General features: G+C 38.3%; 3 protein-coding genes across 4 annotated transcripts in view; 1 reads left to right on the top strand and 2 right to left on the bottom strand.

Moving 5' to 3' along the window:
* Positions 1-23019, top strand: part of LOC125103171 (uncharacterized protein C6orf141-like) — a 26062-nt gene extending 3043 nt beyond the window's left edge. The window contains exon 2 of the mRNA XM_047735025.1: positions 22945-23019. The gene's annotated coding sequence lies outside the window, so the exon portion shown is untranslated. The remainder of the gene's footprint in view (positions 1-22944) is intronic.
* Positions 6794-26602, bottom strand: LOC125101602 (cytochrome P450 2K6-like). The gene is made up of 9 exons (XM_047731992.1): positions 26495-26602; positions 22846-23008; positions 18208-18357; positions 16298-16458; positions 13646-13819; positions 12888-13029; positions 12321-12505; positions 10123-10264; positions 6794-7007 (listed from the first exon to the last, which is right to left on the bottom strand). Exons 1-9 carry the CDS (start codon positions 26600-26602, stop codon positions 6820-6822), a joined length of 1413 nt encoding a protein of 470 aa, XP_047587948.1. The 3' UTR covers positions 6794-6819.
* A 23785-nt stretch (positions 26603-50387) lies between these two features.
* Positions 50388-70275, bottom strand: RHAG (Rh associated glycoprotein). Of its 2 annotated transcripts, XM_047733877.1 has the most exons (10): positions 70100-70275; positions 61724-61907; positions 60953-61103; positions 58597-58744; positions 58316-58482; positions 56628-56765; positions 55917-56038; positions 52167-52249; positions 51759-51832; positions 50388-51064 (listed from the first exon to the last, which is right to left on the bottom strand). In XM_047733877.1, exons 1-10 carry the CDS (start codon positions 70254-70256, stop codon positions 51032-51034), a joined length of 1257 nt encoding a protein of 418 aa, XP_047589833.1. In that variant the 5' UTR covers positions 70257-70275; the 3' UTR covers positions 50388-51031. The 2 variants fall into 2 exon arrangements, with proteins under 2 accessions (XP_047589833.1, XP_047589832.1); XM_047733876.1 differs by lacking the exon at positions 50388-51064 and having other exon boundaries at positions 51345-51832.
* Between the last annotated feature and the right edge of the window lie 1814 nt (positions 70276-72089).

Genomic DNA, 72089 nt, shown 5'->3' with positions numbered 1-72089 from the left:
ATACATTGCTTGACAGGGTCTTTGAGGAGGTTTTAAGTCTGCTTAGCTACCCGTGGGCAGTAGGAGTTTTAAATACTTTCTTTAGGTGTCAGGTTTGTTCTCCCTCTGGGATTTTAAATCTGATGCCCTGTTGTCTCAGAAAAACAGAATACACAGAGTTTTCATTTTATCTCCTTTCTGCCAAAAGTGTATTTGTTCAAGTCAGCTTAACTCTTTTTTTTTTCCATCTTAACTCTTAGTCCAAATATATTTAGGTTAATTTTATCTCAAGTAAAAATCATTTTTATTATTATTTATTAAAGGTTTTACTTATTTATTTGTCAGAGAGAGGGTGCAGAAGCAGAGGGAGCAGCAGGCAGAGGGAGAAGCAGGTTCCCCACTGAGCAAGGAGCAGGATGTGGGGATGTGGACTCAGTGTCTGGACTTTGGGATCATGGCCTGAGCTGGAGGCAGACGCTTAAAGGACTAAGCCAACCAGGTGTCCCTAAAAGGTATTTTTAAAACACTCCCCAACCTCCTTGTTAACTGCCTGTAACGCACTGAACAGATTTCCTTCAAACCGATGTCTCCCTGGTAGGAAGTAATATGTTGAAGCCCTGTAGAATTTGCTTCACAGGTTTTCGGGATCCAAGGAGAACCTGGTTGTGTGAGGAGGCTGAGGATTCTTTCCCCTTTCACAGTGTCCTGAGAGTGAACCCAAAGTGATACCCCAGTGTTCCCAATATGAATAAATCTCTGAGAATGTCTGGGTCTTTGCTCTTTGGTCTTACCTCCACTTTGTGGAAAAATATGACCATCTAAAACTGCCTTAGGTGGATGAATCATAGCAAGGACTGCCAGAAGCCACGTGGCCACTCAAGGGACCATAAGGTAAATATCACACAACTGCCATTAGGCAAGTGTTGACCTCTCTGAAGACCTTTGTCCACAACCTCCAAGGCCTTTGAGATTCATTACATTTGACTTGCTGTTCTTATTCTTGTTAATACCTGATGTGCTTTTTTGCCTATGAAAAAGGAGAAGGACTAATCTTCCTGTTAAAAGAAAAAGTTGTATTCACTGCAGAAAAGTTTGAGGAAATATTTAGCTAGGAAGAAAGACAATTGGGAGTAAAATAAAAATTCACCCTTGCCCCCAAATCTCTTAATATTTGGTATGTTTCCCGTCTTGTTTTACGTATTTTACTCTATTTTAATGTGTATTTTATTCTATTTTTTATGTGTGTATATATACATTTTCTTGGCATAAGCTATATATAAAATCTGAGTATTATAAACTAAGGTATATGGATACTATTCAGGGGGAACCAGGAGCATGAACATCTCTAAGAATGTTTTTTTTTTAAAAATGTAGAATCTCAGACCCCAGCCCAGATCTACTGAATCAGAATTTGCATTCTGACAAGATCTCAGGGTGTTCTCATTAAAGTTTGAGAAGCATTGATATATATATGCTATATTTAGTTCTGTATCCTACTTTGTCACTTACAAAAACTAGAAAGTTTTCATTTCCTCCCTGTTCCCCATTCATTAACAATCTTTAACAAGGCCATGGAAATTATACTTTGTAGAATTCGGAAAGCATTTAGAGATTACAGAAGAGTGAAATCGATACTGATTTCTGAATCAGCAAGGAGATCTCTAAAAATATAATTTTTTCGAGAGAGTCTTAATATTCTAAAGTATCGTAATGAAACACTGATTATTGGAATTCAAATTGTTTCTGAAATGTGTACAGAATTACTGTCTCAGAATGGGAGACAATACTTATTTAAAAACGCCTTGAGGGAAGAAGGGCAGGAAGTCCTGAAAGAAAGCACAGTTGCCACACTTTTGCAGGCTGAGTCAGGACAGCCAGCCTTGTGCACTCTCTGCTAATGAGTGGGGAGGGGGTGGGGAGAAAGGCGGAGCCTGAATGTGAATAAACTGCTTCAGGGGAGAAAACAAAGGCTGTGACTCTTGGACACCCTGACAGGCTTACAGCTCTAGATAGTACTTGGCTCTTTAATTAGGGAGGGCAAATCTTTATAAACTTGCTAGATGAAGAGAAGAGAAGACAACAGTGCAGTTTACTTTGCAAAGAGGAAGAAATCACAATCAGTTCTTATTCACTGTGCTGCCAATATTAGCCACAAAATGGTAGACTTGGTCAGCTTCAAGGCATGGAATTAACTTTAGATTCAAATTCAGATTCTAAGTGTAAGATAGAATGAATACTTTTCGGGGAAACTGCAACCTTCACAAACTTGGACGGACAGAGGCTCCGGTTTGGTATTGGAAGGGAGTCAGGCAACATCACTTGGCACTTGGTAGGGGAGCAAGGCAGGCAGCGTGGTGAGAAAGCTTGACAGAGACCAAGATGACCTTAAGGCTATCCTCAGCTTGACTTAACAGGACAAGTTTCTTTCTGACTGCTTCCCCTCCCTTTTCTTGCAGTGGTTTCTTTAGAAACATGGAATTGCAAATTCATTCTTTGCCTTATTGACATGTAAATCTTTCAACTTCTTGTCTGTTGCTCATCAAAGGAATGTCTTTCTCAAGGATCTGGGAGCTATCTCTTGGAAATGTAATCAAGAAAGACAGGGTCCCTAACTTCCAGTCTCTGGGAGATGGTAAGAGCCTACCTTAATAAGTATCAATTAACCAATAAGATGGATTAATTGAATTGACCAGCCTCCTCCACAATGTCCTCCAGTACTTTTCCACTAAGCTGCCCTAGTACTTAAAAAGAAACCCACATTTTGTTTCAAGGGCGCTAAGTTCAGTCTCTGTCTCCTATTGCCATAATTGCTTAAATTTATTTATAATAAGTCTTGAATAAATTCTTCCTTGCCTGTTCAATTCTGTCTGGTAGAATGTTTCTTTCACAGTAGTGAAAAAAGGGAGGGTTCATATCTGCTCTGATGGGAAGCTGATACCATGGAGAAGCTGGCGGTAGGCTAGCAAGAGAAGCTTTTTATGTGATCTACCTAGGCATGGGTATTACCCAGTGGTCACTGAGGCTGTTGGGTGGCATAAGCCTAATCTTAAGGCTGGTTTGTTGGACAATGTGCCCCAGACCCCAAACCCTGAGTGTTAAAGCTGATTCAATACCCACTGGATTATCCTTAGTCATATGTCCATCTTCCAAAAAAATTCTTGTGACTTTGAGGTTATTTTGGAGGTTTTTTTGTTTTGTTTTTAATGATTTTTATTTATTATTTTAGAGAGAGAGGGAGAAATGAGCAGGGAGAGGGGCAGAGGGAGAGAATCTCCAGCAGACTCCCTGCAGAGTGCAGAGCTCAAGACCCTGAGATCATGACCTGAGCTGAAAGCAAGAGTCTGTTGCTCAGCCGACTAAGCCACTCAGGAACCGCAACTTTGAGGTAATTTTGAAAGCTGACTAGGTCAGTGGAAATATGGGTATAATTAAATTCCCAAATTCAACTTACATGGGAGAAGGGTTGGAGGGTACAATGGGCATGAAATAATTTTCATGAGAACTTTCCAAGTTCTTTTCTTCTTCCAAGTTCTTCTTCTCCAAGAGAACTTTCAGGGAGGACACCTTTACATAGTCGACTTGGGTAGAGATTGATTGTCTCAGACAGCTGGTCTCCATGTCTCAGGGAAAAGCCATAGCAATGCCTTTGGCCTTCCCATGACAGCCTCAATATTAATCCAGTTCCCTGGGTTTATAAGGTTCAGGCTACTCAGTCCTTCTTTTTTCTTTTCTTTCTTTCTTTTTTTTTTTTTTAATTAAAGTATAATTAGCATACAGTATGACATCAGGTTATACAGTCTTTCTATCCCCATATAACTGAGTGGGAAAATGTGCAAAGGTTTAAGTGAAATAAGTCTATGATCAAAATGTTGGAGCGGAAGAAAGGAGATTCTGTGACCTGTATTGAATGGCATGCCAAGAACTAGGCAATGGTCAGGGTTTGTCCCAGGAGCAATACATAAGCCATATGTCATCTTTGGAGATCGTAAAACTGTGATAAAGCTGGACTAAAAGTCTGCTTTTGTCAACAAGTACTCCTTTCTGAAAAAAATCTCTTGTTGATCTAAATACTTTTTTTTTTTTGGTTGATTTAAATTCTTAAAACTTCCTGATTACTGTTCGAATTTTAATAGTAGAGATGTAAGCTTGAAAGTAACATGTTAAAATTTTTCTTTTCCTTTTTTTTAAATGGGGAAGATAATTTTATTATTATTTTTTGAATTTTGGGGTTGGGGGGGGGGTAGAGGCAGAGGGAGAGTGAGAAAGAGAAACCCAAGCAGGTTTCAAACCCAGTGTGGAGTCCAAAAGGGGACTTGATAGCTCTCACAACACTGAGATCATGACCTGAGCCCGAACGAAGAGTTGGATGCTCAACCAGCTGAGCCACCCAGGCACCCCTATAGGGAAGATAATTTAAAAATCTCTTCCCTGTTTTCCCTCTAATATCTCTCTCACATACATGCGGAATCAACTACATCTGTTCATTTTGAGAATAAATTCCTAAGGGTTCCGAATCTCCTGAACTCACTCAGAGTGCACTTTTTATTTCCAACCTGTGCATATTCTTGCATTTCAAGATTCAGTATAAACATTAATACAGCCGTTACATAGGATTACATACAGCAATTGATTAGAAACATGACATTCAGTTACTTCAATTCTGACATTGTATGTGACATTATATATAAAATTTTAAAAGGAAGTATTAAGTTGAATATTAATTGAATATAAATTAAATTTAAATAAAGCTTAAAATAAGGAAACTATTTTCTGTTTGACAAGTGCAGATTTAGTTCAGACATAAACTGGATTCAGATAACATAGTTAACATTAAATTCACTTTTTCTTCATTATTTTAAAACTAAAGGGTGAATCAAGAAAACAAAACACTACATGGGTGGTATAATTTAGTAGTTGTTTCTGTTGAAGACACTTCAATTTTATTAAAATTTACTTATTAGTTACTTGACAGGTTTTTACATAAATGATTATTATATCAGAGTAACCAAAGGATCAGTTATTTGTTTTACTTTATGATTATTGCCGAACATTCTTGTCTCATACTGGTTTTAAAGATTATCTTCCTTTTAGTGACAGATTCACCATGTATGGCACTGCTGACATGTGGTCATAAAGTCTCAAACATGGGGGACGAAACGGGTTGGAATTAAAATTCAAGATTTCCTGCTCTCTAATCCCATCTGTTTCTGTGTCCCTCAAGAGAGAAAGCAGTCTACCAATTCATGTTGACTTTGGATAGCAAATTCACTGATATGTTATTGAACACCAGTTAGGTACTGAGGGCAACTCAGAAGGTGCAGCTACCTGCATTTGAATGTGATCAAACAATAAATTAAAATTAGCAGGTCCCATTTCTTTGTCACTGACGGTTTTGCCTATTAGATAAACAAAGTCAGGGAAGCTGAGTATCCCCCATCTGACTCATTGTAAAAAGGTTCTGTGGAAAATGCTGCTATGGGAATGACCAGAAAGGACTTTACATTCCTCTCAGGTTGACTAAATTTTACAGGAGCTTCTTCCTGGCTCCAGGCTCCGACTTCATTTTCTTAGGGCATTCAGTTGAGAAAACTTCACTTGTAAATTATTTCTCTGCCCCTCTGACTTGTAAATCTTAACCAACCAACCAACCAAAAAAAACAAAAACAAAAAACAAACAACAAACCCTTAGCAGTTTTATACACCAGGAAGGTCTTTCTCAAGGACACCTGGACCCATCCCTTTGCAATGGGGTCATCAAGGAAGTCAGCTACCCTATCTCCTTGTCTCTGTTGGAAGGGTAGGATCCCAGCTTCAGTGGAGGCTAAGTAGCAAACATCAATGGCCTAATCCTAGAGAAAAACATGTGCCAATTAAGGAGTAACTCAGTGTAGGGGTCACAGGCCTTTGAGCAACCTCTCCACTAACATCTTTTCTAACTCACCACAACATTTAAAAACTCTTCCCCTCACCCCGTGTTCCAGTGGATTTGAGTTCAGATGAAGTTCTGGTGTCTTTCCTTTATGACAATAGCCTCAAAGTCTTGCTTGGTGGATTAATTTTATCCAGTGCCAGTTTTGCTTTGACAGGGATCAGATAAGAGCAGGAGAGAAACACGTTGATGATGTGGAGAAACATTTGACTTCATAAAGGCTGAAGATGCTTTGTGTCTCAGGGGAACTGACAATGATTTTGTTACTCTGCAGCCCATGTGCCTTGCATATGCCCTCGCTGGGACTTTAGGGCACTGGGTGCTGGCAAGTGGGGTCTGCAAATCCCAGTTAAGTGAGGAATGGGAGCACTCACTTGCCGACCTCAGCAAACTGGCAGGACTCATAAGCAATTCTCCGTTGTTAACCACCCTTGTTTGGTGAGTCATAGAATGAAACCGATGTCTTCTATACCTTATGTTTAGTGTGATCCTCACTTAAAAGCTGAATTTTCTTCATTGCAGTTTTGAAGTTGCTCTTGGGCATATTGGGACAAAGCATTCCGTAATCATCCTGCCTGAACCAACTAAAACTACCAATTGGTGATACTTAGATGTCTCATATGCCTTGGAGGAAATGACAGTTTTGGTTGGAAAGAAAGACCGTACAGAAGGAAGTGAAGGTTCTAGTTGTCACATGTTCTGTCTTAAGGATGACTATACGGAGGCTCTACTGTGTTGATTAGTCCAGGAACCCAGTCTGACCTAACACTAGAACACTTAGCAATGATGCGGCTAACTGTTTAAATAAAGCTGAAGTGCTTGGCAGAATATCACGTCTGGCGAAATGTAGCAAAGGGGAGTTGGTGTGAAGGACCCATTAAGAACAGGGGCTGCTGCTTGCAATGCAGAGCCTAGGCCCGGGGCAGGGCACATAACTTGTGAGGCACTGGTTGAGTGGTGAAGCCAATGTCTGGGGTTAGGTCCAGGTCCAGATGGGAGACCCCGGGGGGTGGCTGGAAGGTGAACTTCTGCATGAGGCTGGTAAAGAACAGGAAAAGCTCCATCTTGGCCAGTGACTCACCGGCACACATCCGGCGCCCTGGAGAGAGACGCAGTGCAGGGTTATGAGACATAGGAGCACAAAAAACAAACACAATCTGGTCAGAGTTAAAAGCTGTCCATGTGTGAGTTCTCCTACTGTAGAATGTGTGGTTTAGTGCTGTAGCCTCTTCTGGGCCTCATGGGCTCTGCTGAAGCCCTGGAAAAACAAAACCAAGTACATATGCCCCCCGTAAGTGCCCCCCATGAGGGAAACAAACAGCTAAACAAACATTAACATTTCAGTGTGAAAAATGTGAGGGTAAAGCCTAGTGTGTCATGAGAACAGATAGTGAAGGTACCCAATGTAATTTGAAGGGTCAGGGAGGCCTCCTGCTTTGTATGAGAGCTTTGTATCTCGGCTCTTGTGCCCAGGGTGAGAAGAAGTCATTCAGCAAAGACGTGGTGGGATGTGGAAGGGTCATGATGTATATCAGGGCTAAAATTATTTGGCTCTGACATGAGCATAGAACATGAGTTATGGAGCCTAAGACCTGAGGCCAGAGTCTATGTAGACCCAAGTCTTCATAGACTTGGGTCTATGTAGCCTCTGAAGACACATGAAGCGTTTTAAGAACAGAGACTTGGTTCGTGTTACTTTTGAAACATGACTTATTGGGGAAAATGTCAGGATATCTGAAAAGTGGAGTCAGTTAAATTGAGGAAGGAAGTCTTCTAGGTAAGTTTTTATTGAAACAAGAGGGTCCAGTTAGATTTCCTTTGTTGTTGGTTTATATAATTTGGAAGATAACTCTCAAGTGTACTGAGTCACAAAAGACTTCAACGTTCTGAAAAATATTGGAATGTAGATATTTTACATCTCAAGGAAAGAAGCACTTTGGGTTAAATGGGTCTTCCGGAAAATACATGAACACCACAAAGGGCAGTGGGTGGCATTTTTTCACGATGCCTACTACCAAGGCAGGATTTTTAGGGGTGAAAGGCAATGTATACTACATCCCTCTGCTTGAAAATGTTTATTAAATAAAAGCTAACAATTCATTCCATCGGTGTATGTGCAATGTCAACGAGATACAGGTATTTAATTTAGCTTGGCTCTGAGACTATTGCTCAGGGAGGGTTCGCTGCCCTGTAGGTGAGCCCAACATGAACTAGGTGAATATTATACGGTGTCACAAACTACGATAGGGTGTTGAGGGAGCCCATGGAAGGAACACCTAATCTAGCTTTTGGGATCAGATCTTTCCAGCTGCCCAGAACAACATGTATGATTGAGTGGTGTCATCTAATGGATGATAAATAATGCAACTTAGGGTGTGAATTATCTACCCTATATTTAGGTTTATTCAGTTAAGCTAAGAGTCTAGTTGCCCAACAAAACAAAGCATGCATTGTTTTAATTTACTTTTAAGGATATATAGGTGAAAACATAGCAACTGATCTTGTTGATCTTAAAAAGAAATGATGTGTGCAAAATTAGTTGAGTGATTGTGATCAAGGATCAAATAAGCCCACCAGAGAGCAAGGTGTCTATCTTAATGCAGTAAGTAAGGATGAATGTGAGGACTTTGCACTCCACATTGGTTTTATGATATTTTCTCTTATTGTGATGGTTTTGTGGTTGTTATATTTTAAAAATATTCCCATTTGTCTGTTTATGATAAAACAGAGTATCACTATTCCTAGATTTACTAAAGTAGGAAACACACACACACACACACAGTATATCTGGAGATGTTTGGAATTCCTGAGGTATACTTTGCCAAACTTGTTTGAAGATGGGCCACTCTGCAAGAATCTGGACTATTCGCTGCTTGTCTCAGAGTCCAAAGAAGCCTCTAAGCCCAGGTGTGTGAGAAACCAGGAAGGACCTGGAGTTGGTCAGAAAAAAACAGTAATTGTTGTGCATGGAGACAAGGGGGTATCAAGGGGAACATTGTTTCTTCTCTCTAAACATCAGTAAATCCAAGATTTGATAGATGAGTCTAGGGCAAAAAAATGACATTATGTATAATAGGTTAATTACTCCATCTCTTCACTTGTAAAATGAGGGTTTGGAATTAGATGTAGCTGTAGTGCCCATCAGAGATCATTGTTTATGTTTGCATAGCTTTTTTTTTTTTTCTTCAAAATCTAATGCAAGGAAACATAATAAAAATCGAATTCATAGCACCATGAATTACATGTGGATTATTTTTCATTTCCTTTAACTCCAGTTCCAGATGTGATATTATGTTTTTATTTAAAGTAGAAGTCATTAATACATGTGCTGTTTTCTCGTATATCATCCTATGTCTGTTTGTGTGTAAAAATTCAAAGAATGCATTGTACTTTGTGTCTCTCTGTATTCCTTAGTTATCAATAGGTAAGAAAAGTCTATTCTTTGGGTGTCTGCTGTTTACCTATCCCTGAATGGGTATATGGAGTGAATGCTAACCTATTGTTTGTGTAAGTGGAAAGGCACAAGGTGACAAACTGCTTATGCTGTAGTTTTGCTAAGATTCTTTTCTAGGAATAGAGAATTCATTTCAGGTTCTTAAGAAGCCAGAAAATTATAGAGTAAATTCATTTAGTTCCCTGGATTCCAAAATGTACTCTAGTGGAAAGCTCCTCTCTCTTCCCTAAGAAATTCTACCAAGAATTTCTCCTCCCCTACCCAAGAAATTCTAAGAGTAACACTCGCATTTGTACATATTAAAGCAAAGCTTTTCAGGGGTGCCTGGTTGGCTTAGTCAGGCCACCAACGCTTGGTCCTCGGGGAGCTGAGTTCAAACCCTGCAGTGGGCTTCGCACTCTGCATGGAGTCAAATCAATCAATCAGTCAATCAATCAGTCAAGCAAAGCTTTTCTGGTTGGAGTGAAGTGGGATATCCACTGTCCCCATGCTTAACGTTCTCCTCAAATTCTCAAGGCTCTACCTTAGCTTCAGCTACAAGGAATCTTCAGGGACTACCTAAGAAAATGCCATTCCAATGCCTAATGTCTTACAGCCAATTTAACGCCTGGGGAGCAAAGGCCCTTTCCACTCTCTCATATTTCTGACGTTTAGTGCCACACACACACACACAAAAATACAAAACCTAAGTACAGTCATCAGACAAGGCCAAATCTCTCCAGATTTCTCAAACCACCTGTCTCAAAGGTGGAGACCTTACCCGCTGAAAAAGGCATGAAAGCGTCTTTCTTGACAAACTTTCCAGTGGAAGTCAGGAAATGCTCGGGATTAAATGTGTCTGGCTTTTCCCATTGTGTTTGGTCCCGAAGTACAGAGGTCAGCAAAGTGATGACCTCGGTGCCCTAGAAACAGAAGTGCTATTAATGACAGAGATTGTATTCCTTCTTTAAAAAGCGACTCTTGAAAAATGTGTGAAAGTCCCGTTGGTAATTTTTCAGAAGCGGTGTGTTCTGGAAGAATCTGGAAGAACGGGAAGTAGAGGGGCTTGGGGTTGGTGTAGAACATTCACTTACTCAACCACTTTTTTATTTAGTACCTCCTAAAAAACACAAGCTTTGGACGTAGAAGTGGAAACATTCTTTACTTAGTCCTGTGTTTGCTATGAGATAATGGCACATGATTTAACTCTTGCTATATCCCAGTTTCTACATTTATATGAAGGGAATTAAATAACCCTCATGGGGTGACTGGTGAGCCTCAGATGCAGCAGTATGTAGAACAGACCCTTACCTCCAGGGACTGTGACAGGGGACAAGCTAGACTAAACAAGCCCATCAAAGCAAATTCTCAAAAATCAGTTGCCCCCACCCTTCCACAGCTCACCATGTGTTCTGAGACAACCAAGACGATCACGGAAAGGAATTGTAACTGTGATACAGGAAAGAGCACTCTGAAAACTCAAACTAGAATAATGGGAAGAAAAGCCTGCCCCTACATTAAGGACAGTGTTCACTACTTCACCGTAGTTAATCACAGCTTCCTCTAGAAAGCTTCGCAGTACTGTCATTGCGGTTAGCTGTTTCAGTGCATGAATCTGTACAGCTGTTGAGTCACCAAAAGCAAACAACAGCTTTAAAGTGTTTTATTCTACTTCCTTTGTTCCTCTCTCTCTCTCTCTCATTTTTTTTTTTAAGATTTTATTTATTTATTTGATAGACACAGCAAGAGAAGGAACCACAAGCAGGGGCAGAGGGAGAGGGAGAAGGAGAAGCAGGCTTCCCGCTGAGCAGGAAACCTGATTCAGGGCTCTATCCTAGGACCCTGGGATCATGACCTGAGGGGAAGGCAGACGCTTAAGGACTGAGCCACCCAGACACCCTGTTTCTTTCTTTTTTATTTACATGTACTTGGGCATTGTGGATTTTTCCTCCTCAGAACAGCTGTGCTAGATTATTTCCACTGGAGCTCAGTGAAAGCGAGGGACCTAGCTGCCAGAAGCATGGTGGGCATGTGAGACCCCCTGTACCTGCAAAGCTCTGGTAACAGTGCTTTCCCTAGCTTGCAGCCAGATAGAGAACTAGAACCCAAATCCTGCCATTATTATAGCTTCCTTGGGTGGGTGGGGGGGGAGGTCTCTTTTTCTTCTTTTTGATATTGGTTGTATTTGTTTTCATCAGCTACTAATCTGATTAATTCAATCCAACAGTGTGTTTAATGCATGCTGGGAAGAGAAACTCCAAAGATGAATGTTGCCCCCTGTTTGTAGGGTACGCACAGGGTAGCCAGTGATGGTGTGGGGAGGGCAGCCACGTAACCAGTTGTCCCTGCGGATTCATGCAGAGATGGGCCCAGTAGCAGTGACTGGACAAAGCTTTAAGGAATAGAATCAGCGCTATGGGCATGCTCTGATCCTAGGCCAATTTCTGCCTTCAGTGTACTTTTAACAAAGATCTATGCATACTTCAGTTTGCCAGGGGGAAGCACAGGAATGCCTCTAGAGGTCTCAAGATTGAGAAGCAGAGGGCCTGGGCATATTTCTGTGTGAGGAGGGACACGAGGCTGGGGGTGATGCTGTCAGGGGCCATGCGTGGGTAAAACCAGCTTGAAGAGGCAGCGCGCCTTTCCCACGATCTGGGCCCCTTACCCACCCACCTCACTTAAACTCTCTGAACTTCAATTTCCTCAGATAACACATGGAAATAATAATACCTTGTAATACCTTGTGCAGAGTAATTACCACCTATTCTGTGCACACATATGCTGACACACTCAGTTACCTTTCATTGGACGGTAGGGAGGGAGAAGAGGAGGAAAAAGGGAAGGGGGGGAGAGAGAAGCGGGGGAGGACGGGAAGAAAGGCAGGTGAGATCGCCTTCAGTGGTTCATTTCAGTGCTTCTGTGATTTTGAGCAGCTGACATCCTTTCCCTCTCCCCTCATTTCCCCTTTTAAACCATTACCTTAGGAATATAGTAATTTTTAAACATCACATCTGTGGTTGTTGCATGAGGTAAGCTTGTGGGCAGGATATTAGCAAATCTCTGTACTTCGTGAATGACAGCATCTGTGTATGGCATTTGAGTTCGATGTGCAATTCGAGGCTGGGCTGACCCCACAACTTTGGTGATCTCATCACAGACCTTTTCTGGATAAAATGCACTGATTAGAGGTGGGGGGAGAGATATCAGAACAATTTTCTCAGTTTTCCTTCCATGTGAAAATCAAAATGCTCTCTGAGTTTCTGACCCATTTTTTTCCGCACTGCTTGCACTCCTAGATCTCTATTCCTGAGGCCCCGCTGGGGACCTGCATGGAGTGACACCTGCAAAGAGTGACACCTGTAGATCGTCTCAGGAAACTTGGAGAGCAAAATCTACTTTCTTATGTCCAAAGGAAACTAAAGTACACACTGTCCTCAAGGGTATAAATTAAAGGTATCCAGGGTGGCCACAGAATTCTGCTTTTTCCATCCGAAGAGATTTCTGAGTCCTTCCTTCAGGCAATGCCCTGAATCTTAAGAGACTTACTCTGGATTTCAGGATATCGCAACATGAGCAGTAGTGCCCAGCGTAGCGTGGAGGCTGTGGTCTCTGTACCAGCTGCAAACAGGTTACTAACGAGTGCCACCAAATTTTCATCACTGAAATAGGCAGTAGATGTATCTTTCTCCTGAAAGGGGTAAAGGAATCATAAGTGATGAAAAAATTTTATACTTGACAATCATAGCAGATAACCTAACATGAATTGAAAAAGCAAAAAGCTTGGCATTCTTTCCTCAAAAGAGTGGAATTTTTTTTTTTTATGAGGACGTTGTGCAGAATTTTCAAATAAAGCACATCCTGGATGCTAATGAAGATAAATAATTCTAACAATGGGAAAGGCTGTTTGCCATTTTGGAAATTAGTTTTTGACTGAGTGATTAGAATGTGCCCAACATTGTTTCTTTAAGAAAAATGGCATTAAATAATCTTTCTTTGGTTCATCAACTGAAACACATTTTCAAGATTGCAATAAAAGGAATGCTGTACTTATTCTAAAAGCTAACATTCAAGGTCTTTTATATATCTTGTTTTGTTTTTTTTTTTTTTTTTAGAGTGATGTGAAAAGCAGTGGGAAATATTCGAGAATGGAAAATGTAGTAAATAGCATTCTTGGTAGGGTACAAATCTACCATTACTAACTTAATTGAATCCAATGATTTTTCTTCTTTGCAAGAAATATTTTTCCTCCAGATGCTATTAATTAAACCCAGATAATAAACAATACGATAAGGTAACACCATTACCTCCTGCTGTCTGACCAAAAAGGCATCAATGAAACTTGTTGGATCATTTTTGTCAATGTTATGCTGATGATCTAGGAAGGTCATCCTTATAAAAGCGAATAATTCATCTCTATTCCTGAGTACTGTCTTCTGACTTTTTAGGAGAAACCCCAAAGCTGGAAACACATTGAAAAGCTGAAAGAATAAAAAAATAACAAAGTAAGTTAAATACACACATGTCATACATGCAGTAGTGGGAATGACACCATTATTTCTGGAAGGATTATAGAATAGCACCCCATTTAGACTTCAATTTTATCTCGACTAGCTGGCAGACTGGCCTGGACAACATGATTTCCTCACTTAGTGGAGTTAGGTAACTTACAATGGATATTGGTATGGTTTATAGTAAGTTCTATGTACCCAGAGTATTTTGTATATTATGCCAGTAGTAACACATCTACTCAGAGGTTAGGCGAGACATGAAAACAATATTGGCTTTTTGGTTAAGGCTATAAATCTAAATGTTTTTCCTGCAAACTCTTAGGTGATTCCAGATCAAACCATTTTAGTGCTATGTAGCACACTCACCTTACAACTGATGTTTCTTTGTAGGATCGGAATAATTATTTTGTTATTTAGATCTAGCTTACTGTGTCTAGGGTCCCTAGAGAAGCATCATATAATCTAATATTCCCTAACCCTTAGAAAGTTCAGCAAGAACTTCACTGTTGCCTAAATTTGGTGTGTTTCTCGGTATATTCATGTATGTGAGAGATAAGCTCTTTATATATTTTATCAGATTCTCAAAGGGGTCCCTAACCACCCAAGTGACCTAATAAATACCGAAGATAAAAGGCCTCACCTAAAGTTAGACATAGTTGGGTGCCTGGGTGGCTCAGTCGGTTAAGTGTCAGACTCTTGGTTTTAGCTCAGGATATGATCTCTGGGTCCTGGGTTCAAGCCCTGCGTCAGGCTCCCTGCTCAGCAAGGAGTTGGCTTGAGATTCTCTCCCCCCCCCACCCCCCGCCCCCACTTGCATACTTGCTCGCACTCTCTATATTTCAAATGAATAAATAAATAAAATTATTTTAAAAATTCTGTTTTAAGGATTGAGCTATTTATGTACTTATTTTTAATTTATTTAAATTCACTTAATTAACATATAACGTATTATAGGTTTTAAAGGTAGAGGTCAGTGATCCATCATCAGTCTTACATAACACCCAGTGCTCATTACATCACATACCCTCCTTAATGCCCATCACCCGGTTACCCCAACCCCTAACCCCTGTCTCCTCCAGCAACCCTCTGTTTCCTAAGATTAAGAATCTCTTATGGTTTGTTTCCCTCTCTGGTTTCATCTTATTTTTCTCTCCCTTCCCCTATGCTCCTCTGTTTTGTTTCTTAAATTCCACATGAGTGAAATCATATGATAATTGCCTTTCTCTAATTGACTTAAAAAAAAATAGGCATAGTTCCCTGTTCCAGGGTTCCCCCGCACCTATACTTAGAGTAAACCTTGTAGTAACAGAACTTAAATTATTCCAAAGTGAAATAATATTGTCCGTTGTCAGTTGTGCTACTGAAAATGGGAACTGGGGCCCCTGGGTGGCTCAGTTTGTTAAGCATCTGCCTTCAGCTCAGGATGATCCCAGGATCCTGGGATTGAGCCCTGCACTGGGCAGGGGAGCCTGTTTCTCCCTCTCCCTCTGCTGCTCCCCCTGCTTGTGCTCTCTCGCTTTCTTTGTCAAATAAATAAATAAAATCTTAAAAAAGAAAGAAAGAAAGAAAGAAAGAAAGAAAGAAAGAAAGAAAGAAAGGAAAAGAGAGAAAGAGAAAATGGGAACTATTTGACAAGGCACTTAGTCCCTACATTCTAGAAGACAGCAACTTTATTGCTCACAAATATAGAAAATTGGTATGGGACTGCATGGAGCACTGGGTGTGGTACAAAAACAATGAATACTGTTATGCTGAAAATAAATTTAAAAAAAAGATTAAAAAAATTGGTATGTAGCACTGTTTTGAACTTACATGATGCAGGATGGATATTAACATTTTATTTAGTATTGTTTTTAGTACTTGATAGTTTTCCTTTGTTTAAATTCCCTCTTCTAAGTGAATTCTACTGAGTGTTCCTTATTCATTCATGGCTTATCCCACAGTTGATGCATAACCAGTGGTTTGGGTAAAAGATGAATGGCCAAAGTTGTGAAAATTTACTGAAGTCACAAACTGAACTATTTATTGGTGTGATTCACAATCCATACATCATAAAACATTTGATGCAGTAATTTTTTTAAAGATTTTTGTTTATTTACTTGAGAGAGAGAGAGAGAGAGAGAGATCATTGCAGGGGGGAAAGGTAAAGAGAGAAGCAGACTCCCCACTGAGCAAGGACTCCATCCCAGGACTCTGGGATCATGACCTGAGCCCAAGGCAGATGCATAATTGACTGAGCCACTCAGGCAAGCTGATGCAATAATTTGTGATGGGAGAATTATCAGATGTGTTAATCAAACAGGCTTGTCACATCTCTGTACTCAGGATGTTCCAGAAAGTGTACATTTTTGAAATGGTAAGTCTCTGACAAACACTTTTTCATGGTCTCTTGAACAACCTAGTGTGTGTTAGAAGAAGTAAGATGATTGAATGGGAAGATATAGTTACCGCAATCCTAGGACCTCCAACGAGCTTCACATTTTCACCAATCAAGGTTAAGAGTCTCAGGAATTGGGTGTCTTGGTAATCAAACCGTCTTCCAAACAACACTGACACAATAACATTAGCAACAGAAGCATTCATTACTGTTTTGACCTCAAAGGGCTTTCCTACAAGAGAATTCATTAATCAGATTAGGAATACTCACATAAACAGTATTAAACCAGTTCTGGAATGATGGGGACAGACTGTCCACTAAAGATTTCATAGAGGAGCAAGATTATTGGTGATCATGCCTTTTAAGGAAAGGTGAGACTAAATGAACCTTGAAAAATATCCAGAATTTGGTTAAAAGATTGCTAGAAGGCAAACTAAAAGTATAGATGTCAAATAAAATCTACATTTGGCTCAGTTAAAGAAATTAAAATGTGCCAGGTGAGGGCCATTTCAGTGTGCGTATGTGTGTGTGTAGCAAGTGTTAACGCATAACATCTGAGAAAATATCAACCTAGAAGGCTACCATCAGGCTCATAAATTTAAAGAGGATATCTAGATGATTAAAATGATTCTACTTGAAAGACCCTCATCTAGAGCCTCTGTTTTAGCCTCTTCTGTTACTGAGACCTGTTTTCCTCAGCATCATTGAAAACTATTTAGATCATTAAACATGCATTAGTGGATGTACATTTATTTTTGGCAACCAGAATGCTAAGATTTACTTTCAACATGAGCACCTACCTTAATGTGGAGGCTGAAGGCTTGGGGGAATTTCTGTAGGGAATATATTTCCTTTTTAGCATATAAATGTAAGGGTGTTTCAGATACTGTGTACACAAATACTAGAGAAATTAATGTTTGTTAGGAGCTTAACACTGCAGAGGGAAAAGATATTTTCCTCTAAGTCTTTCTTCAAACTGCTGATGGGCTCTCTCTCTGTGTAGAGCGACGGCTAACTTAGCACATGGGTCCCCGAGCTTTCTGTTTCTTGTCTGTATTCATCTCAGGTTTGCCTGCCTTTGACCATTTCTCTTCATGTTGCTACCTAGATCCGTGAAGATAATATTCACATGGACATTTTTTAGTAAGGAATGAGTTCAAATTATTAAGGAAAAGAGAAATTAAAATATTAAATAGATGAAATATTAAAATAATATGGAATTAACTGTATATCATTTATTGAGATCAGAAATACACCTGCTACTGAGAACTGTTCCAGATGGAAGGAAGCAAAAGAGACATGACAAGTGAACGTGATGCATGGGTCAGGATTTTCTTTTGCTATTCAGGACATTAATGGGGCAATGGCAAGATCTGGTCAAATAAGTTTAGGGGATTACTGAGTCAATACTATTTTCTTGAGTTTTGAAAATCGTACTTTGGGAATGTGAGAGAATCTGTTTGTTTATTTCAAGGGAACACATTGATGTGTTTAGGAATAAAGAGACAGCATGTCTCCAAAACACTTTCAAACAGCTTGGAAAAAGAGGGCAAGAAAGAAGGCAAACATAAAATGCTGACATTTGGGAAACCTTACAGAAGAGCACGATTATTTATAATATATAAATATAAATAATAATATAAAATATTATTTATAATATTTTATAATTTATAATTATAATATTTAATATATAATTTATATATATTATATAATTTATAATATATTTATAAATTTATAAATTTATATTTTATAATAATATATTTTATTATAATTTATAACTTATAATATTTTATATTTTTAATAATATTTTATAATATATTAATATAATATATTAAATAATATATTAAATAATAAATATTATTTATTATTTGTAAATTCTTAGAATATTCCTACAAGACTGAAATTATGTCTATGTAATAAAATATAGCATTTGGCTTCTTCCTCATAAAAAATAAGATGTGGTTTAGTTTATTCTACGCACCTCTGTGAGACTCAAAGTTGCGTATGAGATGCTGGCATTCCTCTAAGATCCTGTCTTCTATGAGCCGCTTGCCCATTCCAAAGTTCCGTAAGGTGGTCAGGCTGAATCTTCTCATAGTTTTCCAAGTTTCACCATGAGAGAAGACAATTCCTTATAATGAGTAAAGTGTTTGAAAATTATTTCTGCAAGGTTTTTAATATTTAATTTGCAAGCACAAGTAAAAATTTAAGAGAGTCTTTGTTCTCCTTGTTGGAAATAAGAGGCTTCTCTTTTACTCAGAGCATTTACTTTAGGAGACTTGTATTTTTCCCTGTTTTTAAATCGTATATAGATAATCATATCATACATGTATGACGTATATCACATATAAGTCCTTCTGAAAGTGAATAGGGCTTTTGTCAACGTTGCAGCCTAGCAATGGCTTTCTCAGGGACCTGGGGGCCATCTGTTCAGAATATAAACATTGAGGAAGAGAGTGCCCCTTTCTCCCAGTTTCTGTGGGAGTGTAGGAGCCTCACTTTGGTGGGTACCTTGCCCCAAATTGCAAAACTACCTCCTATCATAAAGGTATGAGGACTTTATTATTCTTTTGTATACAGACCATTAACACAGATGGTCACCCTGATTACTGGGTGTATCTAGGATGAACTATGGGTGACAAATGGTGCTGTTAAGCCCTCTTGTTATTGAGGACTAGTTATTGTTTTCCTAGAGAACATTTTTGTAATGGGTTGAGTCTGCTTGACTGTATAACAGAGTGAGATTTGTTTCTGTCTTTGCAATTTCTTAGTGGATTGTCTGTGATACACATCCCATCTTGGTTTGATGCTTATTCAACAATAAAATTGTTTTCTTTTTCTATTACGTTCGTGGAGAGGAGGATTTCTGGGTTGGGAGAAGATTTCAGTTTTAATTCTATTTCTCTGACAAATTCATTAAACAAATCCTGAGTCTCTATTATATGCTTACATCATGCTAAGTGTGGTTAAAGGACTGATGAACATTAGAAAACAAAGTCTTTTTTGCTAGGGAAAAATGTGGACTACAGACACAAGACTCACCCGAGAAAAAAGTTAGGATTAAATAATTACCAAGAGGTGTAGCCAAGCTTCCACACTGGTTCTCTACATTCTAATTTCTAGGCTCACGTGTTGCTGTAGCACAGAGTAGGTGTGTGATAAATATTTATTAACTACAAAAGCTATGTGAATTTGTGCATGGCTAAAGGAAATAATAAACAAATTCTTAGAAGAGTTGGGATATACGCTAACTTACAGAAAAATAAGGAGAGAGAGGATTGCCAAAGTGGCCCATATTTTTCCACGGTCAGTTTGTGGTGACGGTGGCATTACTCCTTGTGTCCCTAGCCCTGGCCCTTCCTCCACTGTCATTTTTCTCATTTTTCTGTGGAGGTTCAAGAGACAGGGGAGGTCTTTCTGAGTTGGAAATAGGAATAGTTTCCTGAAATAAGAAATCAGAATAAACTAAGGCAACCTAGGTGTTGGAAATGGGGTAGCGCCATCCCTGCCTGTGTCAGCATGAAATCCAAAACACCGAGAGAGATCTCTCCTGTGCAGCTGTTGCCCCTTCATGGGAGGTTAAGCCTCCCTTTGAAAGGACACTGGCAAAGGTTAGATTCTGCTCACGTTCAGTTCTTAAATTAATAGAATGTCATTCCGTCTGTGGATACTGTGGTGCATAAAACTCTTTTGTAACAAATATGTGACTCTTCAAACTATCTCATGTTAATATTCAAAGATTTACATTTGAGAACACAGTAGTAGAACATGAAAGGCCCACAGACGTCCCTTATCTTTCAGGGCGTAGTGATAGCCCAGCCATGTCATTGTGGAGAACATCAATTTAGCATTATAAGGAATGGAAGTTTATTTATTTGTTTACTTTCTTACTTATTATTTTTGTAAAGATTTTATTTATTTATTTGACAGAGATGAGAGAGCACAAGCAGGGGGAGCAGCAGAGGGAGAAGCAGACTCCTCACTGAACAGGGAGCCTGATGCAGGAATCAATCCCAGGACCCTGGGATCAGGACCTGAGCCAAAGGCAGATGCTTAACCAACTGAGCCACCTAGGTGTTCCTAGAACTTCTAAAAACTGGCACCTGGAGCACCTGGGTGGTTGAGTCGATTAAGTGTCTCTGCCTTTATCTCAGGTCATGATCTCAGGGTCCTGGGATTGGGCCCTCCATTCGGTTCTCCACTCGCTCAGGAAGAAATCTGTTTCTCCTTATCCCTCTGCCACTAGCCCCTTTCCCTACTTGAGCTTGCTCTCCCTCTCTCTCAAATAAGTAAAATCTTAAAACAAACAAACAAACAAACAAACAAAAAACCAAAACAAAACACAACCTGGCACCAAAGTTTAAAATATATGTAAGTTACATGGCAAAATATTAAGATGATGTAATACCCCAAAATGGTCTAATGCTAAAGAAAATATTAAATGTTTCCTCTATTTATACAAAATTGGTTTAAAGAATGCTTTTACCCATTTGGGTAGATTACTAGACAGGGTGTGTGGTGGAGTACTAATCATTTTCTCTTTGAACAAAAAGTAATTTTCTTATGACCATTTAAGTCACTTAAAAAGAAAGACTACTTGATTCTTAAAATGATTTGCTGAGGAAAAAACTGTTAGATTTGATATTGATATAAATTAAAACGATTTTGTGTATAATCATAACATCAGTGAGTAATATGTGAAGTCTTATGAAAAAAAAAACAGAGATTCCAGAGGCAAGAGACAAAACGTGTCCCAGATTTCTAGTAGGAATAAAAGAAGATAGATCCCGGGTGCTAAATATCAGGGACTGAATGATTTGTTGTTCTTCAATGCTGATTTTATGAGATGTTAGTAGGAATTCTAAGTAAAAGAAATGTAGGGGCACCTGGGTGGCTCAGTGGGTTAAAGCCTCTGCCTTCGGCTCAGGTCGTGATCCCGGGGTCTTAGAATCGAGCCCCATTTCAGGTTCTCTGCTTGGAAGGGAGCCTGCTTCCTCCTCTCTCTCTCTGCCTGCCTCTCTGCCTACTTCTGATCTCTGTCTGTCGAATAAATAAATAAAATCTTTTTTTTTAAGATTTTATTTATTTATTTGACAGAGAGAGATCACAAGTAGACAGAGAAGCAGGCAGAGAGAGAGAGAGGGAAGCAGGCTCCCTGCTGAGCAGAGAGCCCGATGCGGGACTCGATCCCAGGACCCCGAGATCATGACCTGAGCCGAAGGCAGTGGCTTAACCCACTGAGCCACCCAGGCGCCCTAAATAAATAAAATCTTAAAAAAAGAAAAAAGAAATGTCTCAAGGACTGTTGTGGTAAATGTGTGTGTGTGTGTGTGTGTGTGTGTGTGTGTGTGTGTGTGTGTAGTTCAATGGAATATTACTCAGGCATATAAAAGAATGAAATCTTGCCCTTTGCAACAATATGGATGGAACTAGAAGGTATTATGCTAAGTGAAACTCATCAGAGAAAGGCAACTACCAAATGATTTCACTCATATGTGGTATATAAGAAACAAAACAGATGAACATATGGGAAGGGGGGCAGAAAAAAGAAAAAGAGAGAGGGAAAGAAGTCATAAGAGACCCTTAACAGTAGAGAACAAACTGAGGGTTGATGAAAGGAGGTTGGGGGGGACCTAAATGGGAGATGGATATCAAGGAGGATACTTGTAATGAGCACTGGATGTTGTAGGTAAGCAATGAATAACTGATTTCTACTCCTGAAACCAATATTACACTGTATGTTAACTAATCAGATTTCATGTAAAAAAAAAAAAAAGAAGAAGTGTTGCAAGGACTAATAAGTGTGAAGACTGAATTAAATAAAAGTAAGTAGACTTTTGATGTTTTTCTCAGAGGTTTTAACATCCTATTAGGCACCCCAGGAGTTCAGAGAGAGGCTTTTATATTGTAGTGTTTCTCAAATTCACTTCACCGACACTGGTTTTTGCATAGAACATCTACTAATATCTCAAAGAACAAGATTTTGGAGAAGGATAGTGTGAGAAATGCTTTTTCAAAAAGTTGCTGAAGCATTAAAATGGCTTAGGAGTATTTACTAGCTACCAATATTAGTTTACTAAAAATAATGTCAAGATGAAACCATTCCCATTTTTAGAGTTATTAAATGAGCATTAAAGGGCTATTGTAATAACTTAAAGACTTTTAGTCTTTTAGTGGACTGACATAACAGTGTAACATCTGGATTTCCTCAAGGCATTTATCTAAGACCCACAAAAGCAAGATACAACAACTTTATCCAGCTGAAAATATGGTTCAATATTATTTATAATACTACTGCTATTGTATTTTTTGATGGATCAGTGGCAATCATTAGACTGTGACCTCTTAAGCTGATGGCCTCTGTTCTCTTTGTATTTCCCTAATGCTGACTATACTTTCCACATAGTTTCTGGCTAATAATTATTTGTTTGATAGAATTATCATGTACAATGAGAATAAAACCATAAACATAAATTTTCTCCTCAGTAAATTCTGTTTGTGTGATGTATATTGATGAAGGGGAAAATTAAATCGTGAAAGGAATTATTAAAGATAATATGGTGCAATTGATTTAATAATTTTAACTATAAGGATATATCTTAAGCTTAGAGCTTATTACCTTTTCCTTCAAAAAGTCTTTCAAATATAGGCACTTGAGATCGTTCCCCAAATTGATCACCGTAATTGACCAGGGCATCTTTCACTGTCTCATATCCAGAGAGTACCACCACCTTCTTTGGACCCATTTGGATGCTGTAAATGGAGCCATATTTCTGGGAGAGCTTGGGTGTATTAAAAAAAAAAGAGAAGCAACTAAAACATGGTACTGTAATAAAAAATGAACTAGATCTTGATCTTTGATAATTTAATTCTGACCAATTAATCACATTTATATTCTTGTGAAATGACAATACTTGACTAGTTCACTAAAGATACTCCTTGGTTGCTATACCTGTTTAAGCCATAATTATTATGATCATCCACTGATTGTCCTTATGCTCCACTTAGTTTGAGATTTCAAGTAGCAGGGCTCTGACATCATGGATTGGCTCCTAGTTTCTCTCTATTATATTTTTGTCTGGTCTCAGAAAATGCCCACCCCGGGCTCTAGGAAGACAAAGCACTTCCTGACCAACACACTGACTACATGACCACCATATTCACGCGCTATTCTTCATGCGATGCTATAACCATAGTAGGTCCAAATTAGTTCTGCACCACTGTGTGACATTTTGTACTGCAAAGAAAACATTCAATTTTCTTTGATAATTAAAAATAACAAGAGTGGGCGCCTGGGTGGCTCAGTGGGTTAAGCCGCTGCCTTCGGCTCAGGTCATGATCTCAGGGTCCTGGGATCGAGTCCCGCATCAGGCTCTCTGCTCAGCAGGGAGCCTGCTTCCTCCTCTCTCTCTGCCTGCCTCTCCGTCTACTTGTGATCTCTCTCTGTCAAATAAATAAATAAAATCTTAAAAAAAAATAACAAGAGTGATCTTATATAAGCTTCTATCATATATCATATATAAGCTTCTATCATATATCATATATAAGCTTCCTAACTATGTTGCCAGTTACTCTTTTAATGCACATTATAAACCAAAAAAGTAGATGTTATCATCATTTCCATCATATAGGCAAGGTACAGTGGCCTCAAGAAATAGTAAATAACAATGCTCAAAAAGCATACACATGGAGCCTTGTCATCTGCAGAGCTTGTGGTTTTACCCAACTAAGGTTTAAGTAAAAATGAGAAATGGACTTCTAACATTTCTTTCTTTAGGAAACTTGACTTTGGGAAATAGCCTTATAATTGCAATACTCGTGCATTGTTGGTGGGAACGTAAATTGGTGCAGTCACTATGGAAAACAGTATGGAAGTTACTTAAACAATTAAAAATAGAAATACCATATGATTCAGTAATTTCACTCCGGGTATTCACCCAAAGGAAATGAAACATTAGTTTGAAGGTATATGCACCCCTCTGTTTATTGCAGCATTATACAACAGCCAAGATATAGAAGCAACCCAAGCATCCATTAATGGGCAAATGAATAAGGAAGATATGATACACACACACACACACACACACACACACACACACACACACACACGTGCGCAGAGGACAATTACTCAGCCATCAAAAAGAATGAATTCTTGCTATTTGCAATTACATGGATGGACCTAGAAGGTATTACATTAGGTGAAATAAATTAGACAGAGAAAGACAAATGCCATACGATTTCACTTATAAGTGGCGTTTAGAAAAACAAAACAAATGAGCAAAAGGGGAAAAAAAGAGAGAGAGACAAACCAAGAAACAGATTCTTAATTATGGAGAACAAACTGATGGTAAACAGAGGGAAAGTAGCTGAGGGATGGGTGAGACAGAAAAATGGGATTAAGAGGTATAAACTTCCAGCTACAAACAGTCAAAGAGATGAAAAGTATAGCATAGGGAATAGGGAATATAGTCTATGATATTTTAATAATGTTATTTGGTGACAGGTGATGACTACAAAAACCTTGAATTTAAAGAATAACATTCAGATTGTAAAAGCATTCAATAATTTAGGAAGATAATAGAATTTCACTTAATGTTACAGGTGAGTAAAAATTAAAATAGGAATTTGAGTCTGTGAGGACAGTTTCTCAGGTGTGAACCACAACATATAAATTGGATAAAATGGCAGGTTTCAGAAAAGGAATAAAAATACAAAGGTATATTTTGAGAAGAAAATGTAGACATAGGCTAAGAAGAAGTGATGAAAAGACATTTCATAGGTGAAATTAACACAGAAGAGCAGGACAGAAGTAAAAATGATAAAAAATGAAGATCTAAATAGTAAAGAGATTAGGCTGGTTAATATGTAAGCAAAAGAACAGGAATGTTAGGAAATAAATAGGGTTGGGCATATGGAATTAGATGAAAGACTTTTTTGAGAGACCTTGTACTCCTGAGGAATTGACCTGTCATGTGACCTTTGAGTATAGGAGAAAGCTGTAAAGTAGCATTAAAAGATCAGAAAATCAAAGTCCTGGCTTTTTAGTTACTAGTAAAAGTTAATTGCTCTGAGTCACATATATGTAAAATGGAGATAAAAATATCATCCCTATTTTCCTTTGAGGGTGGTTGTAAGGAATAAGTGAAATCCTAGCAGTCCCTTGTAAAATAAGATTACAATATGAATATTAGATGACGGTGATGATGATGATTGTGTTGTCCACAGAGGCAAAGTAATGGTTTTCTCTTCACTGTATCTCCTGCTATGGTATTCAAGCTTAGAATTTATAGAATATAGCAGAACTCAATATCAATTAACTGCTCTTTGCACTTAAAAATAGGAATTTATGGCCAAATGCAAATTTTAAATATTATATTTAATATTCTTCCTTCCCTCCCTACCTCCTCCCTCCCTTTCTTCCTCCCTCCCTTTCTTCCTCCCTCCTTTTCTTCCTCCCTTCCCTCTTTTCTTTTCTCTTCTCTTCCTTCTTTCTTCCTTCTTTCCCCCCTCTCTTTCTTTCTTTCCTTGTTTCTTTCCCATCTTTCTTCCTTTCCTTTCTCTTCCTTCTTTTCATTTTTTTTCTTTCTTTTCTTACTCCCTTTCCTTTCCTTTCCTCTCCTTTCCTTTTCCTTCCCCTCCCATCCTCTCCCTTCCCTTCCTTTTCTTTCCTTTCTTCCTTCCATCCCTCTATCTTATTCTATAATCAAGAACTGTAAAATCTTTGAAGTGGAAATTAGAGAAATTTGTCCAATATTTGGTCTAGCCCTGTAACTGTACAGACAAAGAAATAGAGATTAAATTCTTATATAAATTCACGCAGCTAATTAATGACAGATAATTTTGAGTCTCAGTTGCTGGGACCATACTGTTGATTGTGCCTTCCACAGACACTCTTTTTAAAAACAATTAAAATTTTCTAGAGCAGACTATGATCATAATCAGTTCCTTTATAGAGAAATATGTAGGACATAGAATATGGATATAGAATATGGAATATGTAGATCAAAATGGCTGAAATCAAGGATACAGATCATAAATATTTCAGGTAAAATACCGCTTTAAATAATATATTTACTTATATTTTTATATCCAAATTTAAAAGAAACTAAACATTAAATAAAACAGCTCAATTAACTTCAAATCCTATTTAATTACTTCATTATACATATACGAACCAGTCATAAGAGTGCGCATGCTAATAAACTCGTGAGGGTAAGAATGAGGGTAGAAAATTATAAATAAATATGAAATGAACAATTATTTTTTACCTCCAACATAGTTTGATATGGCCTCTTCAGATTGAGAATATGCAGATTTCCAATAATTGGCAAAGGTCTGGGTCCTGGAGGAAAATGTTGCTTGGAAGCTTTAGTCATGAAGATTTTAATATTGAAAAGAAAAATGAGAAGCAGGCTCAGAATTGGAACTATGACAGAAGAGTCAAACCCACTCATTATCTTTAAGTAAAAGTAATTGTCAAGATAATAGAAATGTTTGCAATTGCAACGAGGCAGAATCAGCGGCTTCCAGTGCAAATCAAAAACATGAAGGCATTGCTCATCATATTTGCCCTATCTTCTAGTCAACCATCTATTTTATAATTAAAATGAATTCAGCCCTACACAGTATGCTTGCCTTATTTCAGCTCCTTCCCCTTTCTCTCTTTTCACTTCTCAGCTCAACCTGCTTTATCCAGTAGAGCCTGGAGGAGGGATTTTCTCTTCATGTAAAACAAGGATTTATCTTGATATTTCAGAGAAATACAAGATGTTCAACCTTCAGTGTGAAATCTACACTTTCACAATAAAAAGAATTGTATTGTTTGCTAGGATACCCCGTGATCTGTGTGTGGTTGGTCAAATATCAGTGTCACACCAAGAATGTCAAGGCTCTTATACAATAAGTTCTCACCCTTTCACTGTCCTAAGAGTTTCACAGGAGTCTCAGTCCCAGGGAAAGGGCGTCGGTTTTTAAGTTTTTAAGGTGAGGGCTGTGTGCAGATCCTAGCAGGTGACACATCCTCTGTGAGCCTTAGTTTCATTTTAAACTGAGAGAAATAAATTATTCAATTGTTGCAACGAGTTAAAAATGAGCAGATATATAGCTCCTAACATAGACTTAAAATTCCAGGCATTCCTCATTTTTTTCTTTTTTCTCTCCTGGTAAGCTTTCTCATTTATTTATGTCTGTATTCTTTTCTGTAATTTTTTTTTTTTTTTAAATCTTGCTGTCATCAAATTTTCCAACTTTTTGTACTACTGACTCACTCTCTCTCTCTTTTTTTAAAGATTTTATTTATTTATTTGTTAGAGAGCAGAAGCAGTGGGAGAAGCAGGCAGAGAAGCAGGTTTCCCATTGAGCAAGGGACCCCCCCATGTAGGACTTGATACCAGGACCCTGGGATCGTGACCTGAGCTGAAGGTAGACACTTAGTCGAGGTGGCCTTGTGCTACTGACTTTAACTATGCATCTGGACTATAGCCCATTCTAGTTGATTTGCTCAAGAAAGAAATATTTATCTCTCCTTTTTGTGTTAGAATGACTGAATAATGCACTCATTTAATAGATTAAATGGAAAAATTTTTTTATATCGCCTTCTTGATAATAATATTTCCGCAAGTTTTCTAGAAGTTGCCATTATGTTCTATATTTACTTTTTAGTTTATCATTTGTTGTCTTCCAGGAATTTAAAATTCTTGAAAACAAAGACTCTATTTTCACCCTGTCCCCCCAGTTGTGGGATCTCCAATGTTTAGAAGGAACAGTGCCTGGCACTAAACGAGCTTAAATTAGTGAATAAATGAAGGTGCAAATAAGTGATTGAAGTCTTCTGAATATTTTATTTCTGGAGAGTCATTCCTAGTAACTTAGAATTTGGGGAACCCAATGGCTGTATGTAACAAAATTCTGTGATTCCATGATTTTGTAGATAAGTAAACTGGGACCAAGAGAGTTCAGGTTTGTATTTAATTCCGATTCAGTAGAGCTGCAATTAGGACTTAAGTCTGGTGCTTCACAACACTCATTATGCCACATGGCTTGATGCCATGATACTAAATGTTCTGTACACAGCTGAATGACTTCTTTGTCTGGCATGGCTGTGGGGTGCAGAAACACAATCCTAATTAGCCCTGTCTGGCAGGCAGCAATGAAAACCTTCTTGAACCAAGTCTTGAACTTGGGAATAATCTAAAAGGGGCAGCCATAGGCACAAAAGAATGAGCAGTATTTCTTTGCGTGGAAAGTAACTGTTAGTTTCAGAGCCATATTCCCAATGGTATCCACATTTAACTGTGTTACTGTCAAATAGGGTCCTTTTTTAAAACAAAGAGCAGAGGGAGAGACAGAGTCCAATCAGACCCAACAGGGTGTGTCAGGAATTAAAATCACTTGTAGTGGGTGATTTCAAATTGCTGTATAATAACAGGGAATACAGTATATAATCATAGATCCTAGTGATGTTATTATTATCCCAATATTTCAAATGAGGAAATTGAGGCTTTAAGAAGTGACCAGGGGTACCAGGGTGGCTCAGTTGGTTGAGTGTCCAACTCTTGGTTTCAGCTCAGGTCTTGCTATCAGGGTTGTGAGATCCAGCCCTGCCTCAGGCTCCATGTTCAGGGGAGAGTCTGCTTGAAATTCTCTCTCTCTCCCTCTCCCTCTGCTTCTCCTCTTGTTAGTGCTCTCTCTTTCTCTCAAATAAATATGTACATCTTAAGGAAAAAAACAAAAAAAAGGTGAAGTGATCCATCCAAGGTCCTATAGTTGATAAGTGAGAGAATTCAAGTTTTCCTGATTCCAAAGCTCTTATTTCAGGAGAAAGTGTACAGGGTATTAACATGGTTTTATATTGGTGGGGAATGGAGAGTCATCCCTCAAGGAAGATAATTTTGATAATTTGATAACATGCAATATGATTGTTTATTTATATTATTATTACCGAGAGTTCACTATATACTCCAATATAATCTATGGTATTTAACTTCTGGGCATAAGGAGGGTCTGAAGCATGTTATACAGCTCTTGATGTGTAATGTATGGCATAATGAAAAAAAAATGTGACCTTTGACACCCACCAGATATAAATTTGAATTCAGATTCTGCTTTTTATTTTGTTGCTTGTGGCAAGCTATTTAAACTCTATGATTCAATAGGAAGGGTTATTCATCTAGAGGACTTATCGACGTTAAAATAAATATACGAAAACAATCTGATTTATTGACCATTTATCTACCTTTGTTAATGATTGGGCATATTTTCTATATTTACAGGGCACTGGATTACAGGGCACCCAAATTTCTACTTAAAAGATGAGGGCTATCTCACCCCCCAAATTTGTTCCATTCTGGTGGGTTCTTAATGGAAATTATGTAAATAGTTGATTCTTTATAAAATGTACTATTATTATTAATCTGCACACTTACCCTTCTCACTGCATCCAAGATGATAGACATGATCCTCTTACTATTTCACTTAAGAAGGCACTTCTACGGACCATCTTAGGACACCAGAATGTCAAACTTTTCCAAGATTATTTCTTGGGAATCAAATAAAATGAGAGTATGGGCTATCCAGTAATCTGTATGTACAGAAAAATGTAATAGTTTATTCATGAAGATGGCCACCTGGTCAATGAATTAGGACCCTTGAATATATTTCTTTAGTTCAGATAAAATACCTAGATGAATAAAGTATAGTCTCATATCCTCCCCTGCCTGAGGGGAGGCATCTCAAGATGTACAGTAAACAGCTTGAAGATTGTTGTCGGAAACAAATACTGGTAAAGCCTGAAAACTGGCAAATTTTCACCAAACTATCTGTAATTACAGTCAGTAATTATCAACTAATCTCTCAGCTTAAAATGTGAACCCAAGTTGCAAAAACTTCCAGAAAAAGGCCATCAGAGTAGAACTTAAGATTTTTAATCAAATCAATCAATTTAAATAGTATTATTTACCACTTGAAGTGATTTTGGAATGGACAAGGCATAAACATACCAAAAACATTGTTTCAGTGCCTCAGAATTGGGCTAGGCGGAAGGGCTCTTCCTGAGGAAGAGAGTCTCCCTGAGACTCCCAGAGTGTGAAGGGGTGAGATGGGTCAGGGAGGGGCAACATTTTGCTGACAACTGCATAATGACTTGAAAGAAATGCCTCCAAAGGCAAGGAAAGAGAAAAAGAAAGAAAAAAAAAAAAAGGAAGAAAATTAGAAAGAACTAAAGGAAAGAAAGAAAAAATATTTTAAAGGGAATGAGAGCAGGGCAGGATGGGATAGTAGCTCAGAGAATATTCTGGCTGAGGTGAGTCCATTCTCAAGAGGGGTTGTATGCTGGCTCAAGCAGGAGGCAGACCAATGTTCAGGGGCCTAGAGGTAGGAGAGAAGCTTAACGAAGTTTGGCTGACAAATATTTTGTTCTGATTGATCAGTGGGATGAGTAGTTCAGATTATAATTTCGTGAGGCAAAAAGGGGAATTTGGAAGGTCTGTGTCTGGTTTTGTCATAGGTAAACAAGGGGATTTTTGTGAGTCTTTTTTAGTCTAATGGGGAAGGATTTTTTTTTTTTTCAGTAAGCTCTTGCTTTCTGGAGCATAATGGGTGAGGCTCCTTTAACATTGGCTATTTCCAGAGCACAGGGCTTGAATAAAATTCCACATTGTCAGTTCCCTGTTATCTAATGGTTGGCATGTTATTGAAAAACTTAAAAACCAGAAAAAAGAATTAGTCAGTGAAGATCCACATGTATGCATCTATTTTCCAACCTTTTGTTCTAAGGCCAAGATCTTTTTGCGGGGGCGGGGAGCCGTGTCTGCAGATTGAAATTTCCTATCTATTTCCTGGCATAAACTACACAAAAAGTTCATTGTCTAAGATATTCAACTTCAGGTTCTTTAAATAAGATAATCTTTTTTTAAAAAATATTTTATTTATTTATTTGACAGAGATCACAAGTAGGCAGAGAGGCAGGCAGAGAGAGAGAGAGAGGAGGAAGCGGGCTCCTTGAGGAGCAGAAAGCCTGATTTGGGACTTGATCCCAGCACCCTGAGATCATGACCTGAGCCGAAGGCAGAGGCTTAACCCCCTGAGCCACCCAGGTGCCCTAAGATAAAGAATCTTGATAAGCAATCTAAATAAGAGTCTTTCTAGATTTTTGTGTTGTCTACTTTCTAGTCCTATTGTCTTATTTACACTTAATGCAAAATCGGTCTGTTTTTGTTGTCATTATTTTAGCAACTTGTCTTTATAGTCTTTCTGATATGTCCAACACAGAAATGAAGACTTTCACTAATTACACTTATAAAAACATCAATGAGCATTGAATTTTAGGAAGGTTCCATATAGACAAGGTACTAAAATTGTATCATTCAAAGAAGTGTTAGGTAAACTGATAACCTACAATTGTTTGAGGTCTGGACTTTACTCTCAGCTTCTGGGAGGTAATTCCTAAGCCCTTGGAATTTCCTGCCTGATAGGAGTGTATTTGTTTACTTGGGGATGTTGGGTCACCTAGATAGTCTATGCTAATAATGACTTACTGGGTGGTCTGGGGCCATGTGGTAACAGCTCAACCTCTGGAATGATAGAGATTAAGATAAGCCCTGTGGATGGTCAATCATGTCTTATGACCAAGCTCAAATAAAAACTCTGGAAACCAAGGTTTGGTGATCTTCCTGGTTGGCATTACTTCATATTGCCACCCAATATTGCTAATAGTCCAGTTCACTTGACTCCTCTGGGAGAAGTCAGCTAGAAGCTTATGTCTGGAATTTCCTGGACTTTTCATATGGGATTCTTTTCTAGCCTTTGAATCTTTCTGCTTTGAATCTCTATTGTTTTGCTATAGTAAACAGCAACCATGAAGATAAGTGCTTTTTCTGGAATTCTAACTCTTTTTAACAAATTATTGAACCTGAGGGTATTCTTGCGGACTCCCAGACTCTGTATTTTTTAATAAATTCAATGTAGAAATTACCACTCCCATTTAGTACACTTGAACATGAGTGAGTCTCTAACTGGTTGTTTTAGAAAGGCTTCATGTTGGCAAGTTGCTAAAATCGGATCATTCAAACAATTATCAGGTAAGGTGGTAACATATAATTGTTTGTAAGATATGATTATAGTAATAGACTAGACAGCTTGTATAATTCCATGAGTTGAATAAAATAGATGTCAATAAAAGAGAACTTCTACTATATATTAAGAAAATGATGAGAAAGCTATTGTACCTGATTTCACTCACTTCAGAGACATGAATTTTTAGCCAATCATTATGTGTGATATAATGATATCTGAAAGGGATCTTTTACTGGGGAAATTTTGAAGATATCAAAAGGATTTGATGAGAATGATGGAATCTACAAACCATAATGTGAAATATTTACAATTTACCTAACATACTTAGGGCCAATAAACTCAAAATGGTGTATTGTGAGATATGATGTAAATTCTCATTTCTAGCTCAATAAAGAATTGGTGCTAATTATTAGAAAGTGCTTCTAAGAGAATAGTATTGAACTGAACTAGCTTCTACTTCAATGAGATCCTAGAGATACTTCTGTAGCTCCTAATTGTCTCATCTTACCCAATTCATGTTTTGCTTTAAGTACCTGACCTTGAGATTTTTAATTCTCCCCCATGAATTTATTCAAAGAAAAAGTGGAGAGGTGTTCATCAATTGGCTTATATAGTTTTTGGCTGCCTCTGTAATGAACTGAGTGCTGGCTACCTGTTTTGTTGGTGAAGATTGGGAGTGAAAACAGCATAGTGCAGCTCACAGCTGCACTATGGTCTGGACTCTGTTCCCCTACACTCCCTCCCCAAACAGCATTTGCTCTGTAAGAGGAGTGTGTTCCATGTCATCAATGTGGGCTAGTAAAATCCATTTTGGACTAAAAAGTCACTTTATGTTTGAAATCAAGGATAAAACAAATTGTCCTTAATGTATCACAGGGTAAACATCTACCACAAATTGAAACAGCAACTTATAAAGTGATATTTTTCAATCACTTCATGCTCTATTTTGCTTCATTTTAGAAGTTTTGGAGAAGAATGACTGGTAATTTAACCTAGCTCAATACAGATGTAATCCCTGGCTCCTTCTATAAGATTAAAAGGCTTTTCTGAAATGAAATTGAGTTGGGGTGCTTGGGTGGCTCAGTCTCTTAAGCATTTGCCTTTGGCTCAGGTCATGATCCCAGGGTCCTGGGATCAAACACCAGATTGGGTTCCCTGCTCAGCAGGGCACCTGCATCTCCCTGTCTTCTCCTCTTCCCCCTTTGCTTGTGCACTCTTACTGTCTCTCAAATGAGTAAATAAAATCTTTTTAAAAAATGGGATAAAGCTAATCCCATAATGCAAGTTCAGAAGACAGTTATTGTAGGGTGATAGATCACTGTTTTTTATTCCTCCGACAAAAAAAGAAAATTTGACTCTTCTTAATCCTCTTCCCCTTTCCATTTCTTCTTCTAATGAAAAATTCAGTTCTACCACTAAAGGTAGAACCGAACAAGGTAGTCCTTCCTATGTGGTGGTGAGGGTAACTCGGTGGCTCAGACCAGCACATGTTGTTGGAGCCTGAACAATGTAAGTAGACTGCTCATGGTGGAGAATCTGAGCCACGAAGAGTGAAAAGAGTGACCACATGAAAAGGGTTGTCTTAAGGGAATGAAGGGTAAGCTAGCATCTATGGTGATAAAGTGTGGTGGTGAGGAGATCACCTGTCTCAAGGATGAGGCAGTGGTAAGTGATGAAAGATGGGTTATCTACTAGGACTTGATGAATTAAGTGCCCATATCAAGGATAAGAAGAGATAGGTTTATCACTGGGTCTCCCAAAATAGAAGATAAGAAAATTAGAATGAATCCTGGAGTGTTGGACTGGAATTAGAGACGTTTGTGTGAATTTACAGTTTTGAATAGAGTCAGTGCTGCTAGAATATGACATCATGTTCCTAAAAACTATCAAGTCATACAAAATCAGAAAATAAAAAGGACAGGGCTTATGAAAGAAATGTTGGAGCAAATACTTCATCAGTGACACATTAAAAACAAAGTTTGGAACATAGTTAAAATGATAGCACAGTTAACATGTGGAATGGGTAAGAAATACATAAATACTATGGCACTTTACATTGAAAAGGACCAGAAGGAGGAGGAGTCAAGATGGTGGAGAAGTAGCAGGCTGAGATGACATCAGGTAGCAGGAGGTCAGCTAGATAGCTTATCAAATCATTTTGAATACCTACAAATCCAACACTAGATCGAAGAGAAGAGCAACAATTCTAGAAACAGAATATGGACCACTTTCTGAAAGGTAGGACCAGCAGAGAAGTGAATCCAAAGTGACGGGAAGATAGACTGCAGTCAGAGGGGCTGGATCCCAGCAAGCGGCAGAACAATGGAGGACAAAATCAGGACTTTTAAAAGTCTGATCCACTGAGGGACATCGCTCCAGAGGCTAAACTGGGGTGAAGCCCATGTGTGGTCAGCATGGCCCCAGGTCTCGTGGGGTCACATAAGTATTGGGGGTGTCTGAGTGTTGCAGAGCTTGTAGGTATTAGAGTGGAGAAGCTGGCTACAGAGAGAACCGAGGAGTGAGCTCTCAACTCAGGCTTACCTTGAACCGGTCACAGGCTGGGTGAGCTCGGATCACGGCCAGAGGCCAAAGAGACGGGAGTGATTGAGCACTTTTCTCTGAGGGTGCACTGAGGAGTGGGGCCCCGAACTCACGGCTCCTCCGGGCCAGAGATTGGGAGGCCACCATTTTCATTCCTGTCCTAGGGAACTTATGGAAAGCTTTCAGGGAACAAAAGCTCCCAAAAGTGAACTCGAGAGGATTACTTAGACTGGCCCTTGGTAAGGGCGGTGCAATTGCATCTGGGGCAAAGACACTTGAGAATCACTACAACAGGTCCCTCCCCCAAAAGGTCAACAAGAAATCCAGCCAAGACCAAGTTCACTTACCAAGGAGAACAGGGGAAGTCCAGAGGAGGAGAAAGAAAAGCATGGAATTCGTGGCTTTCTCCCCATGATTCTTTAGTCTTGCAGTTAATTAATTTTTTTTTAATTTTATTTTTTTTCTTCTGCTAAATTTTTTTAACTTTTACCCTTTCCTCTTTTAACGTTTTTAAACTAGTTTATCTTAACAATACCTTTCCTAAAAAGAAAATAATAATAATAATAATCTTTTTTGTACCTTCATTATTATAGTCATATTTTATCCCTCATTGTATCTAACTTTATTTTTTGTATACACATAGGATTTTTTCTTCTAAAAAATTTGGGGTACAACTTCTAATAGATCAAAATAAGCCCTAAATCTAGCTCCAGGCTTGCTCTAGTCTCCAGCCTGAGCAAATTCTCTCCACATTCTTTTTCTTTATTCTCCCAACCAACTAACTTTATCAACTCCTTTTTTAGAAATTAAAAAAATTTTTTTTTCATCTTCATAGGCATATTCCATCCCTTCCTTGTGTTTACCCTTATATATGTTTTCCATTCTTTAAAATTTGGGGAGGTAGTTTCTTATAAGAGACCAAAATACTCCCAAAATTAAGTGGGTGACCCTGTTTTAGTAACCAGTCTAATATATATGTATATATATATATATACATATATATTATTTTTTATATTTTTTCTTTGTTTTCTTTTTTTAATTTTTTTTTTCTGAACTTCTTTTTATCCCCTTTCTCCCCCCCCCACAATTTGGGGTCTCTTCTGTTTTGGTTAAAGCACATTTTCCTGGGGTCTTTGCCACCCTTTTAGTATTTTATTTGCTCCTTCATATATTCTTATCTGGAAAAAATGACAAGGTGGAAAAACTCACCACAAAAAAAAGAACAAGAGGCAGTACCAAAGGCTAGGGACCTAATCAATATGGACATTTGTAATATGTCAGATCTAGAGTTCAGAATGAGGATTCCCAAGGTTCTAGCCGGGCTCGAAAAAGGCATGGAAGATATTAGAGAAACCCTCTCTGGAAAGATGAAAGCCCTCTCTGGAGACATAAAAGAACTAAATTCTAACCAAATTGAAATTAAAAAAAATCTATTAATGAGGTGCAATAAAAAATGGAGGCTCTTACTGCTAGGATCAATGAGGCAGAAGAAAGAATTGGTGATATAGAAGACCAAATGACAGACAATAAAGAAGCTGAGCAAAAGAGAGACAAACAGCTACTGGACCATGAGGGGAGAATTTGAGAGATAAGTGATACCATAAGATGAAACAACATTAGAATAATTGGGATTCCAGAAGAAGAAGAAAGAGAGGGGGGAGCAGAAGGTATATTGGAGAGAATTATTGTAGAAAATTTCCCTAATATGGCAAAGGGAACAAGCATCAAAATCCAGAAGGTGCAGAGAATCCCCCTCAAAATCAATAAGAATAGTTCCACACCCCATCACCTAATAGTAAAATTTACAAGTCTTAGGGACAAAGAGAAAATCCTGAGAGCAGTCTGGGACAAGAAGTCTGTAACATATAATGGTAAAAATATTAGATTGGCAGCAGACTTATCCACTGAGACCTGGCAGGCCAGAAAGAACTGGCATGATATATTCAGAGCACTAACCAAGAAAAACATGCAGCCAAGAATACTATATCCAGCTAGGCTATCATTGAAAATAGAAGATAAAATGCTTCCAGGACAAACACAAACTATAAGAATTTGCAAACACCAAACCAGCTCTACATGAAATATCGACAGGTGTCCTCTAAGCGAAGAGAGAGCCTAAAAGTAGTGGACCAGAAAGGAACAAAGACAATATACAGTAACAGTCACCTTACAGGCAATACAGTGTCACTGAATCCATATCTTTCAATAGTTACCCTGAATGTAAATGGGCTAAATACCACAATAAAAAGACACAGGGTAACAGAATTGATAAAAAAACAAAACCCATCAATATGCTGCCTACAAGAAACTCATTTTAGATTTAAAGACACCTCCAGATTTAAAGTGAGGAGGTGGAAAACAATTTACCATGCTAATGGACATCAGAAGAAATCTGAGGTGACAATCCTTATACCAGATCAATTAGATTTTAAGCCAAAGCCTATATAAAGAGATGAGGAAGGACACTCTATCATACTCAAAGGGGCTGTCCAACAAGAAGATCTAACAATTTTAAATATCTATGCCCCTAACATGGGAGCAGACAACTATATAAACCAATTAATAACAAAATCAAGGAAACACATCGACAATAATACAATAATAGTAGGGGACTTTAACACTCCCCTCACTGAAATGGACAGATCATCCAAGCAAAAGATCAACAAGGAAATAAAGGCCTTAAATGACACACTGGACCAGATGGACATCACAGATATATTCAGAACATTCCATCCCAAAGCAACAGAATACACATTCTTCTCCAGTGCACATGGAACATTCTCCAGAATAGATCACATCCTGGGTCATAAATCAGATCTCAACTGGCATCAAAAGATTGGGATCATTCCCTGCATATTTTCAGACCACAATGTTCGAAGCTAGAACTCAATCACAAGAAGAAATTTGGAAAGAACCCAAATACATGGAGACTAAACAACATCCTTCTAAAGAATGAATGGGTCAGTCAGGTAATTAAAGAAGAATTGAAAAAAATTCATGGATTACAAATTATAATGAAAACACAATGGTTCAAAATCTGCGGGACACAACAAAGGCAGTCCTGAGAGGAAAATATATGGTGATACAAGCTTTTCACAAGAAACAAGAAAAGTCTCAAATACACAACCTAACCCTAAACCTAAAGGAGCTGGAGAAAGAACAACAAAGAAACCCTAAACCCAGCAGGAGAAGAGAAATCATAAAGATCAGAGCAGAAATCAATGAAATAGAAACCAAAAAAAGCAATACAACAAATCAATGAAACTAGGAGCTGGTTCTTTGAAAGAATTAATAAGATTGATAAACCCTTGGTGAGACTTATCAAAAAGAAAAGAGAAAGGACCCAAATAAATAAAATCATGAATGAAAAAGGAGAGATCACAACCAACACCAAAGAAATACAAACAATTATAAGAACATATGAGCAACTCTACACCAACAAATTTGACAATCTGGAAGAAATGGATGCATTCCAGAGACATATAAACTACCACAACTGAACCAGGAAGAAATAGAAAACCTGAACAGACCCATAACCAGTAAGGAGATTGAAGCAGTAATCAAAAATCTCCCAACAAACAAAAGCCCATGGCTAGAAGGCTTCCCAGGGGAATTCTACCAAACATTTAAAAAAGAATTAATTCCTATTCTCCTGAAACTGTTCCAAAAAATAGAAATGGAAAGAAAACTTCCAAACTCATTTAATGAAGCCAGCATTACCTTGATTCCAAAACCAGATAAAGACCCCAACAAAAAAGGGAATAACAGACCCATATCCTTAATGAACACAGATGTGAAAATTCTCATCAAAGTACCTGCCAATAGGGCGCCTTGGTGGCTCAGTGGGTTAAGCCACAGCCTTCAGCTCAGGTCATGATCTCGGGGACCTGGGATCGAGTCCTACATTGGGATCTCTGCTCAGCAGTGAGCCTGCTTCCCTCTCTCTCTGTCTGCCTCTCTGCCTACTTGTGATCTCTCTCTGTCAAATAAATAAATAAAATCTTTAAAAAAAAAAAAAGTACCTGCCAATAGTATCCAACAGTACATTAAAAGGATTATTCACCATGGCCAAGTGGGATTTATTCTAGGGTTGCAACGTTGGTTCAACATCTGCAAATCAATCAATGTGATATAATACATTAATAAAAGAAAGAACAAGAACCATAGGATACTCTCAATAGGTGTCGAAAAGGCATTTGACAGCATCCCTTCCTGATCAAAACTCTTCAAAGTGTAGGGATAGAGGCACACACTTCAATATTATCAAAGCCATCTATGAAAAACCCACTGCAAATATAATTTTTAATGGAGAAAAACAGAGCTTTTCCGCTAAGGTCAGGAACATGGCAGGGATGTCAATTATCACCACTGCTATTCAACGTAGTACTAGAAGTCCTAGCCTCAGCAATCAAACAACAAAAAGAAATTAAAGGCATCCAAATCAGCAAAGAAGAAGTCAAATATCACTTTTTGCAGATGATTTGATACTATATGTGGAAAACCCAAAAGGCTCCACTCCAAAACTGCTAGAACTTGTACAGGAATTCAGTAAAGTATCAGGATATAAAATCAATGCACAGAAATCAGTTGCATTTCTCTACACCAACAACAAGACAGAAGAAAGAGAAATTAAGGAGTCAATCCCATTTACAATTGCACCCAAAACCATAAGATACCTAGGAGGCAAAGAACCTATACTCAGAAAACTATAAAGTACTCATGAAAGAAATTGAGGAAGACACAAGGAAATGGAAAAATGTTCCATGTTCATGGATTGGAAGAACAAATATTGTGAAAATGTCTATGCTACCTAAAGCAATCTACACATTTAATGCAATCCCTATCAAAATCCCATCTTTTTTTTTTTTTCAAAGAAATGGAACAAATAATCCTAAAATTTATATGGAACCAGAAAAGACCTCAAATAGCCAAAGGAATATTGAAAAAGAAAACCAAAGTTGGTGGCATCACAATTCCAGACTTCAAGCTCTATTACAAAGCTGTCATCATCAAGACAGTATGGTACTGGCACAAAAACAGACACATAGATAAATGGAACAGAATAGAGAGCCCAGAAATAGACCCTCAACTCTATGGTCAACTAATCTTTGACAAAGCAGGAAAGAATGTCCAGTGGAAAAAAGACCGCCTCTTCAACAAATGGTATTGGGAAAATTGGACAGCCACATGCAGAAAAATGAAACTGGACCATTTCCTTACACCACACACAAAAATACACTCAAAATGGATCAAGGACCTCAATGTGAGAAAGGAATCCATCAAAATCCTTGAAGAGAACACAGGCAGCAATCTCTTTGACCTCAGCTGCAGTAACTTCTTCCTAGGAACATTGCCAAAGGCAAGGGAAACAAAGGCAAAAATGAACTATTGGAACTTCATCAAGATCAAAAGCTTTTGCACAGCAAAGGAAACAGTTAACAAAACCAAAAGACAACTGAGAGAATGGGAGAAGATATTTGCAAATGACATATCAGATAAAGGGCTAGTATCGAAAATCTATAAAGAGCTTACCAAACTCAACACCCAAAGAACAAATAATCCAATCACGAAATGGGCAGAAGACATGAACAGAGGAAGACATCCAGATGGTCAACAGACACATGAAAAAATGCTTCAGATCAATTGGCATCAGGGAAATACAAATCAAAACCACAATGAGATATCACCTCACACCAGTCAGAATGGCTAAAATTAAGAAGTCAGGAAATGACAGATGCTGGCAAGGATGTGGAGAAAGGGGAACCCTCCTACACTGTTGGTGGGAATGCAAGCTGGTGCAACCACTCTGGAAAACAGCATGGAGGTTCCTCAAAAAGTTGAAAATAGAGCTACCCTATGATCCAGCAACTGCACTACTGGGTATTTACCCTAAAGATACAAATGTAGTGATCTGAAGGGGCACATGTACCCAAATGTTTATAGCAGCAATGTCCACAATAGCCAAACTATGGAAAGAACCTAGATGTCCATCAACAGATGAATGGATAAAGCAGAGGTGGTATATATATACACAATGGAGTACTATGTAGCTATCAAAAGAAATGAAATGTTGCCATTTGCGATGACGTGGATGGAACTGGAGGGTATTATATTAAGCTTAGGGATAAGTCAATCTGACAAAGACAACTATCATATGATTCCCTGATATGAGGAAGTGGAGATGCAATGTGGGGTGTTTGGGGGGTAGGAAAAGAATAAATGAAACAGATTGGATCGGGAGGGAGACAAACCATAAGAGACTCTTTTTTTTTTTTTTAATTTGACAGATAGAGATCACAGGTAGGCAGCGAGGCAGGCAGAGAGAGAGAGGAGGAAGTGGGCTCCCTGCCGAGCAGAGAGCCCGATGTGGGGCTCGATCCCAGGACCCTGGGATCATGACCTGAGCTGAAGGCAGAGGCTTTAACCCACTGAGCCACCCAGGCGCCCCAAACCATAAGAGACTCTTAATGTCACAAAATAAAGTGAGGGTTGCTGGGAGGAGGGAGGTCAGGAGAGGGTGGTGGGGTTATGGACATTGGGGAAAGTATGTGCTATGGTGAGTGCTGTGAAGTGTGTAAACCTGGTGATTCATAGACCTGTACTGCTGGGGATAAAAATACATTATATGTTTATACAAAAAAAAAAAAAAAAAAAAAAAGAGGATCAGAAATTTGCTTGTCGAAGTAGGTTTGCAGCTTCAGAGTCATTTTGAAGCAGTGGAAAGGAGAGTTATTTGAAATCAGAAAGTAAGTTGTAACACCAGATGAGATGGTTAGGGAGAATGGCACATAAAGTGAGTTGAAGTAGATGTTAGATGTTGGATGTGTGTGTATGTGTGTGTGTGTGTTCCATAAGACAAGGCTTGGCACAACTGGGTGTATTTCTGTGTTCATCTGTTTCTCTCAGAGGAAATCATGCCTAAGCAAACATGAAATTGCACTATGCTCAAATTCTGTCTTGATATTTCAGTTGTATTGGAACAAAATCATATTATCAAACAAATGGTAAAGTAGAACTCATTGTATATACATATATATAGATAGGTATTGAAATATTTATAAATGCAAATGCACACATTGATTACACACACTTCTAACTTATATGATATTCTCTATCTGCAACCACTGAGAGAACCTTGGAAAGGCAACATCCCAACAGCAATGAGCACACTTAGATCTCAGAATCTAAATACACAGCTTCCTCAACTTACACAGGGATTGCATCCCAATAAGCCCATTGTAAATTGAAAATGTTGCAAGTAAAAAAATGCACGCAATACACCCAACCTACTTAGCATAGCCTACCTTACATGTGCTCAAAATACATTCGTCTACAGTAGGGGACAACCATCTAACACAAAACCTATTTATAATAAGGGGTTGAATATCTCATGTAATTTGTTGAATTCTGTATCGAAAGTGAAAAACAGAATGCCTGCGTGGGGACAGAATGGTTGTAGGTGTCCTGGCTGTTCCCCCTCGTGATCGCATGCCTGACCAGGAGCTGTGCTGCCACTACCCAGCATCAGGAGAGTTGATGGTACTGCCCATCACTAGCCCCTGAAAGATCATAGTTCCGAATTCAAAGTATGGTTTCTACTGAATGTGTAGGACTTTTGTGCCATTGTAAAACTGAAGAATTGTAAGTCAAGCTATTATACTTCGGGGACTGTCTGTACCACTCAAAGGAACCAGGACTTGAAGAAAAGGGTGATTCCAAAGCTGGAACAAGGCAAGTACAAGATGTATATGTCAGAAAAGACATAGGAACCAGTCTGAATAGTGTCCCACTGGCCAAATCTGGGACAATTTTGTCGTTACGATGAATAATGATTATGATGTAAAGAGTTGAATAAAATTAGAATTCATGAGTTTCTACTGATTTAAATTAGTAAATAAAAAATTAGAAGATGGAGGAAGAGTGAAACATTTATATAGGGACATGGGACATTTCACATTGCTTTCCCATAAAACAATATTAATTACAAAGTAAGAACAAGGAACTTAATTTTTTTTAGAGATTTTGTTTATTTACTTGTCAGAAAGAGAGAGAGAGCACAAGCACACAAACAGGGGAGTGGCTGGAAGAGGGAGGAGCAGGCTCCCTGCTGAGCAAGGATCCCAATGTGAGACTGGATCCCAGGATCCTGGATCCTGGAATCATGACCTAGGCAAAAGGCAGATGCTTAACCAAACAAACAACCTAGGTGTACCAGAACAAGGAACTTTAAAGTGGAGAAACAGGCACCACCTTCATCAATGATCAAGATGATCATTAGTAATGGTGAAAGTTCAAAAATAAATTCTACCTGGTAGGATCCAAGGAGAAGCATGTAGGTTCCATTTGTGATATTGCTTTGAGTTTTAAAACTTGAATCTAAGCATTAGGAAACATTGGGCAGACCCAAATGGGGGACGTTCTACAAAAAACTTGGCCTATAATTTTCAAAAATGTCAAGGTCATAAAAGTCAATAAGGCTGAGGCACTGTTACAGATGAAGGGCTGGAGAGAATAACAAGTAAATTCAAAATGTGATTCTGAACTGGATTCTTTGCAGCAGAAACATCATTAGGACATTTGGTGAAATTTGAATGAGGGTCTCAGAATTTGATAGTTGCTATGGACTTCATTGTGTGTCCCCACAAACCAAATTTAAATGTTGGAAGTCCTAACCCCCAATGTGATTGCATTTGGAGATAGAACTTTAAGCAGGTGATTCAAGTTACATGAGGTCATAAGGGCAGGGTCCTAATCTGATAGGATTGGTGGCTTTAAAGAACAGAAAGATACCTCCTTATCCTTCTCCCTCTCCCTGTACCTCTCTCCTCTCTCCCTCTACCTACACCCAGGAAAGACCCAATGAGGACATAGAGAGAAGGCAGCCATCTACAAGTCAGGAAGAGCGTGCTCCCCAGGAACCAAACAGAATGACATTTTGATCTTGGACTTTCCTGCCTCTGGAACTGTGAGAAAAATGAACTTCTGCTGTTTTAGCTGCTCAGTGTGTTTTGGTATAGCATGGTATATAGCAGCTGAAGCTGACCCCTGGTTTTGATGGTTACGTTTTGGTTGAGAGAGTATTTGTTTATTGGAACTATATACTGAAATGTTCAGGGATAATGAAGCCAGAAAATTACATGGTTCCAGAAAAGACAATTCTGTGGACTGTACTGCTTTTTCTGAAAGCTTGAGATTGTTTCAAAATAAAATTATTTCAAAGAGGTGTTGAGCAAAATATTCAGTATTTTGTGAGGACTTCTGGCCCTACTTTAATAGGACAATAGAATAAAATATTCAGGAAACTGACAGTTGGATTTATGTTGATGAAAAAATGGACAAAAATATCAGCCAAACTTTTTAGAATAAATCTTGCTTTTTTTTTTTTTTTTAACGTATTGACCTGAATATCCAACAAACTTTGGAGTAGATCAGAACTTTAATTACTGACAGAAAAAGGACAGTACCTGAGACTTTTCCCTCCAGAATTAACTGTGTGTGTGCTGGGTATTGTGCCAGCTGTTCCCATACATTAAGCAAGATGCAGCTATTTGCCTAGTTCATTGCTTTGGAGCAGGAATGTGAAAACTTGACCATGGGAACAAATCAGACACTTGTTTGGGTTTTATTTGTTTTTACAGAGCAATATTGTTCTGTCATCATGTGTAGAAAAGAGAACTTCTCAAGAATGGATGTTTTCAAGGTAAGTACCTGATAATTCCTTGCAACCAGAAAAGTTACTTCCACTTCATTCATCATTTTATCTAATTCATCTATGGAAATCTGGAAATGGAAAAAATTTGAAGGATTATAAATTCTGATATTTTTAATTGATAGTTTTTTGTTTTGTTTTGTTTTTTAAAGAAAGCTCCATGCCCAGTGTGGAGCCCAATGTGGGGCTTGAGCTCACAATCCTGAGATCAAGACCTGAACTGAGGTCAGGAGGCAAATGCTTAACCTACTGAACAACCCAGGTGCCCCTGGTAGAAATGGGTTCTTAGGAGAAATATATATGAATTCTAAATGCTGGGGGTTAAAATATCCCCACAGGAATCATGATTCAGGCAGCAGTGGCAGAATGCTCACATCTAAACCCTCTTCCCTAGGTCTGATGGAATCAAGCTGCTGGTTATGTGGTGCCAAGATCTCTCTCCCTCACTCTTTTCACTAATACTTGAAATTCCACCAAGAGACATCCATTTCTCTGTGCTTTTATAACTTAATCTTTAGAAGAAGCATTTGGAGTTGGTTGTAAAAAATCAATATTTGAAGTTACAATTTCTAAGCTTGAACCCCAGCTCCTTTAGTCAGAATCTCAGCTTCTTCAGTGATAATATCTAACTCAGATGGCCACTGCAAGGATAAATTTGGACAATTTATGGAAAACTCCTGGTTGATATAAATACTTAAAAAATTAAAGAATATTAAGATGGTTTAACTTTATTCTAATTTTTCTTAAGGGTCAAAATGTTATCCATCCTCAAAAGTAACTTCACAAAGTAGATATTATCTCTATTTATAGGTGGATAAAGAGAGTCAGAGAGATAAAGTACTTTTTCTAAAAACACTTAAATAGTAAAAGACTAAGCAGGAATTAAATTCAAGACCTGGCATATTAATGGGTGACTGCCCAAAAAGAAGGACTTTAAAAATGGAACTGGCATATCTATACTTATTGTCAGATGAGGTCTAGGAAGTGTCTATGTCTGACTGACAAGGACAAGATGTGCTTGTTGGAGCTGCTGTCATTTAGGTTGGATAAAATTGGGGTAGATATTTTTTGGAGAGATTTTTGATGAATATCAATTGAAATAAGGCCAGGATAAAAGATAAGGTCATTAGTTAGAAAAGACTGGATTTTGTGCCCCCAAATGGACAGAACATAGGTGTAGGGGTAGACAGTACAGAGGTGGGTGATTTAGAAAATAAAGTACAGATTAGAGAGATCTGACATTTATGAATTTTGTTAACTCCTCTCACTTGCTACTCTCTTTAGCTGACCTATCCAACCAATCCACATCCATATAAATATACATGCACAGCACCAATGACTATCTTCAAAAAGAAGAAGGGAAAGTGGATTGAGGAGTCATCTAATCTTTCATTTCAGGTTGAAAGAGTGTTAGCTTATTTTCAATAGGGTTGTTTTGTTTTTATTATTATTTTTTAAAGATTTATTGATTTATTTGAGAGAGAGAGCTGGGGGAGGAGCAGAGGGAGAGAAACTCAAGTAGACTTCATGCTGAGTGTGGAGTCCAACTTGGGGCTCTATCGCATGACCCTGAGATCATGACCTGAGCTGAAACCAAGAGCCAGATGCTTAACCAACTGAGCCACCCAGGCACCCCTATAGTTGAGTTTTAAATCACTCTTTGCCTAACTATATATATATATATATATAGTTATCTGTATATCTGTATATAGTTATCTGTATATCTGTATATATATATATATATATATATATTTTTTTTTTCCTGGCAAGTTTTTCTTTAATTTTATTTAGGTTCTCCTCTCTTCTTATCTATGATACTCTGTGTATGCTACCATTCTAGTACCCCCCCCTTTTTTAAAGTAAGCTTCACATCTAATGTGGATCTTGAACTCATGACCTTGAGGTAAAGTGTCACATGTTATACTCACTGAGCCAGACAGGCACCATTCATCCTGTATTTCTAATCAAACTACAAGGCATGTCCTGAGCTGAGCAGTAACTGGTCCTGCTGTTTAACTGGAGGATGGAAGACCGTGGATTCAAAGAAGGAAAGAAAAGCTGATAGAGAAGTTCTCTCCTCTGTGTTTGATGAGAATTTGGAGGCAGGTGGCAGAGACCGAAGGAGGAGAGGTTTGAGAACTATTGGTTTGCAGAGGTTTGTGAATCCCCAGGGAATGGTAATTTATCTTCTCAGCTGAGCATTCCTGAGGTGAGGTGGGTCTCCCTTGTCCCCCATGAGCTGCAGGCATGTTAGCAGACGCACTGAGTTCTTTCTGGTCCTGGCTCTAGAAGAACACCAAGTATGGCTTGCTGAAAAGACTGAGGAACAGAGAGGTTTTGTTCGAGCTCTCTTTAGGGGAATTATATTTTCACACTCTGGCAAATCTCAGACATACTTTGCCAGATTGCTGTGCCTGCCTTCATTATCCAGATTACTGCCACCCAAGGCACCTCAGCAACTGGAATATAACCCCCAGAGAAAAGACATACTAAGTCAACAACCAACCAAAAGGGTGCCAGAACCCAGAAGGAAGAGACTCAAAAACACCCCAGATAAGTGGCTTCTAACAACATAAAGCTATTGCAGAAGCCCTCCCCTAGATCAGCAGCAGAGCTCTCCTACCTTATACAATAGGCAATGAAGGCTGTGGAAGCAAGGGCTGAAAGTCTGAAAATATCTCTGCTTTCACCACACTGCCTGAAATTGTGTTAAAAATTATAGGCCAGTCTTTCAGATTTAGATAGGAACGAGGAAAAACAAAAACTTCCTGAAACTGATCATCCAAGTAGAGCTTAAAAATCAGCCAAGTGATATAAATAGTATTATTTGATATCAGAATTTTTTTTTGGAACAGCTAAGGTATAAAATTGTTATTTAACTATTGACAGAGGTAGGTTAGACTTTGAACTTGATCTTGAACAAAAATGTATCCCATTTCCCAATAAACAAAATTGTAAGTTTAATTAAGGAGATTCAAGCATAGCACATGCACACACACACAATTTAGCTGTGTGTATAAAGATGGACAATGATTTGCAAACAAATCAATAGATGAAGAGAAGGAGCACAGAATCTATGTTAAAAACTAATGAAATAAAGATGGGCAAGGCCATAGATTTCGATAACAGATCTAGTAGAATTTCCATGTAAATAACAGGAGTGCTGGACAAGGAAAAATTAACAGATGAGATGAAGGAGCCACTAAGAGTAGAAGGAAGTTTATCTGAGCAGAAGACTCAAATATTCAAATTAAAATGCTTCACCAGATTCTAGGCAAGATAGGTTAAAAAAAAAAAGACATATTCTATTGTGGAAAAAAGACCATAAACTCAGAATTTTAAAATAAGACTACCATTTATAAGAACTACATTGTAGGAAGGCAGGAGAGTGTCTATAAGCCAAGGGATAATGGTCATCACAACCCTGTTCCTAAGCACATCACAATTATAGACTTAAAAAAACACACATACAAACCCATGTTTACCCAAGACCCTCTGAGCTTTGCCTCATGATCAACAGGGAATGAGGGGGCCTCTGGGCATATGGATAGTGAAGATGATTCTTTGTGATGATCAGCAAGACTGGGGGTAGTGGATTTTATAATATAAGCACACTTTAAAAACCCATGTGAAAGAGACTCTGACACACATCACCTATTTGTATAATGAGATACTTAGGATCTATAAATAAATTATATGATTTCTCCAGAGAAATAAAACCTTAAATAATTCACTGTTACTTATTTTTTTAATATCTAGCATTTAGTAACTGATGTTCTGTTAATTATACCAGGGTTTATTTCTTCACAGATACAAAGGCACATTCTGACAAGATTTTGGGACTCTAGAAATTGAAGGAAAATCTTAAAAGATTCTAGAGAGAGAGAAAAAGAAAACCATATTTCTCTAGAAATAGTTTTTTTATTAATCATTTTTTAAATTATTTTCAGCATAACAGTATTCATTGTTTTTGTACCACACCCAGTGCTCCATGCAATCCGTGCCCTCTCTAATACCCACCACCTGGTTCCCCCCACCCCCCACCCCCCACCCCTTCAAAACCCTCAGATTGTTTTTCAGAGTCCATAGTCTCTCATGGTTCACCTCCCCTTCCAATTTCCCTCAACTCCCTTCTCCTCTCCATCCCCTTGTCCTCCATGCTACTTGTTATGCTCCACAAATAAGTGAAACCATGTGATAATTGACTCTCTCTGCTTGACTTATTTCACTCAGCATAATCTCTTCCAGTCCCGTCCATGTTGCTACAAAAGTTGGGTATTCATCCTTTGTGATGGAGGCATAATACTCCATAGTGTATATGGACCACATCTTCCTTATCCATTCATCCGTTGAAGGGCATCTTGGTTCTTTCCACAGTTTGGTGACCGTGACCATTGCTGCTATAAACATTGGGGTACAGATGGCCCTTCTTTTCACTACATCTGCATCTTTGGGGTAAATACCCAGTAGTGCAATGGCAGGGTCATAGGGAAGTTCTATTTTTAATTTCTTGAGGAATCTCCACACTGTTCTCCAAATTGGCTGCACCAACTTGCATTCCCACCAACAGTGTAAGAGGGTTCCCCTTTCTCCACATCCCCTCCAACACATGTTGTTTTCTGTCTTGCTAATTTTGGCCATTCTAACTGGTGTTAGGTGATATCTCAATGTGGTTTTAATTTGAATCTCCCTGATGGCTAGTGATGAACATTTTTTCATGTGTCTGATAGCCATTTGTATGTCTTCATTGGAGAAGTGTCTGTTCATATCTTCTGCCCATTTTTTGATATGATTATCTGTTTTGTGTGTGTTGAGTTTCAGGATTTCTTTATAGATCCTGGATATCAATCTTTTGTCTGTACTGTCATTTGCAAATATCTTCTCCCATTCCATGGGTTGCCTCTTTGTTTTCTTGACTGTTTCCTTTGCTGTGCAAAAGCTTTTGATTTTGATGAAGTCCCAAAAGTTTATTTTCACTTTTGTTTCCTTTGCCTTTGGAGACATATCTTGAATGAAGTTGCTGTGGCTAATATAGAAGAGCTTACTACCTATGTTCTCCTCTAGGATTCTGATGGATTCCTGTCTCATGTTGAGGTCTTTTATCCATTTTGAGTTTATCTTTGTGTACAGTGTAAGAGAATGGTCGAGTTTCATTCTTCTACATATAGCTGCCCAGTTTTCCCAGCACCATTTATTGAAGAGACTGTCTTTTTTCCACTGTATATTTTTTCCTGTTTTGTCAAAGATTAACTGACCATAGAGTTGAGGGTCCATATCTGGGCTCTCTACTCTGTTCCACTGGTCTATGTGTCTGTTTTTATGCCAGTACCATGCTGTTTTGTTGATCACAGCTTTGTAGTAAAGCTTGAAATCAGGTAACGTGATGCCCCCACTTTTATTTTTGTTTTTCAACATTTCCTTAGCAATTCAGGGTCTCTTCTGATTCCATACAAATTTTTGGATTATTTGCTCCAGCTCTTTGGAGAATACCGGTGGAATTTTGATTGGAATGGCATTAAAAGTATAGATTGCTCTAGGCAGTATAGACATTTTAACAATGTTTATTCTTCTGATAGTTTTATATGACTATGTCAATTATCTTTTCTAAAACTTAGTTCCTTAAAACTCACCCTATTATATGAGACATTAACTTATTTTGTAGTTAATACATAGTAACAATTTATTTGGATTGAATATGGACTATATATGAGGAGTGTATGTGCGTGTGTGTGTGTATGTTTGTTAATAAAATGAATTCCAGCTGTCAAAGAAAGGGGAGCCAAAGACAAATGCTTTAATTTATAATAAAATAACAATTAATTTATTGGAATTTTATACAAAATAGACTTTGGTCAAATAGCATTTGAACTCTTGTCTCAAATAATAAACATGTAAAAAGAATTAAGCATAAGAGTATTCAAGTAAAGACATAACATCACTAACTAGACTATTTCTAAATCAAGAAAGCACCACCAGAAACAATCATGTTCTTGCTGTACACAATAATTTCCTTTATACTTCCTATGTAGATTTCTTACATATTGTTTTATTGGCTTTAGTTTTATACCTTTGGGATTGAAGACATAGTATGTATAATAAGAAAGTGACATAATCAGATATGTTGATTTCTTTGTAAATTTACCTCTATGGGGAAAAAAATACAGGAATATTCATGGAGTGTTCACCCTGTACCCACTCACTGGCAAGAGTGATCAGGGAGTCCTAAAGAGAATCTATTTGACCATCTGTTTTACAAGCCATATTCCTTCGACCAAGCAATCACTGAGTGTCAAGAAACAACACCAGATCATGTTAAGATTTTATACACTGGACATCTGGGGCTCAAGATCTATTCGTTCTGTTGTTCTTGTTGGATGCTGACTTTTAAAAAATTTTTAAACATGATTCTAGATAATGGGAAAGGAAACTGAGGCAGAGGAATGATATTTAGTCTTTAGGTTCTGGCTGGTTGTGGCCATCATGTTCATTCATTGTCACCTTCTTCCCTCTTGGGGACCTTTAAAGAAAACAAGATTAGAGCATTTTATAGTTTCTTACACTTGGACCTGACAGAGGTTAGCACTGAAACTCAAAAGGTATTTCAATAGAAAGAACCAGGAGTAACAAGTGTTTGTCTTGGGGAAAAATAAAAGAACAAAGGATATTTATCTTACTCACCCCAACTACATTCTCTTTACCAAATCTGTTTTTCCTGACAATCCCGCTGAACACATAGAAATACCTATCACTCTTAAGCTTTGCAGGAAATAATTTGGGGAAAATGTCAATGGAGTAAAGAGGGAGAAACTGGAGGATAGAACGAAGATGATGTTTTTCATAAAACCTCTTGATAGTTTCTTCACTGAGATTCTTCAACCTTCCATATTCTACCTGTTTTTGTCTACTCATGTATATGGTATAAAATCTCATGTTACTTCCTGGTATTCCTATTATATTTATGAGAAACTTTTTATTGCTTTCAGTGGAGCAAAGGACATTTGCCTACTAAATTCTGTCTTGATGTCCTTTCTGCTTTGGAAAAGACCTTAACTTTCGATTTTATCTGTCTGGATACATTGTCTCTTTCTATAATTAGGCTGTTTATCCAGTTTTATCACAAGGATGCCAAACAGACATTTAGGCTTCGGGTGAGCAGAACTTTCACTGGTATAGTCATCATTTACATTCTTAGCTAGAGCACTGTACAGTACCTCCCAATATGCAGAATCATCAAAGAAGAATTCCGTAGATGGCTGGACACAGACAATGAACCTGAGAATTAAACCTATGAGATTAGGGAGAAAATAAGGCACGTTATGATGCTGAAGAGGAAAACTTACTTGCATAGTAATAAAAATACTACTGTAAGTTACGGGGCAACTTTTGATCTTGGTGTCTGAGTTCAAGCCCCACATTGGGTGTAGAGATTACTTAAAAATAAAATATTAAAATATATACATATATACATATATATGTTGCTATAAAATCATCCCCTTGAGCTTACATGATTACTTTACTGTCAGAACTTTAGAATATTTTCAAATTTACCAGTCGATATGTTTACCATCTATTATGCTGACCACATGCAGCACATGGAAGTGTTTACTTTTCATCCTGACCTGTGATCAGCCCACCAACAATTGCTGTTCCAAGGGAAGAACCTAGAGCAGCTGCCTGCATCAACATGGTAGACTTTGTAGACCTAGGAAGCCAAAAGAAAAGACCAGTTTTTCCAGAATACCAGCAAACAAATCTCATTTCCTGAGGGAGTGTATGCTTGCCATCTTCAGGCCAGAGCGCAGCATTACACCAGCAAAGAAACATTAATTTACAATTTTTGTTTTATTTTGTATTTTTATTTTGTATGTATATTTTATATTGTATGCATATTTTATTTTGTTTTATTTTATATTTTATTTTATTAAATTCTTGAGCAATGTTAAAAAGTCTTCATAAGCACTCAAGCAAAAATCACATTTTTCTTCAGGAATGATGAAAAGATCTTCCTTAGAAAGAGTTTAGTATTTTCTAAAAATATGGCACCAGGTTCTGATCTTCGATCTGATTCATTCAACAAATATTTATTGAGTCCTCACTCTGTGCCACCTTCCCTTCCAGACATTGAGGATGGAGTAGTGTACAAAATAAACATGAGTGGCCATCTTTCCTCATCCCATCGCAAAAGGAAAATTGCAGTTTAATTAAAAATCACTAAGATCAGGAAAGCTAATTTTAGCACATAATGTAAAGACAACTCATTGAATATATTTTAAAAATCTCTGTAAGTCATTTTAGACACAGTTACCTTAAAACAAAATTAGTAAAAAAAAAAAAAAACCTCATAATTTTTGAGATTGGAAGAATGTCATAAAAACCTATTGAAATGCAGAAGGCTGGTATAGGAGTGACAAAAAAGGACTAGGGGTGTGAATACCTCCTTAGCACAGCACCTTACCCTTAGCAGAAAATTTGTAAATAGTTGTTGAAGGACTAAATGTGTGATTATGGGAAAGCAAACAATTGGAAAATGAGAGTGTCTTGGTAATTCATCTTTGGTGTTTCATTTTCATCATCTAAGGGAAAGAATGTACTAAACTCAGATTTCCATTTTCTCTTTTTATTTGAAGGGTTTACATTTTTTCTACTATGTGAAAATTGTGCTATTAATTATACTGGCAACACATACTCATTTTAAGAATATGAGAAAACATGGGGCACCTGGGTGGCTCAGTGGGTTAAGCCTCTGCCTTCGGCTCTGGTCATGATCCCAGAGTCCTGGGATCGAGCCCCACATCGGGCTCTCTGCTCGGCAGGGAGCCTGCTTCCCCCTCTCACTCTCTCTGCCTGCCTCTCTGCCTGCTTGTGATCTCTCTGTCTCTCTCTCTGTCAAAATAAATAAATTAAATCTTTAAAAAAAAAAGAATATGAGAAAACATTAATCCAGAAAAGGAAGGGAAAAAGTTTAATTTCCCTCAAATTGTAATCAATATAAAAATGTAAAATAGAGACATATTATTTTTATAAAAAGGCAATCATGTTAAAATATTAATTTTCCCATTAATCCTTAAGTGTCCTTTGATGCCAGTAAATGTAGACCTGGATCATAATTTTAATTACTCCCAAGTACTACACTCTAAAAATATACTGTAATTATAGTCCTGAGTTTGGATACTTAGGTTGCTTCCAATGTGTCATATTTTTTAAAATGCTGTGAGAACACATCCTCTTATGAACATGCTTATGAATTTGCCCAATAATTTCCTTAAAATAAAGTGTATCTAGAAATGAAATTTTTAGTAAAAGTTTATATACTTCTTAAGGGTCATTTGAAATAGAAAAACGTATAATTCATATCACCATTTCTCTACAATAGCTACCATTCAGTATCATGATTCATTTAATATTTATCAACTTGATAAATGAAAAATTGGTAACTTGTGTTAATTTGCATTTCTTTGATCACTAGTGAGATCTCACGTTTAATATATATTTACTCATTTGATACTTTTCTTTTGTAAATGGCCTATTAATTTTACCAGAATTTGCCAACATTTTTTCCAAGGTATTAAAAGATATTTTTGATAAAAAATGTTCCTTGATAAAATGGGCTTGGGAAACATGAGGTTTAACAAAATTAACTGCATTATTAGAATTAGGCTGCCATAATGTACATAGATAACTTTTAAGAATCCTTACTTCTCCTTGTTCTATGCTTACCAAGAAACCCGATTTGTGTTTTACTATTCTGAATAGAAATATCTGAGTAAATAGTCTTGGCTCTTGGCCAAAATATTTTATCTGGTGTGTGAGATGTGTGTGAATTTCACTCATGTGACTAGGCCTTCCAAGGCTTGTCATCCACCCCACCTCCAAGTCCCCCTGAGCATACTGAGAAGTGGCTGATCAACCTGAACACCCAAGAACTTGACTCTCAACTACAGACCCTACCCCAAGTCCACCCAGTGAGACCCAGCCTGTGAGAGCCAGATAGTCTTGTTTTATTGCATCCATACAACGGGTGCAGGCATGATGCTCAGTAATTCCTTTGTTTCTCATCATGAGGCACATCTTAAAAGTGTGTACACACCATAGCACTTAGGAGTTGAGCTCATGGACACATGTTTTTGTCATGCTTGATTTGCATTCAAATATGTTAGTGTTTGTTTCAGCAGCATGTTAGGTCCCAGAGAGAGCTGCAAGAAAATGTGGCTATTTCTGGGGTTGTTCTCCAATTTTGCAAAGGGGACATAAAAAAAAGAAAACAAACAGAAGAAATAGGTCAGCTCTAGACATGAAAGTGGAAGCCAACTTTCTATTGAGTAGAAAATATGATTAAACAATTTTTTTCAAATATTTATCATGACTGGTCTCAACAGAGTTGAATTTTAATCTGTGAAGATGAAAGAAATTTTTCTCTTCAAATTATTCAACTCTAGCCAGTAGTCACTTTGAATCATTTTCAAACATATTCACCTTTTCTTCATGCTTTCAATGGGCTTTAAAAATTAAAAATTTAAAAATTTAAATTCAAAAGTTTAAATTTAAATTTAAAAATTTAAAAATTGAGAGTTTTAATTCCTGCTTCCTTAATCCCTGAGTGATCTGGACTCTGTGGTCTTCCCACCTGTTTTACACAGATGAGGTTCATATCAAATTTTTCCAATCTTGTTACCTAGAAGTGATAACTGATGGCCTTTCACATCACTTTTGTTGTCCTGGATTTGACTGATAACTGTTCTTCCTCTGGCCCTTTAAATATTTATGACCTCTCTGTGAAGAATCTAGGTCTGTTAGAGCTTGAAAGAATTTTAGAGAATAAATACTATAATTCCCTCATTTTACAGAAGAGGAAACAGAACCACAGAAGCCAAGTGAGTTGTTAAAGGCCCCATTATTAGTCAATAGCAAAGGCGAAGCCATATGCCGGGTTTCCTGATTCCCCAGATCCAGCGCTCTTCATGTTATGCTAACTCATTGTTCGATGTGTTGATTGTAGGAAAGGACTGCTCAGCTCATCACAGATGTCCCCTCCTCCATTTTGGTGAGACTAACTAAAAGAGTAAGCCTACTATAATCTGACTGTGATTATCATATTACCCTGTGAGGATACACTTGCCTGTGGTTGAAATATTTAAATTAACACTGTTAATTAAAACAAACAAAAACTAACCACCATTTATAATAACCTTAGTTAAGACATATCTTTCCACCCAATTTTATTTGCCCAATCGTGTCTCTTTGGCTTCAGTAAGGATGATACCGTGGCCTGGATTGTAAAGAAAAACCTTTCTTATTACCAGATTTCCTCCAAGAGTGAGATAAAACATCATTGGACCTCAAGGTGCAGAAAAACCCATTCTTTAACTCACGCCTTAGATGCTCCCAGGACTATCGCCACAATGCTTGCGAGGCCTCCTATCACACCAGGTAAGCCATGCAGGTTATGAACACCGCATGTGTCATGGATCCTCAGTTTATCAGTAAGACATGGCTAAAATTGTAAAAAGAGGAAGTTTATCATTTTGTTAGACATACTGAAGTCAATGACTATGCAGGAAAATTTTATCTGTCGCCCCTTTTGCCATCCATATCTATAGCCCACTTAAGTCAAAGAATCCGAATATGTTGGTGGCAAAACTACTCATATCAGTTTTTAGTAGATGGATTTGAAGGTGAGTGATTTCAAGTCCTCCTCCTTCTGACATACTGATGATATTCTAAATCCCCTTAAAAGGACACAGAGTGCTTTATTATGCAAAACAAGCAAACATCATCAACAACAAAAACTTTAATGAAACTGCCCTGAGGAAACTAACACCCATACTTAACATTCAATTCACACTAATTCTTTTAATAATTTAATAATATCAGATTCTTTCCTGGTACACAAAAGAAGTCAAGGAAGAGTAGAAACCACTGGATCCAGAACTGTGAGCCATATTTCTGATAAGAAGGGAAATGACCCTCAAAGAAGGAGGGGTGATGATAAAAGGAATTTTCATAACTTTTCCCTGCTGGTAGGATGTCAGAAGATGATGGTACAGATTCAGAGTTTGACTGAGAGCACCTGTCATACTTACAGTCAGAAACTTGAAACCAAGCACGGAGACAATTCCTGCAATGCTCCCAATGATCATAGCACCATATGGGTGAATCTTCATGTCTGCACAAGTGCCCACAGCAACTCCTCCAGCCAGGGTTGCATTCTGAATGTGAACCTGTGGGCAGCACAAAAACTTGAATGAAGTGAGCTGAACGAGGTGGGCTTCAGAAGGGATGAAGCAATCTATCTAGGGTTCCATGGACTCCATGGTCTATTCCTCAGTTCAAAGGGCTACTGATTCTTTTTTAAAAAGAAGTTTCTTTGTAATGATAGAAAGCCTTTCTTCCAAACGGTTGACATTTGATATCTTTCTTGCTGGGGTTCCTCAGTAGGGACTGAGTGATCAGGTTAGTGAGACCAGCTTGGGGAGGGATGAGAGAAAAACCAAAGAAATTGTGATGGAAGGCCTGGTGCATATAATGTAGTTATTCTAGTAGTGGTATGATTGTTTATTCAGTATGGAAATGCATTTGTGGTTATTATGAACCAAAAGTGGCTGGTGTGTGTTTGGTGGAGTTTTTGACATTCCAATATTCAAAGAGGGAATGTAGAGACATCAAAATGTGCACATTGTACATGAAAGACAACAGTTATTACATTCCAATATTCAAAGAGGGAATGTAGAGATCAAAATGTGCACATTATACATAGAAGACAACAGCTTTCACAAGTGTCACTGTATTGAGAATATTTGAAGATGGTGGAAAGAGTAACCAGTTGCCATTTACCAGAATTCCTCAGAAGAATCATGTTCTGGCTGTTCTTCCTAAGGAGGAAGTCTTATCACTACTTTTAAGAGAGGACTGAGCTGTACATGTATTTTTTAATTTCTTTTCTTGTTTTCAATTTTCTTTCATTAAACAAATTGTACAGCATTGAAATCTATGTCTTTAGCTCTGCTTGAAGAAATTACAATATCCTTTTCTTCCCTCAGGCTGGAAAAGAAGAGCAGCTGATGTGTGGATTATTCCCTCACAGACATTTCTCTAGTTCATAGGAAAGAAATCAGAAGACCAACTTGGGAGTGTTAAAAAAAAAATGTGTTCTGATATCATTTTAGACATGTAATAGCTGTAGAAATACTGCAGAGTTTCCATATATCCCTCACCCAACTTCCCCCAAGGTTAATCTTTTATGTTATCATAGAACCAGAAAAGTAGCATTGATAGAATACTATCAAAGGTTTTACCTGAATTTTACCCAGTATTCTCACTAACGTCCTTTTTTCCCTCCAGAGTCTTATTCCAGACCCCACATTGCCTTTAGTTGTTATTTATTTGAGAGGAATATTTACAGTTAGGAAAATAGACTTAACTCGCACCCTCCCCCTATTCTCTTTTTCTATTCTTGGCAAGTCCTGTTTCTAAGGAAGATTTCCTAAGACCTGGGAGGTACTCCATCATTAAGGAAATATGCCTCAAATCTTTGATTTTTGCATAACTATGTTCCCTAATGGGTTGTATATTCCTTGAGAACACCTTTTTGATTTGCCACAATATAAATTTGATGAAGAAACAAATGAACATTGTTTTTAAAATATTCTGCAAGGTTTGCATTTTTGTGATTTGTTGCAGCAGCTCAGCAGTGAGGCAGAAATGACCTACTCATCTGGGCAACCATCAGTGTCACTTAGCAAAGCTTCCATGGTGGTTAATATGTACTGACCATATCAAGCCTGCCTCTCTTCCCCACGAGGCTGGAAAACGCATAGGCTGTGAGCACGCAGGCAACAAGAGAGAAGTAGGTATTTACGATGGCCACGTACTGTTGCTCTGTAGTTTCAGCGATGGCTGAATTAAAACTGGGCCAAAAGATCCAAAGGAAAAGAGTCCCTGTGGTAAAGCACAGAAAGGGATATTAGTGCTGGATATGGAAGACAGTCCAGAGGAGGTTGTTTGCCTTGGGTCAACTCTACTCACCAATCAGGCAAGTTCATCTCTACTCACCAATCATTGCAAACAAATCTGAGTGGTACACAGACTCCTCCTTCTCATTCTGCCTTCTCAAGCCTGACTGATATAGGACACCTGCTACCGCCAAGCCAAAGTAGGCCCCAAAAGCATGGATTGTCATTGATGCTCCAATGTCAGAAGCCTGAGGGGCAAAACATTCATGTTTTTAGAGGTGAAACTGAATCTAACTACAGGAGGAAAGTCAATGAATGGACTGCTTATTGGTTAAACATTAGAAGAAATGAAAAGAAAGAAAGAATGAAAGGGTATGTTAGAGAAAGAATAAAAGAGGATAAAGTAGGATAGTTACATTAAAAAAAATATAGGATTTGGAGACATGCAGAACTGACTTCCAATGCTAGGTCAGGTGCTTCCTTGCAATGTGACTTCAGACAAATTACTATATTTCTCTGATTCTCTGCTTCTGTAAAGTGGGAAATATTACCAGCTAATATAGTTGTGGTGAGAATTAGTGAGGCCATGTTTGTGATGTACTAGGTCTTTGTGGACATTCAATTCATTTTAGTTAACTTCTTTAGGTTGGGGAATTTCGAAGTGAAATGATAGGCACTGCCCTTATTTCAAAAGAAAGATGCTCTTTGCATTCATTTGACATTATAGTTAAGGCTCATTTAATTACAATTCAAAGACTTGAAGCTTTAAAAAGCCTGAGTCTTTCCCATATTTTTTTCACTGTGCTATATGATGATGTGAAAACCAACTGATGTCCAAGATTCATTTGAAGCAATATATTTAGATCCCTCTTTAGGACACTGTATGAATTTGATCCAGTCTTCTACATTCTCCTACCCCAGGAGGGAAAGGTTGGAGTGCCAAACTTGATTCATAGCTCCTCTTGTACTTATTAAGGTAGGAAAATAATGCAAATTTATTAATTTATTTAGATTTTCATACTTGATAAACTCCTATGTACCTTTCAGGTCCAGCTTAACTACCACTTCCTCAGAGAGGTCTTCTTTGATTCCACAATCTAAGTTAAGTCTTCCAGTTATACTCTCCCATAGCCCCCTCTACATATTTTTCATAGCATGCATTTCAATTTATAATATTTGTGTGTGTGTGTGTGTGCATGCACCTGCCTATGAGTGGGTAGGTGATAAATGATTCTCTATTCGAGGTCTGTCTTCTCTCACTGGACTGTAAACTCTATAAAGACAGGGACATTGGGGCAACTGGGTGGCTCAGTGGGTTAAAGCCTCTGCCTTCGGCTCATGTCATGATCCCGGGATCCTGGGATCGAGCCCCGCATCGGGCTCTCAGCTCGGCAGGGAGCCTGCTTCCTCCCCTCTCTCTGCCTGCTTCTCTGCCTACTTGTGATCTCTATCTGTCAAATAGATAAATAAAATCTTAAAAAAAAAAAAGACAGGGACATTAACTATTTTGTTTGTCAGAGTCACCTGGAAAGTTTTCAGAAATATTTTCTGTGGACAGAGTGGGAGGTAGGTGGGGGAATGGGTGAACTAGGTGATGGGGATGAAGGAGGGCACTTGCTGTGATGAGCATCAGGTGACATATGGAAGTGTTGAATCACTGTATTGCATACCTGAAACTAATATTACACTGTATGTTAACTAACTGGAATTTCAATAAAAACTTAAAAAATATTGGCTGTGGAATTAAATGTTCAACAGAAACAAGCAAAATACTGGGGAATGCTCAGAAATATCCTCAGGGGAATCAATGTGATTTTTCATGGAGGAGAAGAAATTTGATCTAGGCTTTAACAAAAGCCTTAGACCAGGCTAGTCAGGAGTGCTTGAGTGGCTCAGTCTGTTAAGCCTCTGCCTTCAACTCAGGTCATGATCCCCACGGTTGTGGGATTCAGTCCTTCAAGTCTTGCTTCTGGATCCTTGCTCCTCTCCCTCTCCTGCTAGTGCTCTCTGTCTTGCGCTGTTTCTCTTGTATTCTCTGTCTCTCACTCAAATAAATAAATAAAATCTTAAAAAAAGGGGCTAGTTATCTAGTAGTTGAAATATAATAGGAATTGATCATTGATAGTAAATATAACTTAATAAAAAGAGTTATGGAGTTAGTAAAATCTAGGTTTGAATCCAGATTTGGGCCAGTCATTCAGCATCTGTGATCATTAGTTGTAATTTGTACAACAGTAACAGCATAATACCCAGGTTATAGTCTGGCGGTGACAATGAAATAAGGTAATGTTGATAAGATTCCTGGTTTACCAAAAGCACTCAAATAAGTGATGGGTATAATTACACTTGCTATTCTATCATGCTCACCAATCTTTGTCCCTATGTAGAGTGGGCATCCTTTGGGTGTAATCAGATCTGATGTCAAAGCTACTAAGTATAAATCATCTAATCCTTACCTGAAATATCTCACCAACCACATAGTCATTGCCAGCAAAGACAGCGATTTCTAGTATTGTCATGATCAGCATTTGGACTGGGCTTATTTTTCCCAGGACAGCTCCAAAAGAAATTAGGACTGTGGCTGTACTGAAGTCTGCATTTATTATACTGAGGGAAAAAAGAAAGAATACATCCAATAATAATGCACACCCAACACAGAACTGTGAGCTAGGATGAATCACAGCATTCCTTTATCCAGCATGCAAGGGCCTCCCCCCTCACCACCACATCAGGTGTTCGTCCCAGGTACCCTTTTACACACCCTCATTTCCTTACCCCTCCTCTTTTCCATCTGCTATACATTCTGGTCACTCCAGCATTTCCTTTATTTTGACCCATCTGTTTTTTATCTCATTTAGGTTTTTCTTTATTTTTGTTGATCTGATAAATGAATTATTTTCTACAGTGTTTACATTTCAAAATGTAAATATAGACACGTAGAAAAAAAGCTAATGGAGGCTTTTTGCTCCCTGTAGCTGAGATGGAAGGAATAACCTTCAACGAGATAGGATTTCTCATGTCCTTAAAGTCAAACCAGAGAAGATATAGGCATGAATGAATGACCCAGCTCAGTAGAGCACAATGTCGATTCACATCTTGGGGTCCCAACAGTATTTCATTGTCTCAGGGAGACAGTGTGCCAGCTAGTTCGGAGGCTGACTGACAAGAGACCATGAAGAGAAACAACTGCCCTGAAAACATAATTTTGAAAAATAAGGGATGCTCACTTTTTGATTCCGATGTAAATTGTCTGTCCTTTGTTGTGCACCATCCCCTGAATGAAAGTGCCCCATTGGAGGCCCAAAGCAGCAATGAGTAGATTGATGCCCACACTACTAAAGCCATATTTTTTCAGGAAGGTCATGAGGAAGCCAAACCCAACAAGTATCATTACATGCACATCTTGGAATACTGAAAAAAAAAAAAAAAGAAGGAAAAAATTATGTGTTGGGGACAACGAAGAAAAGGTTGTTTCATAATATATCCCATTTATTAAATGTTACATCTGATATATAAAACACTGCAAAGAGAGAGCATTAACTAGGAAACCAAAGACTAGGCTCCAGAGCCAGTCTGACTGCTTACCAGCCATGAGACTCTGGGCAAGTTGTTCAATATTTGAGCCTTTTCTTGGAATACCATGTGCTCTCATACCTGAAGAGTTTTCAATTACTTCCCACCTGGAGAAAACTTTGCAAAGCACAGTGCAAACATCACCTGCTCTTGCAGACTTTCCCAGTTCTCTCCAGGAAAATTAATATGTCTTCTTGTCTTTTACACAGCATTCTACATACACTTCAACTTTAGCGTTTGCCACACTATATTAGCATTTATTTAGCATGCATTATAGTGTAATAGTTTCTTGATGAGGTGTTCATCTCCTGCACTCGACTGTGAGTTTCTTGGTTGAAGGGATTAGGACATACTCCTCTTTTGCTCCCCAAGAGTTGGCATAAAAGTCTGCATATAAGATAAGAGGCAATAATGACTAAATTAAAGAGCTACAGTCTCCACTTATTATACAGATACAAATCTGTATAATAGCACAGGCTCTGGGAATCTTATCAGATCAGTATTCAAGTCAATAAGGTAATGTCTTTGTTAGCACTTTCTAAGCCACAGCAAAAAAAAAAAAAAAAAAAAAAAAAAAAAAAAAGACCATATCCTCTTGAGGAGCAAATATTTTACTTGGTGTCTGGAAATGTAAGCTAAGGTCCCCCAGTTCTAGTACATGATTGTGTGACCTTGGGCAAGGGATTTATTCTCTCCGAGCTCTGGTATTTTCATCTGCAATATTGAAAAGGCCCCGTTTCACAGAGGTACTTTGCATGGGATGGCCTCTGTGAGAGGGAGTATGCAGTAAAGCACTATAAATAAAACATATGATCAGAAACAAACAGATAAATAAAACATATGCTCAAATATAAGACAGGTTTTTCCCTCAGGAAAGGTATAGCTTCATGAGTGAGACCTGTATTTGGTTGAACCATATGAAACGGAAATTTTTGCCCTGAAATTTTCAATGAAAATGAGTCAAATGGCAACTTATTGTGGTTCAGCCTAATAGATACACAAAGCAAACTGAGATGAAAATGGGCACAAATATAAAACCAAAGAGAAAAAATAAAATATTTCATGTCTAATTAGTATTAACCGTTATAGCCAGGGGTTTAAGTGGAAATAGGCATGAAGGATATGTCTCAAAATATATATCTCAGAGGAAATGATGTTAGAATTCAGTAAATTGGCCTAAAGGTTGGGGTTAGGATTTGAAGCCAGGCCTGACTCCACTAATTCCTCCATGCATCGAGCACAGTAGGGATGGATGTACAAATAAGCAAGGCAGAGTGTTGACTTTGTGGGAACTCAAACACGTGTTATTACCCTTTGGTCTTTCTCCCGCTGTTCTGTCATCAGGCTTGGGGGACTGTGTTTTTGGATAGGGAGACTACACCACTCGGCTTTGTCTACTGTAGGAGATGCTGTCATACACTGCCCACACAGCCCTTTTAAAGATGAAGAACTTATTCTTTACATTTTCCCTGGCTATAAGGAGTTGCCAGTTGATAGTCCTAAATTCTCAGTTCTTTTTGGGAATTCCTCTTGCCTCTCCCTGGGGTAACCTATGGTCAATGACTGATTCACAATAGCATCCCCTGCCCTCAGGGAAGAATCACATGGAGCTAGATAATCCCAGCCTCAGGATACCCTGTGGGGTCTCTCCCTGCAAACCTTCCTACTACAGGTATTGATCCTTAAGGCACTCCCTACTAAACTGTTTTCAGGCTAATGTCTGTCTTAAAGCCTGATTCCCGGGGAGCCTAACCTATAGTTCCTACTTTATGGGCTTCATTTCTCTCTGCAGAACTTTTCTGACCTTCTCTCCTGACACAACTTGGAGACCACATTAATTTCAAACTTTGCAAATTAAATTGGATAAGCTAATCTCTGACAGTGATCCCACCCAGAAGTCGATGGAAGATGTTGACTTTTCAAAGGTACCCGGCATTTCAAAGGCTCTTGGTAGGCATTTGAAGGGCTCTTTGGAGGCATGGGGATTTATCCTAGGTATTACTCTATGATGAATAACAAGACAGACTGATATGGTTGGCATCATAGATTGAGTCAGTAGGGTCCTTCGGTGGCCTAAGATCCAATCTAACTTGTGGACAAAGGCAGCACATGAAAGAATAAAGAGAACGAGAATACTCCATGATTCAGGTACACACTAGAGTCATTCACTCTTTTGACCCTATCCATGCAATGAGACTTTCAGCCACCTCCCAAGAAAGGAAGTATGAGGAGGATGAGAAAGGGAAGGATAGATTTTTGAAAACTGTTCCTTGTCAGTGGATTTTCGGGAAGTCTCAGCAAGGAGAACACTGCACAGTCTTTCAGTTCAGATAGGCGACAACGCCCATCCTCATCTCATTATCCACCCAGGGAACTTAGGGATTGGTATTGGGATTCCATGTGACCTGTTGTTGGGCCATGATCAACAAACGTGAACCTGTCTGGGTTTTGAAATGTAAGGGATGGGACGTCTTAACTGTGCTTTGATGGTTTTTTTCCCCTCAAAGATAGTTACTGCTTTTTGCCACTAGGGGGCTTAAGAAGCTCATCTATTATTTAGGTTGCCAAAGAGTTTATATATCATGTTGTGAAAACTCTTGACAAACAGTGATTCTGTATAAAAAAATGTGGATAAGAAAGATCTGTAAACAATTAGGATTCGGTATTGTCTTGTATCCTGTTCTAAGAATGTATGGGTGGGGACTAAAGAGAGGGCCATCGGTTTAGTTCTATAGTGCAAGACTGCCATTAAAGGAATAAAATGTCCTCTGTAGAGGGAGAGGAGATTGAACTTCTGTGAAGTCTTTCAACAGGTTTTAAGAATTTCCAAGACTTGTCTTAATCAGATATTCTCAACAGAGTGTGATTTCAGTTTCCAGAGGAAATGTGACAATAGCTGGTATCTTCTGTTTTACTTCCATCTTTATCTTGCGGTAGGATATCTTGCAAGTTCTGATAACACAACTGTGTTTAAAATGTAGATGATGATTCTAACTCACTTTCCACCAACACCCCCATCAAATGAATGAAACAAACCCTTCCTTTCCCTCTAGTTGTATATGCCTGCTGCCTTGAATGTCCTCTCCAACTCGAACCCAACACTTCTTGACCTGGCAAGCTTCTATACACCCTTCAAGAACCAGATCACAGCTGTACCATCGTGCATACCCCTCTTATTTTATTTCTCTTGCTTATGGGTTTGTCTGCTTTTGTTACTATGTGTGCTCACTTGTCATTTGTTCAAAGACTGAGTGAGCACTGCCAGTAAGGCACTCTTTCAGGAGAAAGTGAATCCAACCTAATTAGAAATTGTTCAGCTTTCTTCTTCTATTTATTTATTTGTTTGGTTTGTTTTTGCTTTTTTAAAGAATTTTACTTCTTTCACAGAGAGAGAGAGAAAAAGAGCACCTGTGGGGGTGAGGGTGGGGCTGGGAAGCAGAGGTAGACTCGTTGCTGAGCAGGGACACTCCACATGGGGCTCAATCCCAGGACCCTGGGATCATGACCCGAGCTGAAGGCAGACACTTAAACAACCAAGCCATTCAGGTACCCTTCATTATTATTTTTAATTCTTCATTTATCTCCAATTTGTCTAGTTGATGCTGCTTCAAGCAGGATGCTACTGTGTTCTTTGACATATCCCCATTAGTCTTTACATCCTTGGCAAACCTTGTGCTTTCTTTACCCTGACCTAGAACCAGCAATTTCTCCAATGAGCCCCTGAGTGGGGAATGGTATTTAGAAACTAGGATATGGATTGTACTTGTGCTCATTGCCTCCAGTCCTTTCCAGTACGCAAAAACTATTCAATCAAAGGCAACCCCAGGGTTTTACTGGAGGCTGGTATCTTATTGTTAAGTCATAAACCACAGACAGTATGTTAATTCAGGAATAGAAACAATTCCAGGTTACACTTAGAATAACAGCAAGCAATTCCCTAGGAATCATTTACACTGCATAAATTAGTTACTCTTTGCCTGTAACATATACCCAGATCTGCTAAATCTTTTGGTAACAAATGAGCTTAATAATATCTGAGTAAATACAGAAATGCATTCTGAAATGTAGATCATTAAAAATAAATGATTGGGGCGCCTGGGTGACAGTGGGTTAAAGCCTCTGCCTTCAGCTCAGGTCATGATCTCAGGGTCCTGGGATCGAGCCCCACATCAAGCTCTCTGCTCAGCGGGGAGCCTGCTTCCTCCTCTCTCTCTCTGCCTGCCTCTCTGCTTCTTGTGATCTCTGTCTGTCTCTGTCTATCGAATAAATAAATAAAATCTTAAAAAAATGATTGTGCTTAATCCACTGTTGGTATTGAAATTCATAAAATAATGTCTAGTGGCATGTATATCCTTTGTCAGTTTACCTATACCTTCAGTGTTCCCCAAGTGTGATTGGCACACATCTGGGGGTCTTGGAGACACTTTTAGGGAGTCTGAGAGGTGAAAACTATTTTTATGGTAATTCTGTGGTGTTCTTGCTTTTTTTCTCTGTGTTGGTATTTCCAGAGATGATGAAACAAAATTATGTAAAGCTATGGGCCCTTTAGCATGGTACCAATCCATGCTGATGGTTGTGGTATTCTTTTCTTAAAAAAATATTTTGTTTATATTTAATTTAGTTAACATACAATGTATATTAGTTTCAGAGGTAGAGTTCAGTGATTCATCAGTGTTATATAACACCCAGTGCTCATTTCATCACGTGCCCTCCATGATGCCCATTACCCAGTTACTCCATCCCCCCATCTCCTCCCCTCCACAACCCTATAGTTAAGAATCTCTTATGTGGTATTTTTTTTTTAAGATTTTATTTATTTATTTGTCAGAGAGAGAGAGGGAGAGAGAGCAAGCACAGGCAGACAGAATGACAGGCAGAGGCAGAGGGAGAAGCAGGCTCCCTGATGAGCAAGGAGCCCGATGTGGGACTCGATCCCACGACGCTGGGATCATGACCTGAGCCGAAGGCAGCTGCTTAACCAACTGAGCCACCCAGGCGTCCCTCTTATGTGGTATTCTTAATAACCACTCACTTGCGGGGGTGGGGGGTCGGAAGGCAGGTTTTAATTAAGAATTTTTTGATGAAGCAAGAAAAATTATTAATCTAACTACTGACTTTCTTATATGTGTCTTTTTAATACCCTGTAGGAATTAGCCCATGGAAATGCCATTACACATAGAGTACTGATGACACAGGATGGGTATCTAAGAAACGAAGCATTTTTGTTATTGTTTTAGTACCAACTGAATGAGCAGGGTTTGTTTTTTTTTTTTTTTTTCACGGAACTCTATTTTTACTTGAAATAAAAGACTGACATAAACTATGGTTTTTCAGACAGGTATTGACATTGTCTGAAAAATTTGTGAAGTGAGGCTGTCATTTCAGAGAAAAGAATCAACAGTATTTGTTGCCAGGAATACCTTTTGGCTTTAAATAAAATATTAGAATTTTAGAAAGATTGTGACCATCACTGCGAGTTTATCAGCTTCCTGATATTTCTCAAGGGTTTTCTGGTGAGATGGCTGGTGGTATTAACAAGTATCCTCTTTCATTATTATATGATGAACTATGTCAATGTTTGAAATATTTGCATAATGGTGAATTAATATTTTTCCAATGATCGAGGCATAGCATAACAAGATCACACATGGGTAAAAACTACTCAGAGTGCGAGACCAGTAGGTTTTAATATAATAGAGTACAACAAGATCATGGCTGTGGTTTTGCTGTCCCATAGATATTACAAATGTGTGCCTATAGAATTCTAATAAAATGTTGACAGCCCTCAAAGGGCCTTCTCCCTAAACTCTCCTTTTCTCTGCTCTGTCTATAGGTTAGCAAGAATTAGCTGCCTATCACAGTCACACTTCATTCCTTGTCAAACTGTCTGCCTCAGGACACCTGGTGGTTTAGTCAGCTAAGTATCTGCCTTCGGCTCAGGTCATGATCCCAGGGTCCTGGGACCAAGTTCCACATCAGCCTCCCTGCTCAGCAGGCACCCTGCTTCTCCCTCTGCCTGCTCTGCCTGTTATTCCACCTACTTGCGCTCTCTTTCTCTTAAAAATAAATGAAATCTTAAAAAAAAAAAAAAACCCAAAAAACAAAAAACCTGTCTGCCTCAGCAGAGTGACCAATACTTTGCTAGGTGCCATGAAGCCCCAACACCCACAGAGTATAGCTTGTTTTTCAAATGAGTATCTATGGAGTCATTCGTGGCATGAAACATGATATTCAGGCATGCCACACACTTTCACGGTTATGCCTGGGGATGGTCTGTGTGACCCCAGGCACTGCTCTGCTATTCAGAAAAGCATAGCAGAATGCAAGCAAGAGGGATGAATAAACCGATATCTGACTGACTTTACTTAAATATAAATTAATATTCTGCTTTGCTTATTTGTGAAAAACTCATAACTTCCACCACCCTGCAATTAAAACTGCTTTAATAAGGGGCGCCTGGGTGTCTTAGTTGGTTCAGCAGCTGCCTTCAGCTCAGGTCATGATCCCGGAGTCCCAGGATCGAGCCCCCATCTGGGCTCCCTGCTCGGTAGGGAGTTTGCTTCTCCCTCTGCTTGCTGTTCCCTCTGCTTGTGCCCTCTCTCCCTCTCAGGTTCTATCTCATAAATAAATAAAATCTTAAAACAAAAACAAAAACTGCTGTAATACACCGTGAGCTTCTCAAGCAGGAGCAGAGCCTTCCTGTACTGGATGCCTGCACTTGGCACAACTTATGGCACTAGGCAGGCACCCACATGTGTTTGACTTGAACATTTCTTCTTAATAAGCAAGTATTTAATCTCTCTAATGATGTAGGCTGTCATGCAAGTTTTGTGTGAGTTGATTTGAAATATAGGGGAAAATGTAGGAAAAAATATATATGTATAACCACAAGGATGTAGCTTCTGGGCTATTCTACAAAATATTTTAGCCAGGGATAATATGGGCTGAGTCATTTAGTGGCTCTAGGGTCATTATGTCAGCATGAGAATATTCCCCATTATATAACTCCCCTCAAAAAATGGAGAAATGAGAAACAAATGTCATATGGGTTTTTTGAAAAGCTTAGACCTACCCCATAGAACTGTCATAAACATCGTTACTATTTTCAATGATTGAATAAATTTAATAGTTAATAAATTAATGAATAATAAAATTATGTCTGCCTTATTAGTGTGTGTGTGTGTGTATGTGTATATACATATATGTATGTATATATATATATATATATATATATATATATATATATAAAATAGGGATATATTATCACCTCCCTCCCTGGTTAATGATGTAATGAATATGCCTGACTCCAAATAGGCAGTCAGTTAATGGTAATTATTATTGCTTTATTAACTAGTTCATTGTCTTCCTTATCAAACTTGAAACTAAACCCTTTCTTTCTTTCAGTTATTATTTCCAGGAAAGGATTCTGCTTTTAAAATACATTAGGTGCCCATGTTTTTCTTCCCATTGCAGAGGAACAAATTGCTTTCCTTTTAGAAGGTTATAAAACCCAGAGTATACCTATTTACTTCTAATGTCATCCTTAATACCACTTCTTATACCTTAGGGCCCCCACATGAAATCCAGTCTCCCTTCTCCATATCCCACTTTGTTTCTGCTCTCTCCTTGAAAGTTACCTTAGACGCTTGTTGTTGTTGTTGTTGTTGTTGTTGTTTGGGGAATGATATGTTTATACCTTGCAGAACTAGGGATCGATTTAAGGGAAAATTAATGTCATTTAGCAGATGTAGGTAACACAAAAGATTAATCAATTATTTTAATTTTTGGCTTCTTACACTGATATTTTAATAGACACAGATTCTATCCAAACACATTAACAAAGAGACCGATGCCATAGACGAGATACCTCAGCACGAAATTATAATCCCCTTAGTATCCATAAGTATCACAGATTCTGTGTGGAGCTCAAGGGGTTATAGAATTCAAAGATTTCACATTCTAAGTCGCCCAAATGCGTTCACATTCTGAAAAGCCCAAAATGGATAATAAGAAGTAGATTGTTTACTCACGAGGATGCAACTCAAGGAATTTGTCCGCTTTTGTTGCGTTGGTGCTGTACTGCTGCTGGACAGCACTCTGCTCTGTATCATACTTGACAAAGAATCCAAATAAAACAATCATGGAAACCTCCAGTCCAATGGCTACGAGAGGGAATGAGAGCTTCATGTCTGTGGCAAAAGACAGAGGTACACTGAGGGCTTCACAGGCTGTGGCGGGTTGATAAGAATTGAGGGACTGCTTTGTGTGTGGAATTCAGCTGCATGTTCAACTCACTCCAATGACATTGCAAGAAAAAAAAAATGGGCAAGACTGATCAAAACACCCCACCTCTTGGGGAGAATTATGCTCTGTAGTCAAATCATTCAAAACGCTAGTTAGAAGAATATACAATGTAGATTTGAAGAAGTCAGGCTACAGAAATGATCTATTGCACAAACATGTCTAGAATCTTATTTAATATAGTTCAACAGACACTTCTTGAGCACTTATTGTATGGCAGGTACTAAGCTAGACTCTATAGGAGATGTGAAACTAAACAAAATATAGAATGGGTTTACTAAATTCCTTGAGGAATTTAAGAATCTAGCTGGGAAGACAGACATATACACAAATGATTGTACAGAAACGGGTAGGTAATAGAATAGTGGCTCTAAAAGTACTAGAGAACATATATAAGGCAGTGATTTGTCTTGGGCTAAGAACACTAGCACATAAAATGATACTGATGGGGACATTAAAAATAAATAGTCTTTATTAGTAAGATAGAAGGACTGGCAGAAGTCTTCGAACATGGCATATTTGAGGAATAGCAATTACTTATGCAAAGCTAGATTACAGGGCAGCTGGGGAGGGAATTAGGAAGAGGGGATAACAATGTGTTTATTCTTCTGATCCAAGAGCATGGAATGGTCTTCCATCTTTTTGTGTCTTCTTCAATTTCTTTCATGAGTGTTCTGTAGTTCCTCGAGTACAGTTCCTTTACCTCTTTGGTTAGGTTTATTCCCAGGTATCTTATGGTTCTTGGTGCTATAGTAAATGGAATCGATTCTCTAATTTCCCTTTCTGTATTTTCATTGTTAGTGTATAAGAAAGCAAGTGATTTCTGTACATTGACTTTGTATCCTGCCATGTTGCTGAATTGTTGTATGAGTTCTAGTAGTTTGTGGGTGGAGTCTTTTGGGTTTTTCATATAAAGAATCATGTCATCTGCGAAGAGAGAGAGTTTGACTTCTTCATTGCCAGTTTGGATACTTTTTATTTTTCTTTGTTGTCTGATTGCTGTTGCTAGGACTTCTAATACTATGTTGAACAAGAGTGGTGAGAGTGGGCATCCTTGTCATGTTCCTGATCTCAACGGGAAGGCTGAAAGCGTTTTCCCATTGAGGATGATATTTGCTGTGGGTCTTTCATAGATAGATTTTATGAAGTTCAGGAATGTTCCCTCTATACTTATACTTTGACGGGTTTTAATCAGGAACGGATGCTGGATTTTGTCAAATGCTTTTTCTGCATCAATTTAGAGGACCATGTGGTTCTTCTCTCTTCTCTCATTAATTTGTTCTATCACATTGATTGATTTGTGAATGTTGAACCATCCTTGTAGCCCAGGGATGAATCCCACCTGGTCATGGTGGATAATCTTTTTAATGTGCTGTTGGATCCTGTTTGCTAGGATCTTGTTGAGAATCTTAGCATCCATATTCATCAGTGATATTGGTCTGAAATTCTCCTTTTTGGTAGGGTCTTTGCCTGGTTTGGGGATCAAGGTAATGATGGCTTCATAGAAAGAGTTTGGAAGTTTTCCTTCTGCTTCAATTATTTGAAGCAGCTTCAGGAGAATAGGTGTTATTTCTTCTTTGAAAGTTTGGTAGAATTCCCCAGGGAATCCATCAGGTCCTGGGCTCTTGGTTTTTGGGAGGTTTTTGATCACTGCTTCAGTCTTGTTACTAGATATTGGTCTATTTAGGTTGTCAATTTCTTCCTGGTTCAATTTCGGGA

Source organism: Lutra lutra, chromosome 6 (assembly GCF_902655055.1).
Source record: "Lutra lutra chromosome 6, mLutLut1.2, whole genome shotgun sequence".
NCBI classification, from domain to species: Eukaryota; Metazoa; Chordata; class Mammalia; order Carnivora; family Mustelidae; genus Lutra; species Lutra lutra.
Note: the sequence above shows the minus strand (reverse complement) of the source record. Positions and strands in the feature narration are given on the sequence as shown.

What these genes read in the sequence shown, in the direction of transcription:
- LOC125101602 (XM_047731992.1), bottom strand. Translation starts at nt 26,602, where the DNA reads ATGACTAAAGCTTCCAAGCAACATTTTCCTCCAGGACCCAGACCTTTG. An exon ending in TTTTGGTCAGACAGCAGGAG is followed by an intron (nt 13,030 to 13,645) that starts GTAATGGTGTTA and finishes TACCCCTTTCAG; the next exon opens with GAGAAAGATACATCTACTGC. An exon ending in GCGATATCCTGAAATCCAGA is followed by an intron (nt 12,506 to 12,887) that starts GTAAGTCTCTTA and finishes CATTTTATCCAG; the next exon opens with AAAAGGTCTGTGATGAGATC.
- RHAG (XM_047733876.1), bottom strand. Translation starts at nt 70,256, where the DNA reads ATGAAGCTCTCATTCCCTCTCGTAGCCATTGGACTGGAGGTTTCCATG. An exon ending in TGGTTGGTGAGATATTTCAG is followed by an intron (nt 58,745 to 60,952) that starts GTAAGGATTAGA and finishes TTTGCCCCTCAG; the next exon opens with GCTTCTGACATTGGAGCATC. An exon ending in AGATTTGTTTGCAATGATTG is followed by an intron (nt 58,483 to 58,596) that starts GTGAGTAGAGAT and finishes GCTTTACCACAG; the next exon opens with GGACTCTTTTCCTTTGGATC.